Raw genomic sequence first — 64,233 nt, 5'->3', positions numbered from 1 at the left:
GCGTAGATGAGTTCTCGTCGGCTTCGTGATGATGTTTTGCGTATTGAGATTATCAAAAATGGTTTGCAGCTTTGCAAAATGCTGTATCACTGGAGTCATTAAATTACTAGATTACTGGACGAGTCATCCTACAACCCGACATCACACAAAGGCACAACTATTAGGACCCTTACGCGAAGAGCGCAACTAGTATGCAACACGACAGACAGCTTATCTGACGAGAACAAATACCATGACCGTGTTTTTTCAAAGAACAACTACAACGAAGACTTCATCCAACGTAACACTCACCGACCTACTACTACAGAACCTAACAATACGTAACTCTTACGACTACGGCAACTATACCATACATCTCGTGCATCCTACAACCATTCAGTATCCGCGTCGCTCACAAACCTATTACCACACTACGTCAGTTACTGACTAACGTCAAAGACAAAGACGGGAGCAGTGTATAAGATCAGTTCCTCCGACTGCAACACCTCCTACATTGGTGAGACCGGCAGAGACCTCACAATTAGACTGACTGCGAACAAACGAGCGACGAGGAAAGGCGATGTCAACAATCATATTGCTGAACATCACCGACTCACGAATCACACTATTGACTGGGACTCTGCGCAATGCCTGACCTAAAGCACCAACTACTTTCAACGACTGACGCTGGAAAGCTGGTTTACTAACTTGGAACAGGCTCCCCTCAACAGGTGTCAACCACTAACGGCACCTTACAAACGACTCATTCACGATATTAACATTACAGATGAACCGAACAGAACGACCTGACTTCACTTACGGATCGAGACCGATCAATCACGATCGACCTACGCCACTTGAGTCTGAGCACTGAAACGACTGAAAAACGACAAGAACATTGTTATACTACCAGCCGACAATGGACTTGTTACTGTTGTTATGGACAAGACTGACTACTATGACAAAATGGACGCACTTGTTAACGACAAACAAACTTACGAATTGCTTAAACGTGACCCGACGCCAGCACTACAACGCAAACTCAACAACAAACTACTTACGCCCAAAAAGACTGAAGCCTTTGACACTCAACGCTACTACCGGCTGAGGTGCTCTGTACCACAACCACCTAAACTTTACGGACTACCGAAACTACACAAACCTGGGATACCTATGCGACCTATAGTCTCATTCTGTGGGTCCCCGACGTACCAACTGTCGAAATACCTTACGACGATACTGCAACCACTGACTGACAAATCGAGACGTAAACTACAATCAACTGAGAACTTTATTGACGCTATCAAAGACGTACAGATACCTGACGACTACAAACTTGGGTCTTTTGATGTGAAATCACTGTTCACCAGTATTCCACTTCAATTGGCTCTACAGTGTACTGAAACCGCCATCCAACAGTCTACTGATGCACTACCATTACCGACAGAAGACATTATGGACCTACTTAACCTCTGCCTTACATCGACTTACTTTCAATACAACGGGAAACACTACAAGCAGTTGCACGGAACAGCTATGGGGTCGCCGGTCTCCGTTGTTGTCGCAGAAATTGTGATGCAAAACATCGAGGAACGCGCCCTTGCAACTTGCCGACAGACCATACCACTTTGGTTACGCTACGTTGACGACACATTTACCGCCGTACACAAAGACGAAAGTGACGCTTTTCACAATCACCTTAACGAACAAAACACCGACATTCAGTTTACTAGGGAGATCGAAGAAGACGGCAAGCTTCCTTTTTCTCGACTGTTTGGTAGGCCGAAACAACAACGAACTACGAACAACAATATACAGAAAACCGACGCATATCGACAGACTTCTTGACGAATCATCCTACAACCCGACTTCCCACAAAGCTACGACTATCAAGACATTGACAAGACGAGCGCAACTTATTTGCAACACACCGGACAGTTTATCTGACGAAAACAAGTACCTTGACCGTGTTTTTGACAAAAACAACTACAACACTGACTTCATTAGACGAAACACTCACAGGGTGACCGACACTACAGAAACTAACAGGGACTCCACATCTATCACGACTACAGCTGCTATACCCTACATCAAAGGCACTTCTGAGGCTATCGCGCGGATCCTACAACCTTACAACATTCGCGTAGCTCACAGGCCTATTACTACTTTACGACATTTGCTGACCAACGTTAAAGACAAAGACGAACCCAACAACAGACAGGGAGCGATTTATAAGATCGAATGCTCCGACTGCCAGGCCTCCTACATTGGTGAGACTGGTAGAAACCTTAACACGCGACTAACTGAACACAAACGAGCAACTAGAAATGGCGATGTAAACAATCACATTTCTGAACATCACCGACAAACTAATCACAGAATCGACTGGGACTCTGCTAAATGCTTAACCTACAGTACAAACTATTTTCAACGACTGACTCTGGAAAGCTGGTTCACTAACTTAGAACAGACGCCTCTCAACAGATGTCAACAATTACCAGCACCTTACAAACGACTCATTAACGACGTGAACAAACCGACAAACAGACCGACAAACAACAGACGGATCGAAACCGACCAATGACTGTTAACAAACTCTACACGAGTCTTCCAGCCAATCACATCACGGCTAAACAGACCAATCACGTTCAACAGACCAGACTTTATAACATCATCGACTGACAACTACTCCTCACTTGACTCTGAAGATGACTATCGCACAGATAGTCGAGACGTCAGTCACCAACAACAGTTCTTTTTAGAACTACACTCACCCGGACGATCACACTACACGAATTACTGATACTCCTGGGTTCAAACCATTTACTTTACTGACCAATTAGTTTATACAAACCGGACTAACAACATCCGACTGACAACAAATATTAACTTGACTCTGATGATGACTTCCGCTCAGGTTGTGGAAACGTCAGTCACCAATACCGAAGACATCCTTTCACAGGACTACACTCACCCTGACAATAAAACTACACTATTACAAAAATTAAAATTACAACTATTGTTGCCAATAAATGCGAAGAGCATAAAATGTGTACCGCATATCAATTGCGGTAAGTTTCAAGTGCCTAGTAAACATCATTCTATGGTCTTCTATTCTTCCATCTTGGAGGGTGCTTTGTGTAAATAAACATTGAAGTTCAGTGCCTCTAGAAGCTTTTATGGCCACAAAGATCAACAAAGAAAACAGCCTTACAAAAAAAAATTTTAAGACACCTCTAAAATGATAGTTATACACAACTGACATGTATGAGTGAAGCATGTTCAGTATTAAGGTATCAATGTCAATATTACTCACCAACAGCTTATTTCTATTAGTTTTAAAAACGTCTGTATCTCCACTTTCAGAGAAGGGCGTTTTTCACGAAAATTTCAACATTAAAGACATAAGGTACCAGCAACAAGTTTTCATTGTAAGAATTTCATTAGATCAGATTCCCGTCACATTTTTCTGTACCTTTGAAAGCATAAGTATATTTAATCACTACAATATAATGAAATCCCCCATTTTAGGCACATATGGTGGTCATATGAACGAGAAAGACAGTATATAAATATAACATCGTACTCCAGTAAAGTGTTCGTATTTAGAATGAAGTTCGAAACTCATTAAAATTAAGTTGACTTCATGATTCAGATTTTAGACAAAGAGATGTTCGATACTTTAAAGATGGAATTTAAAAAGTGTAACTTATCTAGTATTCACTGAGATTTGAATCATTGGCTGACACACAGAGATATAAAAGAGGCTTTGTGAAAAAAAAAAAAAAAAAAAAAAAAAACCGGGGCCTTAAAATTAAGATATCAGGAGTTGCATATGACAAGTAGTCTACTGGTCTTCTCACCTGAAGTCAATCTCACACTTGAATTATACATAAGATTTAATTATTTGCAGGCAGGTTAGGGAGGCAATTAAAGTAATGGATATATTTTACACGAAAAGAAATCGTAAGGGTGCCTTGTGTATCAAATGTATCTAGTTCAGTACCCTCAGAGTCATAAATTGGACTTTTGGGGTCACAAAATAACAAAGTAATCAAAGAGTTATGCAAGGTCAATTAATCGAGAGTCAGTTTCCTAAAATTGTATGAAAAGGTTAAGATGTGCTTCCGCTTGTGTTACATACACGGATTTATTGTTCTTAAGAGAGAATTTTTCTGGAGACCGCGTGAAATCAAAAAAATGTGGCACATGCCTAGAAAAAGCCCTACCTTCATACTTCGCTCAAAGATACCTTAGGGTAAGTCTATAAACGTGGTATAATTTTTTTGTTCAGAACTGTTTTTATTTTCTAGAAAATCACCAAACACTGTATCGAGCCCCAACCGCCATAACAGTGGCCGAAATGAAGCCGACGAGTAGGGCAACAAAAACGTTATTCTTCAAAAGCGCAAAAGAAAGCGAGTCTTTCCGAATATTATCTATTTGTAAACGAGGTATTAAAAAATGATTTCAATCTAATAACGGGATTATTGACATAACTATGAATTATTGGCGAATATTTGAAAATCGCCAAAATTTGATTGATTAAAAATTTCATTTTAGAGCAGTTTTTCAATAAAAATTTTTCCCACTCGGTATAACTCGGAATCACTTGAGATGAACATTTCTGAAAATTGGAAACGATGTTCTTTTCAAGGATATAAAAATTAATTTGGGGCTCTTAATTACTGCGAAGAAATAGCCCGATCTATTTCGTGCAAATCGCAACGCCGCCCTGTAAATAACCGCAGATAATCCAACCATTCTTTTATTATCGAAGCCATAATTTCTGCAAATCTTACCGCTTTGAGCTGTGCTTTATCAGAAACTCAATATGTTGCCCTTACCTTCTGAAACCAGTGATTAAGGAGGGATGTTTCCATTATTTTTGTTTCAAATCGCCATGTTCACTTGAAAAGTGTTTACAACGTCCGGCTTGACCATTTACAATACTCGAAGCTGTTCATAAATCATCGCAGACCATCGCAACTCTTGACTTATTTCTGCTTCCATACAACTCCAGTATGCAGACATCGCTGTACTGAGTGCAGGGCCAACTAATATTTATTTCTTAGTCAGTGTTATGTTTTAAACAAAAACCTGCGCGAATTCACTTAAAAAACGCTGTAGATCTCTTTTGAGTGTTTTGAATCAGTGCCATTCTGAAAAACTACTTTTTGACGTTTTCGTAAATTTAGTCACCCCCTGGTACTGACTATACATGCGTTGTTATCGACTCTATTTCCACGACTTCGCGCTTGCAAAGATTATATTTATCAATAGGCACTTTAAGCATGACGTTTAACGGCAAACGGCAAACGCAAGCTTGCCTTTCATTTTGTTACCTATTTATGGAATTCTTAAAAAGATCCTGCACAAAAAAATAAAATAAAATAACACATTCACGACAAACACAAACCTACTTAATTCCGTGTACACACGCCTAAAGACAGACGACAGAAATTGAATTTTTGACGTTCGCAGGAAAAACAAACGTCATGCGTAACCTCTCAAATGACGAACTTCCCAGTTAACTAAAACAACTGGAAGTTAATTGTCTAGTGCTCCGTGATTATATACATCACCTACGTGAGGCTCAAGTTGACCTTGTTTTGATACAAACCCTGTTACTTTTGATATGCAAATCCTTTAATAGTTATGCTAACCAGTTTTTGATCTCTATTGTGTCAAGGTCAACACAAACCTCGCTTTCATACAGATGCCTGGTTAAATATCACAGAACTGTAAAATGGTCTATTGACAGAGACAAAAACAGTTTTTTAATCCTACCCTCCCTTTCGCTTTTCAAATCACCTGCCCGTCCCCTCGCACCAACAACGCAACAACGCAACAACGTCCCCTAAATCTATCACTCTTCCCTAAGAGCGGTTTTGCGGTGTAGTGAGTGGCCCTGAGCCCCTGACCAAAATAAATATCTCGGTCCCAGGCCGCATGGTGAGATAACGAAAGAGATGTATTAGTTTTTGGCGACAAGAAGTTAACAAAAAAAAAAAACACACTGATAAAAAATAATTTGATTAAACTAGCTCACGCTACAAAATTAAATGGCTGGTTAAATGTGTGCTTCAGTGGTAGTACTAATTTAAATGTGCCAATTTTGTTTTTACTAGTAATTTCTTGTCCTGTTTGTCATAGCGTCCTATTGTAAATTAACAACATTACAAAGACTTACCAGACCCAACAGGGAGGAATATTCCCGTGCGTCGAAGGATTGCCTTCGAAAGCGCTTTGTTTATACCACGGTCACCCTTTCGTGATTTCCCTTCCTTGGCATGCCTCGATAATTCGGATGGAACACGGCACCGTTGCGAGCCTCTTCGCCATCCAGTGCCCAAAGAGGAGCGATGGGCTGGGCAGATAGTCATGTCCGAAATATTGGAAGGCAACGTGAATATTGATGCCCGTGCTAAAATGAGATCGACTTCCGATTCAACATCATTCACGCCCACAGCCTGTTTGTGTGCTGAGATGTCTTTCTCACATAAGCGCAGAGGGACTATAAGAGAAGCTTTTCCTGCAACTCGACTTCGCTTATCTTGGGAGCAGCATCCCCCAACTAATCTTTGAAAGGAGCAATTGATTTCCATTTGGTACGCTCACCTCTTAAAAATATCGGCGGCCAAACGAAAACACCATTTTAGTTTGCTTTGGAAAATTTATGGCGCGACGCTCATTTTATGGTTAGAAACTATGCCTAATCTAATTTATTTTTTTAGCGCTGAGTATTTTAGAAAGCTACCCCCAATTTAATTTTTCCACTCCCGCACCTGTCTACCCTGCAAGCCGTCACAATTTACAAAATAGGATAACACATTTTTTTACGTCGATAAAAATTAATGCAGCGAGATTTCCTCTATGCTGTAGTAACATATGCCTAATTCATTTAGCAGTCAAGGGTGACGCATGAGTGGTATCGCGCTTAAAAAATGCAAACAACGGTAACTTTAAATTCTGGATTTAAAACTTTTTCCTGGAAATAAAAAATAGGGGATAAGAAGGAAAGAAAGTAAGTATATTGGTAACCGAGCCTCCTTTCGAGTGTCACATGTTATTGCGTGACACCATCGCAAAAAACGAACGTCAATGATTCATTTCATCTGTCAGGATGCTCTGGCTCGTTCTATAAAAAAAAACTTCCATTCTTATTGTGAAAGGAAGACTTGTAAAATGTGAGTGTTCCAAGCTGAAATATGGTTATAACTGTCCAGCAATGCGACGTTTCCGGCAGGAACCTTCGTGAGATGTTTTCACTGTGATTTGGTATACACCGCCTTTAGTGCTGTACTATCGAAGCTGTTGTCAAGTCTCTTTATAACAAGATTGAGGCAAGGAACCAATCTTAGAAAGGTGTTTTTCGCCAGGTGAGCTTAAGAAATCCAGTTTACAATCTAGTATAGGTCAAAGCGATAAGATTTTGATGGAATTATGGCTTCGATAATAAAAAGCCTAATTGGATTATCTGCGGTTGTTTACATGGCGGCATTGCGATTTGCACAAAATAGACCGGGCTACTTCTTCGCAGTAATTAAGAGCCCCAAATTAATTTTTATATCCATGGAAAGAACATTCTTTCCACTTTGTAAAAATGCTCATCTCAAGTGATTCCGAGTTATACCAGGTAGGAAAAATTTTTATTGAAAAACTGCTCCAAATGTAATTTTTAATCAATCAAATTTTGGCTATTTTCAAATATTCGCCAATAATTCATAGTTATGTCAACAAGCCCGTTATTAGATTCTAATCATTTTTTAATACCTCGTATACAAATAGGTAAAATTCAGAAATACTTACTTTCTTTTGCGCTTTTGAGGAATAAAGGTTTTGTTGCCCTACACGTCGACTTCATTTCGGCCATTTTATGGCGGTTGGGGCTCGATACAGTGTTTGGTGATTTTCTAGAAAATAAAAGCAGCTCTGAACAAAAAAAATTATACCACGTTTATAGACTTACCCAAAGGTATCTCTGAGCGAAATATGAGGATAGTGATTTTTCCGATCATGTGCCACCTCCCACGCGGTGATAAAAAAAATTCGCTCTTAATTAATAATGAAATTCCGATAGTGTGACTCAATTAAATTCAGAAGAAAATTTCCAAGTAGGTTACAGAAATGGTTCACTAATCGTAAACTGATGTGTTCACAAAACTTCCCGAAATGATGGTGCCGACACGAATTTATCGTTCATAATCGCTCATGAAATTCCGAGATTGCAACTCAATGAATTTAACAGAAAATATCCAGGAAGGTTACGGAAATGGATTAAGTAAACCCTGCAATAATTAACTGGAGAGAGAATGACAGAAACTTGCTCACGCCGTTCGCTATCATATAAAAAGTTTTTCTAGGCAAAACACAATCCGTAAGATAGCTTCTTCCCCTTAAAAAACACGACTGTCTTAAACATTCCAAACGATAGGACGACAAAATAAAGATTGAATAATACAAACGCTATGAAATCTTATTCGACCGATGAACGGGGGTGAGGGTTTTAAAGCGATGAATGCTAAAGACATTGTTTTACCGAAACGCGATTTAGATTATAAAGTAAAGCTAGTATCAAACGACGATTGGTTAAAAAAGGTTTGAATTTTTCTAGTCCTGAGCGCAAGAGAAAACCCGCATAAGACTCAACTTACCTCCCCTTCTTTCTCGGATCCTCTTTGCAGTCTGTTTTCTGGAGCTCTTCGAATTCTTATTTCCTTCCTACGTTGCTCTTCGCTGGATATTTGCCTTTTTACTTATGCCTTTTCTTGTTCTCTTTCGCGTTTCTCTCGCCGTATTCTGCCTATCTCAGCGTCCTTTCTTACTTCTTTGCGCGTTTCTCTCGACTGGCTTTACGTCTTTTACTTCTTGCTTTCTTTGGTCGCTCTGTCTCTTTCTTTCCAGCCTACTTTCACTCAAAACCTTATTTCTACGAACTTGAATTATAACAATTTCCCCCGGTTGACAAAGCTTTAGTACAATGTAGGACGTTCAACACCAAAATACGTGTATGTCAAGGAATAGATGCAAGGTAAATTCTCTTGTTCCATCAGAGTAATTAAATAAGGAGCTTTCTTTGGAAACAAGTTAAGGATGACGTGTGTAAAAGAGATGATCGTTAAACAACTGACGACATCTACAGAATGGTGACAGAAAAGTCGAGAAATGTAATTGCGAGAATAATTTAATCGTAATGATTGTAACAGCGATAGGCATCATAAGTGTATGAGTTGGATTAGAATTTAATCGATGGATTAATAAAAATTGATCGTGTGGGCTTACGTATAGTTAGAATCCCCGGAAAATTCCCAACATTGTCTGATCTTACCCTTTCTTTTACATGTAAGGCACAAAAAGTTGGAATCTCTGTTATTTATTTCTCTTGTCTTAGAGGCACAAATTGAATTCCCTTTAAACCCATTTCTTTACGTTTCCTAATTGATCCGAAATCGTATTCAGAGTCGCCCGTAACCAAGGTCATGTACTTCCATGTTCCACGCGGTCAATACTGGCAGAGCCAATATTTCTGAGCTTTCGATCGGCTAGATCGATCAGAGGGGGAAGAAAATAATTATATGCTTTCCTAACCAAGGAAAACGTGCGAAATTCATTTATTTCAATCAGTCCAAAAGACTTGCGGTTTCATAAAATACGTTCTGATGTATTTTCGTTCCGAGACAGAAAACCTAAAGTTTTATTATCAGATGTTAGCGGGAGAACATCCTGATAACTAAGATCATTGTGTTACAATGTAATGCTATATATTATTTAATTCATTTTCCAACACTTAAATGAATTATAAACACATATTTAGAAAATTCTTGCTGGATGCAAATTTTGTGTTTCAACATATTCTCCCTAATCAGATGAAGCTGTCCTCACCTCCTAATAAAATTGCGATATAAGGGTTAAAAATACAAAATTGAATTGAATCACTTAAAAAACCGGTATGGCATGGTCACGGTATTTCATTGCCCTACTTCTTGTGGTAATTCTGGATAGAAACCGGGGCAGTTCCATGCGAACATCTATGGGCCAATACCAGCAACCTTAGCTTGTACAAATCTGTATATAGCTGTATTATATTAGAAGAAATACATCAATCAGTTATCATTATATTTCATATGATACGCACGCAATTTCAGCTCGTTCACTGAGGCCACAGCGTGATACTCGATGATTCCGTTAAGTTCACTGGTTTCACGGATTAGTGTTATCTTACGTTGTTTCATCACATTTCTAACACGTAATCTTTATTTAGCAATTCACTCCACGAACTTAAGTGACTCAGTTTTAAGCATAGAGAGAAAACAGTAAACTCTTCTCTCATTTTACTTTCTCATCCTTAAACACTCTTTTTTGTCCAACAAATGATCACACTCTCCTGAAAACTTGTAATGCTAAAGGGGTAATTGGTAAAATAGTTTTAATGAAATCCAGACGCATTTGACCACAATCTGAGAGAGGAAATCTTTAAGACACGGTAAAAGTTATTTCGGGTACATTGGGTGCTGATAAAAATGATTGAAACCCTGACCTTTATTCATGGTGGTTTTTATGATGGACTTAAAAGAAGTTCAAAACAAAATACCAGAAATTCTTTCCTTAGTAGAAAAAGTTACAAGCGCTAACAAAATATATTTCTCCTGTATATTAATTGGAGACCAGGAAAGTATATATTTGTGAAAAACAGAAAAGTATAAATCACTGCGGTAATACTTTTAAAGTATAGATTGCGAAAAAAACAAACAAAAAAAGAAAAAATCAAGATGTATTTTACGGTGGGCACCTCAGAGCCTCTGAATACACAACAGACGGTGTTTTCGTAACTTAACTACCGCTCTCCCCGTTAACACGGACATCCAAACGAACTGGACTGAATCACTCCAGTCCAGGACGACTTTGTTACTTCGTGAAAGATGCTTGAGAATGTTTCATTTCTCAAATTATTTTTAAACATTAGCCGTCTCATCAATATTTAGGACAGTGTCCAGACAATTATGGGTAAACTGAGAAGGTATGCTCTGTGTTCTGTTGATCCAATTTTGAGCCCTTCAAATTTTAAGTACATCGCCAAAAATTCCGTAAGAGGTTAGTGATGACATTTCCGTTTACAAATATCTATTCTAGTTTGGGACATAATTATTTTTGCCGGTCATTTTACACGTAGTATCTAATAGGAGCTCCTCCGATCATTATGCTGCAACGATCATCGAAATATGATAAAGTAATACTTGAGCGGTTACGTCATGCTCAGAAAAGAGGACTCCAACACCTTTACATGTTTTTCAGATCAGCGAAAAAAAGCTTCACTGCAAATATCAAAATGAGAAACCATTGTAAGCTTAAAAATCCTTGAGTAAAGGAGGAGGTTTAGTGGGTAACCATGGCAACCCACTTAACAAGTGTTTTATGCTAGTAATAACCACAGGTTAGGAAGTGCGTGCGAGGGCTATGCATGATTTAAATGCGTTTGTAACAGCTCTCGATCGCTCTACAGTTCAAGTCTTCAATGGATCAACGCCAAGGTCAATGGACGCACAGCTCTCGCTCTACAGTTCAACAACGCCAAGGAGGAACACAGATCTCTCGCAATGGCCAGAAGATTTCGATACCCGATAAAAAAACAGACACGAACAGGAAACGTTCCGATCACAAGTTCACACGCTCGATTTTGATTGGACGGCGCGCCAGCTATGCATGAGCTGCACGTGATTCTTCGACGAAATAGACGTCGTCCACGTGATAAAATTGTGTTGTGTGCATTCCAATTTATGGACCGCCACTTCTGCATGAACTGCACGTGATTCTTGACATTCTTAGCTTCAAGAAGGCGAAATTTACTAATATTTGAGCCCTTCAACAACATTAAAGATCATTGACTATGGAACGTGAAACAGCTATACTTTGGTGAGAATTGTCTTCTGCTTGGTGTTGGTTTCTAGTGGTGAGATGGCCTGTGCTCAAATTACTGCTGCTTCGTGTTTTTCTCGCGTAGTCAAAGCGCCTATGCTCAAATTACGCCCTTTCATTTCATTGGTTCTTAGTGTCCCTAGGGACAAATATTTGGAAGGACGACATTTTTTCCTAAATTCGAGTCACTGCAAGGCAATATACCTGCCGCGCATGCGTTTGTAGCCAATGTTGAGATTAGGATTGCGGGCTCCGCTGGTCGCCCGCAATAAATACATTAATAACGTGCCCTAATAATAATAATAATAATCTTGCATTGAAATAAAAAGCTTAAAAATCATCAGAAATGGAAAATACGGTAGATATAGCGTTCTATTGTAACCGAAAAGAAAAAAAAAACTCTAGAAATAATTAAAAAAAGAATCATACATAAATTCATTGTAATTGAATTATTCTGAATTAATTTTGGTGTAATGAAAAGATTAACATCCAAATTTGAATCTAAACCAAATCTTGAAAGTCTGTAAATAATGAAATATTTCTCATACCAGCTGGCTAAGACGTATTTACTTAACAAAAGAAATGTTGTTGAGTCCATGATGCCGTCATTGATCTGATATAAAGATTTTAAAAAATATGAATCTCTGGAATTAAAGAGATTGAAAAAAGCAATCGATTTTTCCTTTTCGCACTAAATTCCTTTTTTTTTTTTTCAAAAAGCATCAAATGGGCAGTGCACATCTCATAGTTGTAGACGTAAGATATCAAAAAAAGTCCACTGGTTTAATTTTCATTCCAGTTGAAGAAGGAGCGCTGCCCTTGGCGCTGGTAGGAACTAATTTTGCCCACTGGATATCGGCCCAGGTTTCATTTCCACAACGCCGATAAATACCGTTGACATTTGACCAAACAGCACAATCACTATTGTTGCCATACCACCAGCCTCTGCCTCTATTTTGAGCACAATTGGCAGGATCTCTATCCCAGGTACCAAAAACGAGATCTCTGTGAGGACCGAGTGAATCATAAGAAACAGTCGCATCTGTTCCAAAACAGCAAAAAAGAAAAAAAAAAGGAATTCCCACTATATTAGGATCAAGATAACGCCTGTGAAGCCTCGGGCTTGATTTTTGTCGTAAAAAATAAACAATCAAACAGATCTAAGCTCGGTTTAGACAATAGCCCTATACCGTTTCGATGAAATAAATTTATCTTAGCATTAGATATCATAAACAATAATTCTAATCGCTTACGGAAGGACAATTGATTAACTTTTATCGATCAAGGTAGGGAAAATATCAAACTTTTTGGATAGATCGCAGTCGGGTAAATGATCAGATTTGACATTTTTTCTAAAGCAAAGTTCAGTTACTGTTTTATCTCTAACGGTTACGGAGGCAAACTATCCACAAAGGAGCGAGGACCCAATTATATATGAGTAGAATTAGCAGCAAACATAGCCAAACGGCAATAGGTAAGAACAAACCATTTTTTTGCAGGTTACGTGGGAGCCCCTAGATGATGAGATGGAAAAACTATGTTAAGACCAACGATGGGTGATAAAAAAGGTTGACTAACTTGTAATATTGCCAATGTACAACCGGTATTTAGATGTCTCGGTCCCAATCCCAAACCAGCCATACTCAGCGTGAATAGTTTTGTCAGTGGTTACTCCCAGATCTACTCGAAGCATGTTGTTTGTCTTGTTTCGTGTCAGGCGGTTTATCTTGTTCAGTCCGAGCCAAAATTCACCGACCAAGTTACCGAAACCATCTTTGTAGTCATCCCAGGTGCGGTTAAAATCAACAGAGCCATCCATCCTCTTCTGGATCACTGTCCATCCTCCACCGGCTGTAGTTTGGTCACAATATACATTGAAGGCGCCTGAACCATCTGGGTCGATCGGGTAAACACCGCTGATCCTTCGGCCGGATTTGTACAGCTCGGCACAGTTTTTTGCTTCCGTTAAAAAAAAAAAAAAGAAAAAAAGGTAATACGTGTAAACATAATTTTAAAAATTGTGTCCCAACATCTCCTCTATTCGACCTTTGTTGCGCTTGCTAAAAATATTCTACCGCCCATACAAAGTTCCAAACACGAAAGAAAACTTATAAATAATACGCTCTTTGCTTCTTAATATCCTGCTACACCGCAGCTTGAACAGAAGATTGCATAACATAAGAGTTCCGCTGCGAAATGATTGTCATCTAGAATCGCAAGATTGACCTCTTAAACATAAATTGACATCGCCATCCTGCACAATAAGAATCCTATGATAAAATGTGCCATGCTGCACAATGTAATAACAAAGAAAAGATGGAATTATCTGAATACAAGTGAGCGAAGAATATCTTGCTTACATTTCATTGGTGTTCTGTTCTCTGTGAGAATGTTAATCTCAAATCGAACTTCAGTGAGTTCCTTCATTATTTCTTCCAAGCAGACGACAGTGTTCACTTGGCAATCTATTGGGGCTGCAAGCGTCGATAGAAGAATTTGAAAAGTAACAGAAAGAGCCAGAAACAGCCAAGCCGAACCTGGAGGAAAGAAGTCATTATGCGGTGTGAAGTCATTCCAGCTATATAAGTGAAGTTATAAAAAGAATGCCGAGTTACAGAATGAAAAGAGCAACAGACAAACAATTTAAGAAACTATGGGTGCCTTTGATTGCGATTCTGTATTTATATTTTGAAATCAGGATTTCAGGTTTAGCAATATAGAACTAAGAGGCTGAGAAATCCGTCCTCAGTCGTTTTCATGAATAAATCGAACACCAGATATCACAGGTTTCCCTCTTTTGCTTTACTTAAAAAAAGTGACTACAAACTTTAAATCCTGTAAACATTGTTTACTTTGAAATCTATCTATCAGTCATTTCACTTCATGAGATGACATGGTATGACGAGAAAAACCTGGAAGCATGCATGAGCGCGATCGTTCGATTTGTTATCACTCGCGTGATTACGGACCGAATTGGACTCCACTAGGTCCTATTACCATTACAAACTTACAAACTCAAGGTGGACACAGATTGCAATACGAAAAACCGGATTTTTGCTAAAGCCTACATCAGTTTTTTTCAGATTATAATATTCCTTTTACTTCACATGCTTTTTATTCTCTTCAACATAAATTCTGATTCAAGCTGTCAAACGATTCCAACTGGAAGCACGCTAATTCAGAGTCATTTCTTCGCCGTGATGCTACTAAGAACAATTGATAAAGTCAAAACGGATTGAGTAGTTTCACTGCAAGTCATGCCTGGGTCGAATGACTGGCGTTGACAGCTCCGGATGCGGTGTCTTTTTTTTTTTTTTTTTTTTTTTCGATTTTCACCCATACGCTTGGGTGTCTTTGAAGCTTCTGCGGACTTTCCGAAATTTTTAGAAATTTATGAAACCCCGGTCGCAGAAGGAAACGCATTGTGATGACAGACAATAATCTTTTTTGACGGATTATTGATCGAAACTTAGCTAGTGCGACCCGGGCCTAAGTTTTTATTGGCAGCTGACTTTTACTTCCAAAACTTCATTTGATAATGACCATGACTGCAATGAATAAGCCAAAAAACGAGAAACCGAAATGATACCACTGCTAGCCTGTTCAAAGCCATTTCACCGGTTTCACTCTCTGCGGGTTAAAAGACGAAGTTGACCTAATATATCTCCCTCTCCGAGAGACTTACATTCACCGAACATACGTCTATATCATCACTCAAAACTTGATATCACATCATTATCAAACATTCGAAATAATTTTGTATGGCCAGACCAGCTTTCTCCTGATTTTGATCGGATCGAAATTTGAAACTGAATTTACACTACCATATAGATGTTGATGAAATAGCGCAATTTCTCCTGTTTCGAAAACTTGATAGTTTCACAGCGCGTGATGAATGAACTGCAGTATCTATATCGTCACGTGTAAAGATCAACAACTTTGAGGCCGAGATGGTCATCATAGTAGTTTTACTTTTCACGAAGGGGTTAATTTCACTGTAGAACGTGACTAAGGTTGAGTTCAACTTTCTTTTGAGAGGGAAACATTTCTTCGATGGAAACTTGTCTGCTGCTTTGTAGAATAAAATAAAATTACTTGAGAATTGTTATCAAACATAGATTACAATCACTTGTTTCAAACAATGGCGCTCAAAGGTTTCCGTAGGGTCAACTAAAATGGACTCTAACCTTTCTGATTGAAGTACGTGTAACGGATTAGTTCAAGAAATATAACGACGAGAAAGAAGTGTTCACGAATAGTGGTAGGTTTGGATTTAGTATCGGTTTTTTCAATTGAGTTTGTACTGCAGAAACCCTCATTCTCCGCCAACGCGTTGTGCATTTAAGTCCTTGCTGGTAACTCAGAATTCAATCCACAGACTTTCCATGCCTCATTTGACCAGTTGTAGACACATGATGCAACGACTGAGCCCCTGCACTCTAGTTGATTCTCTCAAGAAGCGTTCTGTCGGGTGGTATTTTATCAAACTTATCGACAAAGGCTTTAGTTTGTCAGCGTGTTAGGGGATGCATGAGATTTTCGCCCTGAGAAAGAGCAACCTGGACTCATTGTTTCTTCTGTAGTCAATTCCACTTAGAGACTCGTTTTTTTTAAAATAGATCAAAGGTAATACTACTTTCATGGCCAATGGATGACCAAAGACCTTCCATTTGAGGCGCTTAACGCTCTCTTTTTCGGTGAAATGGTATAAGATAATTCTTATATGTAACCTCAACAAACAACTTCCAAACAAAAATAAATGCTTTAGGATGGTAGTATTCTTTTGAGTAAATATAGATTTAAAGTACTGAAACATTCTTTTTGAAAATCTTGGATCACAAATGATTATATTTGTTGACATATTTTGCCATTTACTCAACCATTGATTAAGGCACAAGCAAATTTAGAACTACAAAGTTATAGGGTACCACGAATGTGAAAGTTCGACTGTGTCAGATAAAGTGATTGTTCTTTTTTCTTGACCAGCATCGAAATAAATTCCGAAACGTTTGAACGCGACTTTTTTTTCCATGCAACGCTATTGATAATATACAATAGGCTTTTCGAGAGTTCTTGTTGTATTGCAAGATGAGTGTTGCATATAAACCGCTTGGGCTTTTTGTTGGCAGAACTCTGATCCCCTTGAAGCAAAAAATGTTTTATGAAAAGTCGTATATTCGGATAAGTGAGAGCTGGATCTAAGCACCATAAATTTCTAGCTTGTTATCACATACCTATTCCTTGTTGAATGCCTGTCATGATGATTCTATAGGTGATGTATGCACCACGCTGCCTAAACGTAATGTTTGAAGAGAAATTGAGAAACTTTACCGAGGATACGGTAGCAAGGTTTCATCAAGACTAACTGAGGTCTCTATCGGCCCCTGAGTTTTTAATTACCTAAGTGCATGCGCATATTTTTTATACAAAGAAATCGTGATTGGGTAAAGTACTTCTGTTATCGCTGAGACAGCTCTAATGGAATTAATTATATCGAGAAGTTTCGTCAAGAGCTTCAAATGAATGAAACGCCCTCTGTTTGAGGTAGCCTTTCAAAAGTCATTGCCAGAATGTGCTCAACGCGTTAAAATGTAATACCTTTCATTCTTAAACGTAGGCAGAGCTGAGAAAACTGAGTTGGAAATGACACCGCACTCCCACACAATAAAAGAAGACATGTTTTGAGGGTGAGTTCATAAGAATTGTACTTGTTAATATTTCATATACCGGATTGTAAAATGGTAGACCATGATTATTGCGAGATATTTTAGATAGTCATTGCATAATACGTCAGAGGCCTAAAAATAATAGATTTCATTTGGTCAATTGCATGAAAAGCTGTGAATATTACAATGGAATTAGATTCCTTCTATTACAATGCGTGGTTTGAAATGGGTAGGAGCGATATCACCGTTGTGTCAATTTCAGTTGACCCCAATAAATCCTATAAACGGGGTAACTTTCTAAGAAACTGCGGTACTGCGTTTGTTGGAGAGTATCGCAAGGTAATTTGGTATCATCAACTAAGGTGATTACCTAATAAATCCTGCTTGTCATCAAACAACTATGGATTACAAACCCTTAAATACGGTTGAAAGGCACCGGCCGCGCTTTCAAGTGGTTAAGTTTAGTGGTTGTGTTTTGGCAACACAACCACTATAAACTTAACTATAAACTTAAACTATAAAGCGGTTAAGCGAATGACAACCTGAAATCTTCTGGAAACAGGTGGTTACTTAAATCACTTAAAGGTAAGCGAGTGAGAAATATCCATGCAGAGATGCCAACCTCTTGAGATTTATAAATATCATCAGGCGCCACTTTCCAACCATTCTGATTGGTTAAACGGTAAAAAAGATTGTTTTACCGGCCTTTCTACGGTGTCTCATTTGGTAAGTTTAAAATCTTAGAATTTCATTTGTCTTGCGTTGTGGCCGATGCGGCTACGACACCAAGAAAACAAAGATATTTGACTCTGGTCCCAAAGAGACCAACTCCCCTTAAAAATGTTGTGATTGCCCACGTGTTCTCCTCAAATGACGTACCTGACTGTAATTTTATTCGGCGTCATGAAAACATGACCACGGATTCATTTACATCATTCAATTAACTCGTACGAAAGTGAGGTAAAAACAGTCATTTAAAACGCAATACAATCTGTAAATTACTTAAACAGCGTGTCTTTACGTATCCGCCCTAAGCAAATGCTGTAAGCTCTTTGATGATCTCTTTGGTATTAGAGAGATGTCCTCCGTTGATTTGTTTTCAGAAAAACCTTATGCCTTTTCCCTGGATCATTAATTACCTTTGATATAGCGAGAGCGGATATCTTGTGTCGGTATATCATGGCTTACTCAGATTCTTATGGAACAGCGTCTAAAATGAATTTCACTTCATTGATTGTCAGACGGCCAAGTACTCACATCATCAATTACTCACTAACTCACCCACTCACGCACTCACCCACTCAATCAATCAATCAATCGATGGATCCAGAGATACTTTATACACATAAATATCACATTGGTGACCTCAGGGAAATTAGCCGGCGGATTTCTGTGCGTATTATCGGAAATACAATAATTACTCATTAATTTAATCTTTCTGATACGATACTGCTGAAGCAAACGAGATGTAACTGTCCTATATAGCATTGCTGACCCAAAAAATATTAGGTATATATTTTATTCAGATTATTAGTATCCATTTCTCCTTCAGAGCTGAGGTTGACTTCAAATGCTACTTTTAGCTTTTAAAGTATAAGCTTTTGGTTTTATAATTTTATCAGACGATAACATGCCGATGTCTTCTCTGTCCGGAAGTTTCGACAAGTTCATTATTAGCTGATGTTTAATAAAACGCAGTCTTCAGACTTTGGAAACCAAATATAACTGTATATCTAATAAGTGTTGAAGTGGCTAAATTCTACTTCCGTTATAAAAATAAAAACAAATAAACCACCAAAAAGTCAAAACAAAAAAAAAACAAACAAACAAACAAAACAAAATAAAAATCCTCTGTTTTCAAGCCTTGTGAACTTAAACTGCTCAAAGACAAAATTTGTGGTATTTTATTGAAATCCATTATTTAGTGACATTAAAGAACCGTGAAGATTGCAGCTGACAGCTCAAAGGTTCGTCTGGACTTTGGCCAAACGCGTGAAAAAATGCACCAGGACTATTTTAAACTTTTTGTTTGTTTGCAATAGTTTCCAGGGGAGTCGGAGTATTTGCTAATCCAGGGGAAAATATTTGCGGGGGATATCAGGTAAAGGAAAATAAAGAGGAACCGCCTGTTATCACGAACCCACCCGTGATGAGCCACTTAAGTTATTAAGCAAAAATTTTTATTGGATAAATATTTTTTGAATTAAAAACATCGCGAAAGTAGGAAAATATAGGTCTACTCTGTAAATAACTTGAAAATATCGTCAAATTACGAGGGCGGAGCTTTAAAAGTCACCATTAAGTTACCTACGCTCGAGCCTTTGTTTGAAAAATCAACGTTATTTTTAGGAAGCCTCTAAATCACTACGGTTTATGTTTGATACTCTCAGGGTGCTTGAAATAACTTCTTATTGCAAAATTCTGCAAAAAGAAATCTGACTGCAATGCATTTATACCATTAAAGTTCACACTTGGACCGAGGAGGTTCGCCAGCGTATTGTGTAATGATTACTGCAATGTGATTTGGGTTGAGCTATTCAATATAATACTACAATGCAGAAAAATAGCCGACGTGTGTCTCTTTTTAACTTTGTTGGCGATACACAAAAAATCTGGCACGTTATTCAAATAAATTTGTCATGAAGAGTTTAGCTAGTGGATAATTAGTTCTTCATTTAATTAATCAGTTTAGAAAGATTTAGTTTTTGGTTTATATTTAGAATGTATTTTATGTATGGATTCGAATTCCGACGTCTTTTAGTTTAAGCTGACGGGATGAGTTTCCGACTTGTGACAGCCTGGTCTAACTTCTTTAGATGGACGAGCTTAGTTTGTGTACTGACCTTGCTTTAGAAGCACACGAAAGTTCATGTTTCGGCTGACGCAATTAGAGGTTGATTCTATTGACCGGAAGCATTATGATGAAATACTCCGTTGTTCAATTCGAAAGTCTCGTGAAATTTGTTTGGTTTTGTGTTACAACAAAAAAATGTTCAATCTCTCAGGGTCAGCTGGCTGGCATGCCGACCCATATCTGTCAGTAATGACTATTATAGCTTTTTCTTCATAGCTTACTTAGGAGAGTAGAGAGAAGAAAGAGGAAAGCAGACTAGCAGAATGTAGACAGTTTGCAGAAGAGTAGAGTCAAACTTGCCAATAATTTTTGAGTTACTACGCAGCGAAAAATAGAAGCTTAGAACAGCGGAAGCGGTTAACAAAACCGCACCTTGAATAGCAAATTTGATAAATGTTAGAAAAACAAAATCTTTCCCGTTTTTTTGGCGTTGAAAGTGTCTTCTTCGGTTCGTCCAATCTAAAGGCCTTCATTAAATTCATCCCGTAAGGAGCCATTTGCCTAGAAATGAAAATGTTTCAATTTTCTATTGGTTTAGACGAAAATAAAAATCGATTTTCAACCAATCAAAAAGCACGTTGTGTCTAAAATATGTTATACATAAATTGTGTAAATAAATCCCTTCTGGAGGCTGGTATATTGTCTGATAATGTCCGCGGCTGGAAGATCTGAGACATGAAGGAAGTGGACACGATACTTTAACATGTTTGTCAAATAAAGCATAAGAATCTTCACTGTAAAAAATCAGGATGAAAAGCTAGTGGAGACTTGAAAATCCTTGAGCATCGGAGGAGGTCTGCAACCCAGTGGGTCACCATGGCAACACAACCACTAAACTATTGATATAAGTAGGCAAACTTTTTATTATCAACTGAGTTGATAACAAAAATCGGCCACCATCAAATGTTGAGAAGTGTTAGCCTTCCGTCAGAGCGAGTAATCGAAGGGCTTCCGCTCGAAACGTCGGCTTTTAAACACTTAGCTGTGGCCTATTTACGTTATCAACTCAATTGATAAGACTAAATTACCCTGTTATACTCTCCCATCGATGCAGCACCACAGTTTCTTCAGAAACTTTACTCCTTCAATAATATCAAGACTAAATGATGTTATAATAGTGTTAATTTCTCCACAATATAAAATTTACGTATCTAAAGTTATTATTTTCTGTAATCTAATATTGAACGATCATATCACTGCACTAAAATTGGGAAGCTTTATAAAATACTCACGAAAGGTATAAACTGTAAGAATAAGCACAAACAAGCAAAAACTCCATACTGTGGCCTCTAAAGTTCTATCATATAATTCAAAAACTCATTAATAATTCATAAGCCCATAAACCTATCAAATGGTAGATAATACATCACGTGCAGTGACTTTATATCGATAAACCTCATCCTTATTAGTATGCGGTGTTTTATCAGATCTAAAGACACTGCACGTGACTTATGAATATTAATTAATTATCAACACAGAAACTGACACAACGAATGGTGGGAACATATTTAATGTTCTTTCAACAAATTTCACACAGTAAATTTAATTTTGCACCAAATTAATAGTACAGTTGTGAATTACACATCTGGAAAAATTCTCATTTTTAGGCTTCCGAAAAGTTCTGGAACAGGACGCCATGTCCTCTTCGGTTAGTAGAAGAAAAGTACAAAACACGTGTGAGATTTGATTTTCTTGCATACTAATTTAATCCCTAATGTTTTTCTCGTATGCTAATTTCAAACGTTCACAAAAGCATAATTGTTATGAACTCTCTTGACACACGCTTTTCCAAGAATGTTTTGAAGCCGTTCAAAAAACTCGCAGCACGTGTTTTATCGGGTCAAAAACGCCTCGTGGTTTTAAACCCGATAAAACACTCCTGCTCGTTTTTTAAACATTACTTAAGTCCTTTTGAATCAACCTCGAAGTCATGTAGAACACATTTTATGATGTCTTCAAAAAATCAGACGATCCAGCCACTAATTTGCTAAATACGTTTTTCTTTTACGGTCGATCACAAATAGATTGAGTCTGTGATTTCGTCATCTTTCAAATCTGCATATTATAGCAACTTGATCCTCTGGAACTAACAGAAAAAAGTGAAAGTCGTAAAAACAATTTCTTAATGCTTCAAAACAGCATCAATTGGGCAGATGCAAGTTTCGTTGTTTTAACGCAACACGCATAAATCATTAAGACTTCAGAAAACTGAATTTAAGAACATTTTGGTCTAATTCCGGTAACAAGAGAACTAATTTTTAAATTGCAGCACTTTCAATTATTGATTCATAAAGTTAACACCTAAACAATGTGTAGTTCGTAATACTTGTCGACCTCGCTTAGCTGACTCAGATTTGGACCAGCGTTCTGTTCGCCTTTCTCAGAAAGCTTTACGTTTTACCAAAGGCCTAAAATTCAAAGAAGTTGAAGCTCGTTTGTTAAGCAAAATGGTGGAAAGAGAATCCTCAAGTCTATCTGCTCCAAACTTCTTCTGAAAACACCTTGATCATGCGTCCTCGTTCCCGTTGTAAAACGATGCAAGTATTTCAGGGCCGTAGCCATATTCACGTGTTTGGGAGTAAGATAAAGGCAAGGACTAATATGAAAATACGAAAATGTCCAGACTGGAAAGGATTGTAACATTCTTTCCTAGATTGTAGACCAGGTGGAGTTATTTTTGGTACGGAGGACGATGATAATAAAGAATAAACTTTTCGGGAGTTCTCGCTGTTTGTAAACTTAAGTGTCGTCGCCTAAAAACCCAGTGGGTTAACAGTTGGTATAAATTTTAGATTCAAAAGCTCTAGCATTGATTGACATAAAGAAGTAAACATTAGATCCAAGCACTGCATAAAGGTTTCTTTAAGATGCTTTGTTGTATATCAAACAGCTTTCTGCTACAAACCTATACCCATTCGAGTACCTCTTATTGTATTTCTCCCGGTTTCAAATGATGTATTATTCAAAAAGGCATCCCAAGACCGATATCGCCGCGCATGTTTTTAAACACCGATGCTTCACATATTTGCAAGTGGTGGTAGTCAAGTGTTCCTGTTATCTCCAGAGACAGCACCAATAGTTTTAATTTTACCGTCAAGAGGTTCTCATTGAAATGTTGTTTTTTTCGGTCAAGTCCAGAATGGACCCACACGCAGTTGAAGTCGCGCAAAATATATTTTAGGGTTTATCTTTCCTAACTAAATATTAGCAGTAAAAAAAAATATAAAAAAAATTAATTAATTAAAAAAAAAAAAACTGACGATTTGTTAGAGCATAAAATTCTCTCGCACTTCCGTGACAATGAAAGACGACGTTCTTAACTGGATAAAAACAAATGTCTGGAGCCGACTGTTGGTAAAAGAAGTGCAGATTCGTGAGTTCGTGTAAAGGTAGAATTTATAATGGATTTTGATTTTAAGCATGGGATTTCCGGCAATATATAGATTTAGCCAAGCCTAAGGGCGGAGCTCTTGTTAGTTTATTTTCCAGCCATTCACTACAATATAAACTGTAATAAAACTCTTCAGCACTACCTGTACAAGAGTTTCTTCAAGGGGATTTAGGAACCAGTCCGGGGGTGGGAAGGAAAGGGAAGGAAAGGGAAGGGAAGGGAAGGAAAGGGAAGGGAAGGGAAGGGAAGGAAAGGAAAGGAAAGGAAAGGAAAGGGAAGGGAAGGGAAGGGAAGGAAAGGGAAGGGAAGGAAAGGGAAGGGAAGGGAAGAAATTATGAGGTCTGGAACTTGGGGACGATGTTCTTATAACTTACAAAGCGATCAACACGTATGCTAGTCAGCGGTATCTTCAAGCAGCTTAGGACCTTCGTTGATGTTCCTATCTTTTTGAGCACATTTTCGAAGATAGGGGAATGTTTTGTTCTTCAGATGAAATGTGTGATATCAGCATCAGTTAAAATCGTATTCTATTGAGCGAGACTAGTAATTTGGTTTGGGAAAATGTGGCAAAATTGAAAGACACGACCCGTAAACTACTTTGCGTTAAGACATCATAAGTCGATTGAAGAGAATACACGTGAGAACAGTGAGTCATTAAAACAATATATGGGCGTCTCTTACATCTTCCCTAGAAGTTACGAGGTATGACTGCTTGCCCCACCACTTGCCCTAATATTTCAACCTTCTCTGATAAGCGTAGAAATTTAAAAAGAAAAGTCATTTTCGACTCCTGTTTGAATTAAAGAAAATAAAAGTTGGTTGAAAAATTATGTATCAGCATTGGCTGGATAGGCAAAATTCTTAGAAAAGGAATTGTGTACTGTAGTTCAAGGCTATTATCAAACTTCATAATTCTGATGCACACCTCAAAAAGAGAACAAATAAATTTCAAGTTTCTATTTATTCAGTTTAGGTTAGTGAGGTAAAATTGAGTCAAACATTCATACGACGAAAGGTGCAAGACACAACTAATCGAAAAGGTTAGCCTATTTGGAACAATCGCCTTCATGTACAAACGGAGACCAGGTTTGTACTGATAACGGGAGAACACCACTGTTTTACAAGAAAATAATGATCAAGAATTGGTAGCAAACCACAGCCCTGGGTCTGCCATGAATTTCAATTTTAAGAGAGTGCTTCTAAAATGCACAAAAGAACTCTCTGTCGTAAGAGGAGAGGCTTTCCTTTCTTCATTTAAAGAAATACCGAGGTTATCATCTTTCCACATGGTCAGTGGAAAGTGAGAATGAATGAGACTGATAGCGACCATGTTGTTTTAGAAAATATCCAGTGGAGGATAAAAACTAAGATATGGTCTGCACAACTCTCTTCCTTTAATTTTTTTTAACCCATAAAGTCAAGGCATTAATACTTTTATATTGTGCATTGTGTGGACGCCAATTAATTTAACTTTCGTGTGTCAAAATACAAAAAGATTTTCTCGTCACCTTTGTGCCCGAAACATTAAAGGGGAGAAGGCAGGTCAAAGTTAAAACATGAATTTAAATAGGTGGGCCTCCATTAATTCCAGTCCTTATTAAAGCAGGATCCTTGCTTTTCCAGATTCTAACCCTATAAACTCACATGTCCTATGACTTGTTCCTTATATCAATGTTTAGTTTGGGTATGAGCATTGATAGCCTGAGTAAGAGTATTTACTGCAATCTAAATAATAATATTACATGTTACAATGTGGTTACTTACACAGCAACATTATATAATCACACAATTCCAAACAAAGGAAGTCAGGTTATAGACTCACCTGATTTAACTTTTGAGGTCGAAGAAAACGGTAAAAAAAGAAAGCCGTGATGACAACTCACTACGGAAAACAGTTTACAGGAAACCGACATTTATGGACAGATTACACACATGCATACATACATACCTGAACTTTATCTATACAAGATGAATGATAAAAGCTAAACGCTTATGGGGTCGTGTGTTTAGTTATCGAGTCAAATTAATAAGAAACTTAATAAATAGCTTAAGGCTCTTAATAACTACTAAAATCGAATGTAATATCTCATAATCCTAAAAATGTCTAAAACCCTGGTTGCTAAAATAAACTGTAGAAGCTGGTTCTACTTTACAAGTAAACTCTGCGAAATCTTTAATTTCACTTAATCTAGAGCTAATAGTTCTACGTGGTTCAGAAGCAATATCAGAGTTTTTCGATGTGATTGCATTCCAGAGGACTGGCCCTCTGTAACTATTAGATTGCTGTAAAAAACGAGATGTAAAAAATAGGTACAACAGTATTATCTGTCCCCTGGCATAAATTAGATCATGATCAGAAATACCAAGTGGAAATACTCCCGTGGAGCTTATCAAATTCCTACGGGTTGTGACAATCAGCGTAGATGAGTTCTCGTCGGCTTCGTGATGATGTTTTGCGTATTGAGATTATCAAAAATGGTTTGCAGCTTTGCAAAATGCTGTATCACTGGAGTCATTAAATTACTAGATTACTGGACGAGTCATCCTACAACCCGACATCACACAAAGGCACAACTATTAGGACCCTTACGCGAAGAGCGCAACTAGTATGCAACACGACAGACAGCTTATCTGACGAGAACAAATACCATGACCGTGTTTTTTCAAAGAACAACTACAACGAAGACTTCATCCAACGTAACACTCACCGACCTACTACTACAGAACCTAACAATACGTAACTCTTACGACTACGGCAACTATACCATACATCTCGTGCATCCTACAACCATTCAGTATCCGCGTCGCTCACAAACCTATTACCACACTACGTCAGTTACTGACTAACGTCAAAGACAAAGACGGGAGCAGTGTATAAGATCAGTTCCTCCGACTGCAACACCTCCTACATTGGTGAGACCGGCGGAGACCTCACAATTAGACTGACTGCGAACAAACGAGCGACGAGGAAAGGCGATGTCAACAATCATATTGCTGAACATCACCGACTCACGAATCACACTATTGACTGGGACTCTGCGCAATGCCTGACCTAAAGCACCAACTACTTTCAACGACTGACGCTGGAAAGCTGGTTTACTAACTTGGAACAGGCTCCCCTCAACAGGTGTCAACCACTAACGGCACCTTACAAACGACTCATTCACGATATTAACATTACAGATGAACCGAACAGAACGACCTGACTTCACTTACGGATCGAGACCGATCAATCACGATCGACCTACGCCACTTGAGTCTGAGCACTGAAACGACTGAAAAACGACAAGAACATTGTTATACTACCAGCCGACAATGGACTTGTTACTGTTGTTATGGACAAGACTGACTACTATGACAAAATGGACGCACTTGTTAACGACAAACAAACTTACGAATTGCTTAAACGTGACCCGACGCCAGCACTACAACGCAAACTCAACAACAAACTACTTACGCTCAAAAAGACTGAAGCCTTTGACACTCAACGCTACTACCGGCTGAGGTGCTCTGTACCACAACCACCTAAACTTTACGGACTACCGAAACTACACAAACCTGGGATACCTATGCGACCTATAGTCTCATTCTGTGGGTCCCCGACGTACCAACTGTCGAAATACCTTACGACGATACTGCAACCACTGACTGACAAATCGAGACGTAAACTACAATCAACTGAGAACTTTATTGACGCTATCAAAGACGTACAGATATCTGACGACTACAAACTGGTGTCTTTTGATGTGAAATCACTGTTCACCAGTATTCCACTTCAATTGGCTCTACAGTGTACTGAAACCGCCATCCAACAGTCTACTGATGCACTACCATTACCGACAGAAGACATTATGGACCTACTTAACCTCTGCCTTACATCGACTTACTTTCAATACAACGGGAAACACTACAAGCAGTTGCACGGAACAGCTATGGGGTCGCCGGTCTCCGTTGTTGTCGCAGAAATTGTGATGCAAAACATCGAGGAACGCGCCCTTGCAACTTGCCGACAAACCATACCGCTTTGGTTACGCTACGTTGACGACACATTTACCGCCGTACACAAAGACGAAATTGACGCTTTTCACAATCACCTTAACGAACAAAACACCGACATTCAGTTTACTAGGGAGATCGAAGAAGACGGCAAGCTTCCTTTTTCTCGACTGTTTGGTAGGCCGAAACAACAACGAACTACGAACAACAATATACAGAAAACCGACGCATATCGACAGACTTCTTGACGAATCATCCTACAACCCGACTTCCCACAAAGCTACGACTATCAAGACATTGACAAGACGAGCGCAACTTATTTGCAACACACCGGACAGTTTATCTGACGAAAACAAGTACCTTGACCGTGTTTTTGACAAAAACAACTACAACACTGACTTCATTAGACGAAACACTCACAGGGTGACCGACACTACAGAAACTAACAGGGACTCCACATCTATCACGACTACAGCTGCTACACCCTACATCAAAGGCACTTCTGAGGCTATCGCGCGGATCCTACAACCTTACAACATTCGCGTAGCTCACAGGCCTATTACTACTTTACGACATTTGCTGACCAACGTTAAAGACAAAGACGAACCCAACAACAGACAGGGAGCGATTTATAAGATCGAATGCTCTGACTGCCAGGCCTCCTACATTGGTGAGACTGGTAGAAACCTTAACACGCGACTAACTGAACACAAACGAGCAACTAGAAATGGCGATGTAAACAATCACATTTCTGAACATCACCGACAAACTAATCACAGAATCGACTGGGACTCTGCTAAATGCTTAACCTACAGTACAAACTATTTTCAACGACTGACTCTGGAAAGCTGGTTCACTAACTTAGAACAGACGCCTCTCAACAGATGTCAACAATTACCAGCACCTTACAAACGACTCATTAACGACGTGAACAAACCGACAAACAGACCGACAAACAACAGACGGATCGAAACCGACCAATGACTGTTAACAAACTCTACACGAGTCTTCCAGCCAATCACATCACGGCTAAACAGACCAATCACGTTCAACAGACCAGACTTTATAACATCATCGACTGACAACTACTCCTCACTTGACTCTGAAGATGACTATCGCACAGATAGTCGAGACGTCAGTCACCAACAACAGTTCTTTTTAGAACTACACTCACCCGGACGATCACACTACACGAATTACTGATACTCCTGGGTTCAAACCATTTACTTTACTGACCAATTAGTTTATACAAACCGGACTAACAACATCCGACTGACAACAAATATTAACTTGACTCTGATGATGACTTCCGCTCAGGTTGTGGAAACGTCAGTCACCAATACCGAAGACATCCTTTCACAGGACTACACTCACCCTGACAATAAAACTACACTATTACAAAAATTAAAATTACAACTATTGTTGCCAATAAATGCGAAGAGCATAAAATGTGTACCGCATATCAATTGCGGTAAGTTTCAAGTGCCTAGTAAATATCATTCTATGGTCTTCTATTCTTCCATCTTGGAGGGTGCTTTGTGTTAATAAACATTGAAGTTCAGTGCCTCTAGAAGCTTTTATGGCCACAAAGATCAACAAAGAAAACAGCCTTACAAAAAAAAATTTTAAGACACCTCTAAAATGATAGTTATACACAACTGACATGTATGAGTGAAGCATGTTCAGTATTAAGGTATCAATGTCAATATTACTCACTAACAGCTTATTTCTATTAGTTTTAAAAACGTCTGTATCTCCGCTTTCAGAGAAGGGCGTTTTTCATGAAAATTTCAACATTAAAGACATAAGGTACCAGCAACAAGTTTTCATTGTAAGAATTTCATTAGATCAGATTCCCGTCACATTTTTCTGTACCTTTGAAAGCATAAGTATATTTAATCACTATAATATAATGAAATCCCCAGTTTTAGGCACATATGGTGGTCATATGAACGACAAAGACAGTATATAAATATAACATCGTACTCCAGTAAAGTGTTCGTATTTAGAATGAAGTTCGAAACTCATTAAAATTAAGTTGACTTCATGATTCAGATTTTAGACAAAGAGATGTTCGATACTTTAAAGATGGAATTTAAAAAGTGTAACTTATCTAGTATTCACTGAGATTTGAATCATTGGCTGACACACAGAGATATAAAAGAGGCTTTGTGAAAAAAAAAAAAAAAAAAAAAAAACCGGGGCCTTAAAATTAAGATATCAGGAGTTGCATATGACAAGTAGTCTACTGGTCTTCTCACCTGAAGTCAATCTCACACTTGAATTATACATAAGATTTAATTATTTGCAGGCAGGTTAGGGAGGCAATTAAAGTAATGGATATATTTTACACGAAAAGAAATCGTAAGGGTGCCTTGTGTATCAAATGTATCTAGTTCAGTACCCTCAGAGTCATAAATTGGACTTTTGGGGTCACAAAATAACAAAGTAATCAAAGAGTTATGCAAGGTCAATTAATCGAGAGTCAGTTTCCTAAAATTGTATGAAAAGGTTAAGATGTGCTTCCGCTTGTGTTACATACACGGATTTATTGTTCTTAATTAATAATGAAATTCCGATAGTGTGACTCAATTAAATTCAGAAGAAAATTTCCAAGTAGGTTACAGAAATGGTTCACTAATCGTAAACTGATGTGTTCACAAAACTTCCCGAAATGATGGTGCCGACACGAATTTATCGTTCATAATCGCTCATGAAATTCCGAGATTGCAACTCAATGAATTTAACAGAAAATATCCAGGAAGGTTACGGAAATGGATTAAGTAAACCCTGCAATAATTAACTGGAGAGAGAATGACAGAAACTTGCTCACGCCGTTCGCTATCATATAAAAAGTTTTTCTAGGCAAAACACAATCCGTAAGATAGCTTCTTCCCCTTAAAAAACACGACTGTCTTAAACATTCCAAACGATAGGACGACAAAATAAAGATTGAATAATACAAACGCTATGAAATCTTATTCGACCGATGAACGGGGGTGAGGGTTTTAAAGCGATGAATGCTAAAGACATTGTTTTACCGAAACGCGATTTAGATTATAAAGTAAAGCTAGTATCAAACGACGATTGGTTAAAAAAGGTTTGAATTTTTCTAGTCCTTAGCGCAAGAGAAAACCCGCATAAGACTCAACTTACCTCCCCTTCTTTCTCGGATCCTCTTTGCAGTCTGTTTTCTGGAGCTCTTCTTATTTCCTTCCTACGTTGCTCTTCGCTGGATATTTGCCTTTTTACTTATGCCTTTTCTTGTTCTCTTTCGCGTTTCTCTCGCCGTATTCTGCCTATCTCAGCGTCCTTTCTTACTTCTTTGCGCGTTTCTCTCGACTGGCTTTACGTCTTTTACTTCTTGCTTTCTTTGGTCGCTCTGTCTCTTTCTTTCCAGCCTACTTTCGCTCAAAACCTTATTTCTACGAACTTGAATTATAACAATTTCCCCCGGTTGACAAAGCTTTAGTACAATGTAGGACGTTCAACACCAAAATACGTGTATGTCAAGGAATAGATGCAAGGTAAATTCTCTTGTTCCATCAGAGTAATTAAATAAGGAGCTTTCTTTGGAAACAAGTTAAGGATGACGTGTGTAAAAGAGATGATCGTTAAACAACTGACGACATCTACAGAATGGTGACAGAAAAGTCGAGAAATGTAATTGCGAGAATAATTTAATCGTAATCATTTTAACAGCGATAGGCATCATAAGTGTATGAGTTGGATTAGAATTTGATCGATGGATTAATAAAAATTGATCGTGTGGGCTTACGTATAGTTAGAATCCCCGGAAAATTCCCAACATTGTCTGATCTTACCCTTTCTTTTACATGTAAGGCACAAAAAGTTGGAATCTCTGTTATTTATTTCTCTTGTCTTAGAGGCACAAATTGAATTCCCTTTAAACCCATTTCTTTACGTTTCCTAATTGATCCGAAATCGTATTCAGAGTCGCCCGTAACCAAGGTCATGTACTTCCATGTTCCACGCGGTCAATACTGGCAGAGCCAATATTTCTGAGCTTTCGATCGGCTAGATCGATCAGAGGGGGACGAAAATAATTATATGCTTTCCTAACCAAGGAAAACGTGTGAAATTCATTTATTTCAATCAGTCCAAAAGACTTGCGGTTTCATAAAATACGTTCTGATGTATTTTCGTTCCGAGACAGAAAACCTAAAGTTTTATTATCAGATGTTAGCGAGAGAACATCCTGATAACTAAGATCATTGTGTTACAATGTAATGCTATATATTATTTAATTCATTTTCCAACACTTAAATGAATTATAAACACATATTTAGAAAATTCTTGCTGGATGCAAATTTTGTGTTTCAACATATTCTCCCTAATCAGATGAAGCTGTCCTCACCTTCTAATAAAATTGCGATATAAGGGTTAAAAATACAAAATTGAATTGAATCACTTAAAAAACCGGTATGGCATGGTCACGGTATTTCATTGCCCTACTTCTTGTGGTAATTCTGGATAGAAACCGGGGCAGTTCCATGCGAACATCTATGGGCCAATACCAGCAACCTTAGCTTGTACAAATCTGTATATAGCTGTATTATATTAGAAGAAATACATCAATCAGTTATCATTATATTTCATATGATACGCACGCAATTTCAGCTCGTTCACTGAGGCCACAGCGTGATACTCGATGATTCCGTTAAGTTCACTGGTTTCACGGATTAGTGTTATCTTACGTTGTTTCATCACATTTCTAACACGTAATCTTTATTTAGCAATTCACTCCACGAACTTAAGTGACTCAGTTTTAAGCATAGAGAGAAAACAGTAAACTCTTCTCTCATTTTACTTTCTCATCCTTAAACTTTCTTTTTTGTCCAACAAATGATCACACTCTCCTGAAAACTTGTAATGCTAAAGGGGTAATTGGTAAAATAGTTTTAATGAAATCCAGACGCAATTGACCACAATCTGAGAGAGGAAATCTTTAAGACACGGTAAAAGTTATTTCGGGTACATTGGGTGCTGATAAAAATGATTGAAACCCTGACCTTTATTCATGGTGGTTTTTATGATGGACTTAAAAGAAGTTCAAAACAAAATACCAGAAATTCTTTCCTTAGTAGAAAAAGTTACAAGCGCTAACAAAATATATTTCTCCTGTATATTTATTGGAGACCAGGAAAGTATATATTTGTGAAAAACAGAAAAGTGTAAATCACTGCGGTAATACTTTTAAAGTATAGATTGCGAAAAAAACAAACAAAAAAAGAAAAAATCAAGATGTATTTTACGGTGGGCACCTCAGAGCCTCTGAATACACAACAGACGGTGTTTTCGTAACTTAACTACCGCTCTCCCCGTTAACACGGACATCCAAACGAACTGGACTGAATCACTCCAGTCCAGGACGACTTTGTTACTTCGTGAAAGATGCTTGAGAATGTTTCATTTCTCAAATTTTTTTTAAAAATTAGCCGTCTCATCAATATTTAGGACAGTGTCCAGACAATTGTGGGTAAACTGAGAAGGTATGCTCTGTGTTCTGTTGATCCAATTTTGAGCCCTTCAAATTTTAAGTACATCGCCAAAAATTCCGTAAGAGGTTAGTGATGACACTTCCGTTTACAAATATCTATTCTAGTTTGGGACATAATTATTTTTGCCGGTCATTTTACACGTAGTATCTAATAGGAGCTCCTCCGATCATTATGCTGCAACGATCATCGAAATATGATAAAGTAATACTTGAGCGGTTACGTCATGCTCAGAAAAGAGGACTCCAACACCTTTACATGTTTTTCAGATCAGCGAAAAAAAGCTTCACTGCAAATATCAAAATGAGAAACCATTGTAAGCTTAAAAATCCTTGAGTAAAGGAGGAGGTTTAGTGGGTAACCATGGCAACCCACTTAACAAGTGTTTTATGCTAGTAATAACCACAGGTTAGGAAGTGCGTGCGAGGGCTATGCATGATTTGCATGCGTTTGTAACAGCTCTCGATCGCTCTACAGTTCAAGTCTTCAATGGATCAACGCCAAGGTCAATGGACGCACAGCTCTCGCTCTACAGTTCAACAACGCCAAGGAGGAACACAGATCTCTCGCAATGGCCGGAAGATTTCGATACCCGATAAAACAACAGACACGAACAGGAAACGTTCCGATCACAAGTTCACACGCTCGATTTTGATTGGACGGCGCGCCAGCTATGCATGAGCTGCACGTGATTCTTCGACGAAATAGACGTCGTCCACGTGATAAAATTGTGTTGTGTGCATTCCAATTTATGGACCGCCACTTCTGCATGAACTGCACGTGATTCTTGACATTCTTAGCTTCAAGAAGGCGAAATTTACTAATATTTGAGCCCTTCAACAACATTAAAGATCACTGACTATGGAACGTGAAACAGCTATGCTTTGGTGAGAATTGTCTTCTGCTTGGTGTTGGTTTCTAGTGGTGAGATGGCCTGTGCTCAAATTACTGCTGCTTCGTGTTTTTCTCGCGTAGTCAAAGCGCCTATGCTCAAATTACGTCCTTTCATTTCATTGGTTCTTAGTGTCCCTAGGGACAAATATTTGGAAGGACGACATTTTTTCCTAAATTCGAGTCACTGCAAGGCAATATACCTGCCGCGCATGCGTTTGTAGCCAATGTTGAGATTAGGATTGCGGGCTCCGCTGGTCGCCCGCAATAAATACATTAATAACGTGCCCTAAAAATTTTTATTTCTTCTTTTGAATAATCTTGCATTGAAATAAAAAGCTTAAAAATCATCAGAAATGGAAAATACGGTAGATATAGCGTTCTATTGTAACCGAAAAGAAAAAAAAAAACTCTAGAAATAATTAAAAAAAAGAATCATACATAAATTCATTGTAATTGAATTATTCTGAATTAATTTTGGTGTAATGAAAAGATTAACATCCAAATTTGAATCTAAACCAAATCTTGAAAGTCTGTAAATAATGAAATATTTCTCATACCAGCTGGCTAAGACGTATTTACTTAACAAAAGAAATGTTGTTGAGTCCATGATGCCGTCATTGATCTGATATAAAGATTTTAAAAAATATGAATCTCTGGAATTAAAGAGATTGAAAAAAGTAATCGATTTTTCCTTTTCGCACTAAATTCCTATTTTTTTTTTCAAAAAGCATCAAATGGGCAGTGCACATCTCATAGTTGTAGACGTAAGATATCAAAAAAAGTCCACTGGTCTAATTTTCATTCCAGTTGAAGAAGGAGCGCTGCCCTTGGCGCTGGTAGGAACTAATTTTGCCCACTGGATATCGGCCCAGGTTTCATTTCCACAACGCCGATAAATACCGTTGACATTTGACCAAACAGCACAATCACTATTGTTGCCATACCACCAGCCTCTGCCTCTATTTTGAGCACAATTGGCAGGATCTCTATCCCAGGTACCAAAAACGAGATCTCTGTGAGGACCGAGTGAATCATAAGAAACAGTCGCATCTGTTCCAAAACAGCAAAAAAGAAAAAAAAAAGGAATTCCCACTATATTAGGATCAAGATAACGCCTGTGAAGCCTCGGGCTTGATTTTTGTCGTAAAAAATAAACAATCAAACAGATCTAAGCTCGGTTTAGACAATAGCCCTATACCGTTTCGATGAAATAAATTTATCTTAGCATTAGATATCATAAACAATAATTATAATCGCTTACGGAAGGACAATTGATTAACTTTTATCGATCAAGGTAGGGAAAATATCAAACTTTTTGGATAGATCGCAGTCGGGTAAATGATCAGATTTGACATTTTTTCTAAAGCAAAGTTCAGTTACTGTTTTATCTCTAACGGTTACGGAGGCAAACTATCCACAAAGGAGCGAGAACCCAATTATATATGAGTAGAATTAGCAGCAAACATAGCCAAACGGCAATAGGTAAGAACAAACCATTTTTTTGCAGGTTACGTGGGAGCCCCTAGATGATGAGATGGAAAAACTATGTTAAGACCAACGATGGGTGATAAAAAAGGTTGACTAACTTGTAATATTGCCAATGTACAACCGGTATTTAGATGTCTCGGTCCCAATCCCAAACCAGCCATACTCAGCGTGAATAGTTTTGTCAGTGGTTACTCCCAGATCTACTCGAAGCATGTTGTTTGTCTTGTTTCGTGTCAGGCGGTTTATCTTGTTCAGTCCGAGCCAAAATTCACCGACCAAGTTACCGAAACCATCTTTGTAGTCATCCCAGGTGCGGTTAAAATCAACAGAGCCATCCATCCTCTTCTGGATCACTGTCCATCCTCCACCGGCTGTAGTTTGGTCACAATATACATTGAAGGCGCCTGAACCATCTGGGTCGATCGGGTAAACACCGCTGATCCTTCGGCCGGATTTGTACAGCTCGGCACAGTTTTTTGCTTCCGTTAAAAAAAAAAAAAGAAAAAAAGGTAATACGTGTAAACATAATTTTAAAAATTGTGTCCCAACATCTCCTCTATTCGACCTTTGTTGCGCTTGCTAAAAATATTCTACCGCCCATACAAAGTTCCAAACACGAAAGAAAACTTATAAATAATACGCTCTTTGCTTCTTAATATCCTGCTACACCGCAGCTTGAACAGAAGATTGCATAACATAAGAGTTCCGCTGCGAAATGATTGTCATCTAGAATCGCAAGATTGACCTCTTAAACATAAATTGACATCGCCATCCTGCACAATAAGAATCCTATGATGAAATGTGCCATGCTGCACAATGTAATAACAAAGAAAAGATGGAATTATCTGAATACAAGTGAGCGAAGAATATCTTGCTTACATTTCATTGGTGTTCTGTTCTCTGTGAGAATGTTAATCTCAAATCGAACTTCAGTGAGTTCCTTCATTATTTCTTCCAAGCAGACGACAGTGTTCTCTTGGCAATCTATTGGGGCTGCAAGCGTCGATAGAAGAATTTGAAAAGTAACAGAAAGAGCCAGAAACAGCCAAGCCGAACCTGGAGGAAAGAAGTCATTATGCGGTGTGAAGTCATTCCAGCTATATAAGTGAAGTTATAAAAAGAATGCCGAGTTACAGAATGAAAAGAGCAACAGACAAACAATTTAAGAAACTATGGGTGCCTTTGATTGCGATTCTGTATTTATATTTTGAAATCAGGATTTCAGGTTTAGCAATATAGAACTAAGAGGCTGAGAAATCCGTCCTCAGTCGTTTTCATGAATAAATCGAACACCAGATATCACAGGTTTCCCTCTTTTGCTTTACTTAAAAAAAGTGACTACAAACTTTAAATCCTGTAAACATTGTTTACTTTGAAATCTATCTATCAGTCATTTCACTTCATGAGATGACATGGTATGACGAGAAAAACCTGGAAGCATGCATGAGCGCGATCGTTCGATTTGTTATCACTCGCGTGATTACGGACCGAATTGGACTCCACTAGGTCCTATTACCATTACAAACTTACAAACTCAAGGTGGACACAGATTGCAATACGAAAAACCGGATTTTTGCTAAAGCCTACATCAGTTTTTTTCAGATTATAATATTCCTTTTACTTCACATGCTTTTTATTCTCTTCAACATAAATTCTGATTCAAGCTGTCAAACGATTCCAACTGGAAGCACGCTAATTCAGAGTCATTTCTTCGCCGTGATGCTACTAAGAACAATTGATAAAGTCAAAACGGATTGAGTAGTTTCACTGCAAGTCATGCCTGGGTCGAATGACTGGCGTTGACAGCTCCGGATGCGGTGTCTTTTTTTTTTTTTTTTTTTTTTTCGATTTTCACCCATACGCTTGGGTGTCTTTGAAGCTTCTGCGGACTTTCCGAAATTTTTAGAAATTTATGAAACCCCGGTCGCAGAAGGAAACGCATTGTGATGACAGACAATAATCTTTTTTGACGGATTATTGATCGAAACTTAGCTAGTGCGACCCGGGCCTAAGTTTTTATTGGCAGCTGACTTTTACTTCCAAAACTTCATTTGATAATGACCATGACTGCAATGAATAAGCCAAAAAACGAGAAACCGAAATGATACCACTGCTAGCCTGTTCAAAGCCATTTCACCGGTTTCACTCTCTGCGGGTTAAAAGACGAAGTTGACCCAATATATCTCCCTCTCCGAGAGACTTACATTCACCGAACATACGTCTATATCATCACTCAAAACTTGATATCACATCATTATCAAACATTCGAAATAATTTTGTATGGCCAGACCAGCTTTCTCCTGATTTTGATCGGATTCAAATTTGAAACTGAATTTACACTACCATATAGATGTTGATGAAATAGCGCAATTTCTCCTGTTTCGAAAACTTGATAGTTTCACAGCGCGTGATGAATGAACTGCAGTATCTATATCGTCACGTGTAAAGATCAACAACTTTGAGGCCGAGATGGTCATCATAGTAGTTTTACTTTTCACGAAGGGGTTAATTTCACTGTAGAACGTGACTAAGGTTGAGTTCAACTTTCTTTTGAGAGGGAAACATTTCTTCGATGGAAACTTGTCTGCTGCTTTGTAGAATAAAATAAAATTACTTGAGAATTGTTATCAAACATAGATTACAATCACTTGTTTCAAACAATGGCGCTCAAAGGTTTCCGTAGGGTCAACTAAAATGGACTCTAACCTTTCTGATTGAAGTACGTGTAACGGATTAGTTCAAGAAATATAACGACGAGAAAGAAGTGTTCACGAATAGTGGTAGGTTTGGATTTAGTATCGGTTTTTTCAATTGAGTTTGTACTGCAGAAACCCTCATTCTCCGCCAACGCGTTGTGCATTTAAGTCCTTGCTGGTAACTCAGAATTCAATCCACAGACTTTCCATGCCTCATTTGACCAGTTGTAGACACATGATGCAACGACTGAGCCCCTGCACTCTAGTTGATTCTCTCAAGAAGCGTTCTGTCGGGTGGTATTTTATCAAACTTATCGACAAAGGCTTTAGTTTGTCAGCGTGTTAGGGGATGCATGAGATTTTCGCCCTGAGAAAGAGCAACCTGGACTCATTGTTTCTTCTGTAGTCAATTCCACTTAGAGACTCGTTTTTTTTAAAATAGATCAAAGGTAATACTACTTTCATGGCCAATGGATGACCAAAGACCTTCCATTTGAGGCGCTTAACGCTCTCTTTTTCGGTGAAATGGTATAAGATAATTCTTATATGTAACCTCAACAAACAACTTCCAAACAAAAATAAATGCTTTAGGATGGTAGTATTCTTTTGAGTAAATATAGATTTAAAGTACTGAAACATTCTTTTTGAAAATCTTGGATCACAAATGATTATATTTGTTGACATATTTTGCCATTTACTCAACCATTGATTAAGGCACAAGCAAATTTAGAACTACAAAGTTATAGGGTACCACGAATGTGAAAGTTCGACTGTGTCAGATAAAGTGATTGTTCTTTTTTCTTGACCAGCATCGAAATAAATTCCGAAACGTTTGAACGCGACTTTTTTTTCCATGCAACGCTATTGATAATATACAATAGGCTTTTCGAGAGTTCTTGTTGTATTGCAAGATGAGTGTTGCATATAAACCGCTTGGGCTTTTTGTTGGCAGAACTCTGATCCCCTTGAAGCAAAAAATGTTTTATGAAAAGTCGTATATTCGGATAAGTGAGAGCTGGATCTAAGCACCATAAATTTCTAGCTTGTTATCACATACCTATTCCTTGTTGAATGCCTGTCATGATGATTCTATAGGTGATGTATGCACCACGCTGCCTAAACGTAATGTTTGAAGAGAAATTGAGAAACTTTACCGAGGATACGGTAGCAAGGTTTCATCAAGACTAACTGAGGTCTCTATCGGCCCCTGAGTTTTTAATTACCTAAGTGCATGCGCATATTTTTTATACAAAGAAATCGTGATTGGGTAAAGTACTTCTGTTATCGCTGAGACAGCTCTAATGGAATTAATTATATCGAGAAGTTTCGTCAAGAGCTTCAAATGAATGAAACGCCCTCTGTTTGAGGTAGCCTTTCAAAAGTCATTGCCAGAATGTGCTCAACGCGTTAAAATGTAATACCTTTCATTCTTAAACGTAGGCAGAGCTGAGAAAACTGAGTTGGAAATGACACCGCACTCCCACACAATAAAAGAAGACATGTTTTGAGGGTGAGTTCATAAGAATTGTACTTGTTAATATTTCATATACCGGATTGTAAAATGGTAGACCATGATTATTGCGAGATATTTTAGATAGTCATTGCATAATACGTCAGAGGCCTAAAAATAATAGATTTCATTTGGTCAATTGCATGAAAAGCTGTGAATATTACAATGGAATTAGATTCCTTCTATTACAATGCGTGGTTTGAAATGGGTAGGAGCGATATCACCGTTGTGTCAATTTCAGTTGACCCCAATAAATCCTATAAACGGGGTAACTTTCTAAGAAACTGCGGTACTGCGTTTGTTGGAGAGTATCGCAAGGTAATTTGGTATCATCAACTAAGGTGATTACCTAATAAATCCTGCTTGTCATCAAACAACTATGGATTACAAACCCTTAAATACGGTTGAAAGGCACCGGCCGCGCTTTCAAGTGGTTAAGTTTAGTGGTTGTGTTTTGGCAACACAACCACTATAAACTTAACTATAAACTTAAACTATAAAGCGGTTAAGCGAATGACAACCTGAAATCTTCTGGAAACAGGTGGTTACTTAAATCACTTAAAGGTAAGCGAGTGAGAAATATCCATGCAGAGATGCCAACCTCTTGAGATTTATAAATATCATCAGGCGCCACTTTCCAACCATTCTGATTGGTTAAACGGTAAAAAAGATTGTTTTACCGGCCTTTCTACGGTGTCTCATTTGGTAAGTTTAAAATCTTAGAATTTCATTTGTCTTGCGTTGTGGCCGATGCGGCTACGACACCAAGAAAACAAAGATATTTGACTCTGGTCCCAAAGAGACCAACTCCCCTTAAAAATGTTGTGATTGCCCACGTGTTCTCCTCAAATGACGTACCTGACTGTAATTTTATTCGGCGTCATGAAAACATGACCACGGATTCATTTACATCATTCAATTAACTCGTACGAAAGTGAGGTAAAAACAGTCATTTAAAACGCAATACAATCTGTAAATTACTTAAACAGCGTGTCTTTACGTATCCGCCCTAAGCAAATGCTGTAAGCTCTTTGATGATCTCTTTGGTATTAGAGAGATGTCCTCCGTTGATTTGTTTTCAGAAAAACCTTATGCCTTTTCCCTGGATCATTAATTACCTTTGATATAGCGAGAGCGGATATCTTGTGTCGGTATATCATGGCTTACTCAGATTCTTATGGAACAGCGTCTAAAATGAATTTCACTTCATTGATTGTCAGACGGCCAAGTACTCACATCATCAATTACTCACTAACTCACCCACTCACGCACTCACCCACTCAATCAATCAATCAATCGATGGATCCAGAGATACTTTATACACATAAATATCACATTGGTGACCTCAGGGAAATTAGCCGGCGGATTTCTGTGCGTATTATCGGAAATACAATAATTACTCATTAATTTAATCTTTCTGATACGATACTGCTGAAGCAAACGAGATGTAACTGTCCTATATAGCATTGCTGACCCAAAAAATATTAGGTATATATTTTATTCAGATTATTAGTATCCATTTCTCCTTCAGAGCTGAGGTTGACTTCAAATGCTACTTTTAGCTTTTAAAGTATAAGCTTTTGGTTTTATAATTTTATCAGACGATAACATGCCGATGTCTTCTCTGTCCGGAAGTTTCGACAAGTTCATTATTAGCTGATGTTTAATAAAACGCAGTCTTCAGACTTTGGAAACCAAATATAACTGTATATCTAATAAGTGTTGAAGTGGCTAAATTCTACTTCCGTTATAAAAATAAAAACAAATAAACCACCAAAAAGTCAAAACAAAAAAAAAACAAACAAACAAACAAAACAAAATAAAAATCCTCTGTTTTCAAGCCTTGTGAACTTAAACTGCTCAAAGACAAAATTTGTGGTATTTTATTGAAATCCATTATTTAGTGACATTAAAGAACCGTGAAGATTGCAGCTGACAGCTCAAAGGTTCGTCTGGACTTTGGCCAAACGCGTGAAAAAATGCACCAGGACTATTTTAAACTTTTTGTTTGTTTGCAATAGTTTCCAGGGGAGTCGGAGTATTTGCTAATCCAGGGGAAAATATTTGCGGGGGATATCAGGTAAAGGAAAATAAAGAGGAACCGCCTGTTATCACGAACCCACCCGTGATGAGCCACTTAAGTTATTAAGCAAAAATTTTTATTGGATAAATATTTTTTGAATTAAAAACATCGCGAAAGTAGGAAAATATAGGTCTACTCTGTAAATAACTTGAAAATATCGTCAAATTACGAGGGCGGAGCTTTAAAAGTCACCATTAAGTTACCTACGCTCGAGCCTTTGTTTGAAAAATCAACGTTATTTTTAGGAAGCCTCTAAATCACTACGGTTTATGTTTGATACTCTCAGGGTGCTTGAAATAACTTCTTATTGCAAAATTCTGCAAAAAGAAATCTGACTGCAATGCATTTATACCATTAAAGTTCACACTTGGACCGAGGAGGTTCGCCAGCGTATTGTGTAATGATTACTGCAATGTGATTTGGGTTGAGCTATTCAATATAATACTACAATGCAGAAAAATAGCCGACGTGTGTCTCTTTTTAACTTTGTTGGCGATACACAAAAAATCTGGCACGTTATTCAAATAAATTTGTCATGAAGAGTTTAGCTAGTGGATAATTAGTTCTTCATTTAATTAATCAGTTTAGAAAGATTTAGTTTTTGGTTTATATTTAGAATGTATTTTATGTATGGATTCGAATTCCGACGTCTTTTAGTTTAAGCTGACGGGATGAGTTTCCGACTTGTGACAGCCTGGTCTAACTTCTTTAGATGGACGAGCTTAGTTTGTGTACTGACCTTGCTTTAGAAGCACACGAAAGTTCATGTTTCGGCTGACGCAATTAGAGGTTGATTCTATTGACCGGAAGCATTATGATGAAATACTCCGTTGTTCAATTCGAAAGTCTCGTGAAATTTGTTTGGTTTTGTGTTACAACAAAAAAATGTTCAATCTCTCAGGGTCAGCTGGCTGGCATGCCGACCCATATCTGTCAGTAATGACTATTATAGCTTTTTCTTCATAGCTTACTTAGGAGAGTAGAGAGAAGAAAGAGGAAAGCAGACTAGCAGAATGTAGACAGTTTGCAGAAGAGTAGAGTCAAACTTGCCAATAATTTTTGAGTTACTACGCAGCGAAAAATAGAAGCTTAGAACAGCGGAAGCGGTTAACAAAACCGCACCTTGAATAGCAAATTTGATAAATGTTAGAAAAACAAAATCTTTCCCGTTTTTTTGGCGTTGAAAGTGTCTTCTTCGGTTCGTCCAATCTAAAGGCCTTCATTAAATTCATCCCGTAAGGAGCCATTTGCCTAGAAATGAAAATGTTTCAATTTTCTATTGGTTTAGACGAAAATAAAAATCGATTTTCAACCAATCAAAAAGCACGTTGTGTCTAAAATATGTTATACATAAATTGTGTAAATAAATCCCTTCTGGAGGCTGGTATATTGTCTGATAATGTCCGCGGCTGGAAGATCTGAGACATGAAGGAAGTGGACACGATACTTTAACATGTTTGTCAAATAAAGCATAAGAATCTTCACTGTAAAAAATCAGGATGAAAAGCTAGTGGAGACTTGAAAATCCTTGAGCATCGGAGGAGGTCTGCAACCCAGTGGGTCACCATGGCAACACAACCACTAAACTATTGATATAAGTAGGCAAACTTTTTATTATCAACTGAGTTGATAACAAAAATCGGCCACCATCAAATGTTGAGAAGTGTTAGCCTTCCGTCAGAGCGAGTAATCGAAGGGCTTCCGCTCGAAACGTCGGCTTTTAAACACTTAGCTGTGGCCTATTTACGTTATCAACTCAATTGATAAGACTAAATTACCCTGTTATACTCTCCCATCGATGCAGCACCACAGTTTCTTCAGAAACTTTACTCCTTCAATAATATCAAGACTAAATGATGTTATAATAGTGTTAATTTCTCCACAATATAAAATTTACGTATCTAAAGTTATTATTTTCTGTAATCTAATATTGAACGATCATATCACTGCACTAAAATTGGGAAGCTTTATAAAATACTCACGAAAGGTATAAACTGTAAGAATAAGCACAAACAAGCAAAAACTCCATACTGTGGCCTCTAAAGTTCTATCATATAATTCAAAAACTCATTAATAATTCATAAGCCCATAAACCTATCAAATGGTAGATAATACATCACGTGCAGTGACTTTATATCGATAAACCTCATCCTTATTAGTATGCGGTGTTTTATCAGATCTAAAGACACTGCACGTGACTTATGAATATTAATTAATTATCAACACAGAAACTGACACAACGAATGGTGGGAACATATTTAATGTTCTTTCAACAAATTTCACACAGTAAATTTAATTTTGCACCAAATTAATAGTACAGTTGTGAATTACACATCTGGAAAAATTCTCATTTTTAGGCTTCCGAAAAGTTCTGGAACAGGACGCCATGTCCTCTTCGGTTAGTAGAAGAAAAGTACAAAACACGTGTGAGATTTGATTTTCTTGCATACTAATTTAATCCCTAATGTTTTTCTCGTATGCTAATTTCAAACGTTCACAAAAGCATAATTGTTATGAACTCTCTTGACACACGCTTTTCCAAGAATGTTTTGAAGCCGTTCAAAAAACTCGCAGCACGTGTTTTATCGGGTCAAAAACGCCTCGTGGTTTTAAACCCGATAAAACACTCCTGCTCGTTTTTTAAACATTACTTAAGTCCTTTTGAATCAACCTCGAAGTCATGTAGAACACATTTTATGATGTCTTCAAAAAATCAGACGATCCAGCCACTAATTTGCTAAATACGTTTTTCTTTTACGGTCGATCACAAATAGATTGAGTCTGTGATTTCGTCATCTTTCAAATCTGCATATTATAGCAACTTGATCCTCTGGAACTAACAGAAAAAAGTGAAAGTCGTAAAAACAATTTCTTAATGCTTCAAAACAGCATCAATTGGGCAGATGCAAGTTTCGTTGTTTTAACGCAACACGCATAAATCATTAAGACTTCAGAAAACTGAATTTAAGAACATTTTGGTCTAATTCCGGTAACAAGAGAACTAATTTTTAAATTGCAGCACTTTCAATTATTGATTCATAAAGTTAACACCTAAACAATGTGTAGTTCGTAATACTTGTCGACCTCGCTTAGCTGACTCAGATTTGGACCAGCGTTCTGTTCGCCTTTCTCAGAAAGCTTTACGTTTTACCAAAGGCCTAAAATTCAAAGAAGTTGAAGCTCGTTTGTTAAGCAAAATGGTGGAAAGAGAATCCTCAAGTCTATCTGCTCCAAACTTCTTCTGAAAACACCTTGATCATGCGTCCTCGTTCCCGTTGTAAAACGATGCAAGTATTTCAGGGCCGTAGCCATATTCACGTGTTTGGGAGTAAGATAAAGGCAAGGACTAATATGAAAATACGAAAATGTCCAGACTGGAAAGGATTGTAACATTCTTTCCTAGATTGTAGACCAGGTGGAGTTATTTTTGGTACGGAGGACGATGATAATAAAGAATAAACTTTTCGGGAGTTCTCGCTGTTTGTAAACTTAAGTGTCGTCGCCTAAAAACCCAGTGGGTTAACAGTTGGTATAAATTTTAGATTCAAAAGCTCTAGCATTGATTGACATAAAGAAGTAAACATTAGATCCAAGCACTGCATAAAGGTTTCTTTAAGATGCTTTGTTGTATATCAAACAGCTTTCTGCTACAAACCTATACCCATTCGAGTACCTCTTATTGTATTTCTCCCGGTTTCAAATGATGTATTATTCAAAAAGGCATCCCAAGACCGATATCGCCGCGCATGTTTTTAAACACCGATGCTTCATATATTTGCAAGTGGTGGTAGTCAAGTGTTCCTGTTATCTCCAGAGACAGCACCAATAGTTTTAATTTTACCGTCAAGAGGTTCTCATTGAAATGTTGTTTTTTTCGGTCAAGTCCAGAATGGACCCACACGCAGTTGAAGTCGCGCAAAATATATTTTAGGGTTTATCTTTCCTAACTAAATATTAGCAGTAAAAAAAAATATAAAAAAAATTAATTAATTAAAAAAAAAAAACTGACGATTTGTTAGAGCATAAAATTCTCTCGCACTTCCGTGACAATGAAAGACGACGTTCTTAACTGGATAAAAACAAATGTCTGGAGCCGACTGTTGGTAAAAGAAGTGCAGATTCGTGAGTTCGTGTAAAGGTAGAATTTATAATGGATTTTGATTTTAAGCATGGGATTTCCGGCAATATATAGATTTAGCCAAGCCTAAGGGCGGAGCTCTTGTTAGTTTATTTTCCAGCCATTCACTACAATATAAACTGTAATAAAACTCTTCAGCACTACCTGTACAAGAGTTTCTTCAAGGGGATTTAGGAACCAGTCCGGGGGTGGGAAGGAAAGGGAAGGAAAGGGAAGGGAAGGGAAGGAAAGGGAAGGGAAGGGAAGGGAAGGAAAGGAAAGGAAAGGAAAGGAAAGGGAAGGGAAGGGAAGGGAAGGAAAGGGAAGGGAAGGAAAGGGAAGGGAAGGGAAGAAATTATGAGGTCTGGAACTTGGGGACGATGTTCTTATAACTTACAAAGCGATCAACACGTATGCTAGTCAGCGGTATCTTCAAGCAGCTTAGGACCTTCGTTGATGTTCCTATCTTTTTGAGCACATTTTCGAAGATAGGGGAATGTTTTGTTCTTCAGATGAAATGTGTGATATCAGCATCAGTTAAAATCGTATTCTATTGAGCGAGACTAGTAATTTGGTTTGGGAAAATGTGGCAAAATTGAAAGACACGACCCGTAAACTACTTTGCGTTAAGACATCATAAGTCGATTGAAGAGAATACACGTGAGAACAGTGAGTCATTAAAACAATATATGGGCGTCTCTTACATCTTCCCTAGAAGTTACGAGGTATGACTGCTTGCCCCACCACTTGCCCTAATATTTCAACCTTCTCTGATAAGCGTAGAAATTTAAAAAGAAAAGTCATTTTCGACTCCTGTTTGAATTAAAGAAAATAAAAGTTGGTTGAAAAATTATGTATCAGCATTGGCTGGATAGGCAAAATTCTTAGAAAAGGAATTGTGTACTGTAGTTCAAGGCTATTATCAAACTTCATAATTCTGATGCACACCTCAAAAAGAGAACAAATAAATTTCAAGTTTCTATTTATTCAGTTTAGGTTAGTGAGGTAAAATTGAGTCAAACATTCATACGACGAAAGGTGCAAGACACAACTAATCGAAAAGGTTAGCCTATTTGGAACAATCGCCTTCATGTACAAACGGAGACCAGGTTTGTACTGATAACGGGAGAACACCACTGTTTTACAAGAAAATAATGATCAAGAATTGGTAGCAAACCACAGCCCTGGGTCTGCCATGAATTTCAATTTTAAGAGAGTGCTTCTAAAATGCACAAAAGAACTCTCTGTCGTAAGAGGAGAGGCTTTCCTTTCTTCATTTAAAGAAATACCGAGGTTATCATCTTTCCACATGGTCAGTGGAAAGTGAGAATGAATGAGACTGATAGCGACCATGTTGTTTTAGAAAATATCCAGTGGAGGATAAAAACTAAGATATGGTCTGCACAACTCTCTTCCTTTAATTTTTTTTAACCCATAAAGTCAAGGCATTAATACTTTTATATTGTGCATTGTGTGGACGCCAATTAATTTAACTTTCGTGTGTCAAAATACAAAAAGATTTTCTCGTCACCTTTGTGCCCGAAACATTAAAGGGGAGAAGGCAGGTCAAAGTTAAAACATGAATTTAAATAGGTGGGCCTCCATTAATTCCAGTCCTTATTAAAGCAGGATCCTTGCTTTTCCAGATTCTAACCCTATAAACTCACATGTCCTATGACTTGTTCCTTATATCAATGTTTAGTTTGGGTATGAGCATTGATAGCCTGAGTAAGAGTATTTACTGCAATCTAAATAATAATATTACATGTTACAATGTGGTTACTTACACAGCAACATTATATAATCACACAATTCCAAACAAAGGAAGTCAGGTTATAGACTCACCTGATTTAACTTTTGAGGTCGAAGAAAACGGTAAAAAAAGAAAGCCGTGATGACAACTCACTACGGAAAACAGTTTACAGGAAACCGACATTTATGGACAGATTACACACATGCATACATACATACCTGAACTTTATCTATACAAGATGAATGATAAAAGCTAAACGCTTATGGGGTCGTGTGTTTAGTTATCGAGTCAAATTAATAAGAAACTTAATAAATAGCTTAAGGCTCTTAATAACTACTAAAATCGAATGTAATATCTCATAATCCTAAAAATGTCTAAAACCCTGGTTGCTAAAATAAACTGTAGAAGCTGGTTCTACTTTACAAGTAAACTCTGCGAAATCTTTAATTTCACTTAATCTAGAGCTAATAGTTCTACGTGGTTCAGAAGCAATATCAGAGTTTTTCGATGTGATTGCATTCCAGAGGACTGGCCCTCTGTAACTATTAGATTGCTGTAAAAAACGAGATGTAAAAAATAGGTACAACAGTATTATCTGTCCCCTGGCATAAATTAGATCATGATCAGAAATACCAAGTGGAAATACTCCCGTGGAGCTTATCAAATTCCTACGGGTTGTGACAATCAGCGTAGATGAGTTCTCGTCGGCTTCGTGATGATGTTTTGCGTATTGAGATTATCAAAAATGGTTTGCAGCTTTGCAAAATGCTGTATCACTGGAGTCATTAAATTACTAGATTACTGGACGAGTCATCCTACAACCCGACATCACACAAAGGCACAACTATTAGGACCCTTACGCGAAGAGCGCAACTAGTATGCAACACGACAGACAGCTTATCTGACGAGAACAAATACCATGACCGTGTTTTTTCAAAGAACAACTACAACGAAGACTTCATCCAACGTAACACTCACCGACCTACTACTACAGAACCTAACAATACGTAACTCTTACGACTACGGCAACTATACCATACATCTCGTGCATCCTACAACCATTCAGTATCCGCGTCGCTCACAAACCTATTACCACACTACGTCAGTTACTGACTAACGTCAAAGACAAAGACGGGAGCAGTGTATAAGATCAGTTCCTCCGACTGCAACACCTCCTACATTGGTGAGACCGGCGGAGACCTCACAATTAGACTGACTGCGAACAAACGAGCGACGAGGAAAGGCGATGTCAACAATCATATTGCTGAACATCACCGACTCACGAATCACACTATTGACTGGGACTCTGCGCAATGCCTGACCTAAAGCACCAACTACTTTCAACGACTGACGCTGGAAAGCTGGTTTACTAACTTGGAACAGGCTCCCCTCAACAGGTGTCAACCACTAACGGCACCTTACAAACGACTCATTCACGATATTAACATTACAGATGAACCGAACAGAACGACCTGACTTCACTTACGGATCGAGACCGATCAATCACGATCGACCTACGCCACTTGAGTCTGAGCACTGAAACGACTGAAAAACGACAAGAACATTGTTATACTACCAGCCGACAATGGACTTGTTACTGTTGTTATGGACAAGACTGACTACTATGACAAAATGGACGCACTTGTTAACGACAAACAAACTTACGAATTGCTTAAACGTGACCCGACGCCAGCACTACAACGCAAACTCAACAACAAACTACTTACGCTCAAAAAGACTGAAGCCTTTGACACTCAACGCTACTACCGGCTGAGGTGCTCTGTACCACAACCACCTAAACTTTACGGACTACCGAAACTACACAAACCTGGGATACCTATGCGACCTATAGTCTCATTCTGTGGGTCCCCGACGTACCAACTGTCGAAATACCTTACGACGATACTGCAACCACTGACTGACAAATCGAGACGTAAACTACAATCAACTGAGAACTTTATTGACGCTATCAAAGACGTACAGATATCTGACGACTACAAACTGGTGTCTTTTGATGTGAAATCACTGTTCACCAGTATTCCACTTCAATTGGCTCTACAGTGTACTGAAACCGCCATCCAACAGTCTACTGATGCACTACCATTACCGACAGAAGACATTATGGACCTACTTAACCTCTGCCTTACATCGACTTACTTTCAATACAACGGGAAACACTACAAGCAGTTGCACGGAACAGCTATGGGGTCGCCGGTCTCCGTTGTTGTCGCAGAAATTGTGATGCAAAACATCGAGGAACGCGCCCTTGCAACTTGCCGACAAACCATACCGCTTTGGTTACGCTACGTTGACGACACATTTACCGCCGTACACAAAGACGAAATTGACGCTTTTCACAATCACCTTAACGAACAAAACACCGACATTCAGTTTACTAGGGAGATCGAAGAAGACGGCAAGCTTCCTTTTTCTCGACTGTTTGGTAGGCCGAAACAACAACGAACTACGAACAACAATATACAGAAAACCGACGCATATCGACAGACTTCTTGACGAATCATCCTACAACCCGACTTCCCACAAAGCTACGACTATCAAGACATTGACAAGACGAGCGCAACTTATTTGCAACACACCGGACAGTTTATCTGACGAAAACAAGTACCTTGACCGTGTTTTTGACAAAAACAACTACAACACTGACTTCATTAGACGAAACACTCACAGGGTGACCGACACTACAGAAACTAACAGGGACTCCACATCTATCACGACTACAGCTGCTACACCCTACATCAAAGGCACTTCTGAGGCTATCGCGCGGATCCTACAACCTTACAACATTCGCGTAGCTCACAGGCCTATTACTACTTTACGACATTTGCTGACCAACGTTAAAGACAAAGACGAACCCAACAACAGACAGGGAGCGATTTATAAGATCGAATGCTCTGACTGCCAGGCCTCCTACATTGGTGAGACTGGTAGAAACCTTAACACGCGACTAACTGAACACAAACGAGCAACTAGAAATGGCGATGTAAACAATCACATTTCTGAACATCACCGACAAACTAATCACAGAATCGACTGGGACTCTGCTAAATGCTTAACCTACAGTACAAACTATTTTCAACGACTGACTCTGGAAAGCTGGTTCACTAACTTAGAACAGACGCCTCTCAACAGATGTCAACAATTACCAGCACCTTACAAACGACTCATTAACGACGTGAACAAACCGACAAACAGACCGACAAACAACAGACGGATCGAAACCGACCAATGACTGTTAACAAACTCTACACGAGTCTTCCAGCCAATCACATCACGGCTAAACAGACCAATCACGTTCAACAGACCAGACTTTATAACATCATCGACTGACAACTACTCCTCACTTGACTCTGAAGATGACTATCGCACAGATAGTCGAGACGTCAGTCACCAACAACAGTTCTTTTTAGAACTACACTCACCCGGACGATCACACTACACGAATTACTGATACTCCTGGGTTCAAACCATTTACTTTACTGACCAATTAGTTTATACAAACCGGACTAACAACATCCGACTGACAACAAATATTAACTTGACTCTGATGATGACTTCCGCTCAGGTTGTGGAAACGTCAGTCACCAATACCGAAGACATCCTTTCACAGGACTACACTCACCCTGACAATAAAACTACACTATTACAAAAATTAAAATTACAACTATTGTTGCCAATAAATGCGAAGAGCATAAAATGTGTACCGCATATCAATTGCGGTAAGTTTCAAGTGCCTAGTAAATATCATTCTATGGTCTTCTATTCTTCCATCTTGGAGGGTGCTTTGTGTTAATAAACATTGAAGTTCAGTGCCTCTAGAAGCTTTTATGGCCACAAAGATCAACAAAGAAAACAGCCTTACAAAAAAAAATTTTAAGACACCTCTAAAATGATAGTTATACACAACTGACATGTATGAGTGAAGCATGTTCAGTATTAAGGTATCAATGTCAATATTACTCACTAACAGCTTATTTCTATTAGTTTTAAAAACGTCTGTATCTCCGCTTTCAGAGAAGGGCGTTTTTCATGAAAATTTCAACATTAAAGACATAAGGTACCAGCAACAAGTTTTCATTGTAAGAATTTCATTAGATCAGATTCCCGTCACATTTTTCTGTACCTTTGAAAGCATAAGTATATTTAATCACTATAATATAATGAAATCCCCAGTTTTAGGCACATATGGTGGTCATATGAACGACAAAGACAGTATATAAATATAACATCGTACTCCAGTAAAGTGTTCGTATTTAGAATGAAGTTCGAAACTCATTAAAATTAAGTTGACTTCATGATTCAGATTTTAGACAAAGAGATGTTCGATACTTTAAAGATGGAATTTAAAAAGTGTAACTTATCTAGTATTCACTGAGATTTGAATCATTGGCTGACACACAGAGATATAAAAGAGGCTTTGTGAAAAAAAAAAAAAAAAAAAAAAAACCGGGGCCTTAAAATTAAGATATCAGGAGTTGCATATGACAAGTAGTCTACTGGTCTTCTCACCTGAAGTCAATCTCACACTTGAATTATACATAAGATTTAATTATTTGCAGGCAGGTTAGGGAGGCAATTAAAGTAATGGATATATTTTACACGAAAAGAAATCGTAAGGGTGCCTTGTGTATCAAATGTATCTAGTTCAGTACCCTCAGAGTCATAAATTGGACTTTTGGGGTCACAAAATAACAAAGTAATCAAAGAGTTATGCAAGGTCAATTAATCGAGAGTCAGTTTCCTAAAATTGTATGAAAAGGTTAAGATGTGCTTCCGCTTGTGTTACATACACGGATTTATTGTTCTTAATTAATAATGAAATTCCGATAGTGTGACTCAATTAAATTCAGAAGAAAATTTCCAAGTAGGTTACAGAAATGGTTCACTAATCGTAAACTGATGTGTTCACAAAACTTCCCGAAATGATGGTGCCGACACGAATTTATCGTTCATAATCGCTCATGAAATTCCGAGATTGCAACTCAATGAATTTAACAGAAAATATCCAGGAAGGTTACGGAAATGGATTAAGTAAACCCTGCAATAATTAACTGGAGAGAGAATGACAGAAACTTGCTCACGCCGTTCGCTATCATATAAAAAGTTTTTCTAGGCAAAACACAATCCGTAAGATAGCTTCTTCCCCTTAAAAAACACGACTGTCTTAAACATTCCAAACGATAGGACGACAAAATAAAGATTGAATAATACAAACGCTATGAAATCTTATTCGACCGATGAACGGGGGTGAGGGTTTTAAAGCGATGAATGCTAAAGACATTGTTTTACCGAAACGCGATTTAGATTATAAAGTAAAGCTAGTATCAAACGACGATTGGTTAAAAAAGGTTTGAATTTTTCTAGTCCTTAGCGCAAGAGAAAACCCGCATAAGACTCAACTTACCTCCCCTTCTTTCTCGGATCCTCTTTGCAGTCTGTTTTCTGGAGCTCTTCTTATTTCCTTCCTACGTTGCTCTTCGCTGGATATTTGCCTTTTTACTTATGCCTTTTCTTGTTCTCTTTCGCGTTTCTCTCGCCGTATTCTGCCTATCTCAGCGTCCTTTCTTACTTCTTTGCGCGTTTCTCTCGACTGGCTTTACGTCTTTTACTTCTTGCTTTCTTTGGTCGCTCTGTCTCTTTCTTTCCAGCCTACTTTCGCTCAAAACCTTATTTCTACGAACTTGAATTATAACAATTTCCCCCGGTTGACAAAGCTTTAGTACAATGTAGGACGTTCAACACCAAAATACGTGTATGTCAAGGAATAGATGCAAGGTAAATTCTCTTGTTCCATCAGAGTAATTAAATAAGGAGCTTTCTTTGGAAACAAGTTAAGGATGACGTGTGTAAAAGAGATGATCGTTAAACAACTGACGACATCTACAGAATGGTGACAGAAAAGTCGAGAAATGTAATTGCGAGAATAATTTAATCGTAATCATTTTAACAGCGATAGGCATCATAAGTGTATGAGTTGGATTAGAATTTGATCGATGGATTAATAAAAATTGATCGTGTGGGCTTACGTATAGTTAGAATCCCCGGAAAATTCCCAACATTGTCTGATCTTACCCTTTCTTTTACATGTAAGGCACAAAAAGTTGGAATCTCTGTTATTTATTTCTCTTGTCTTAGAGGCACAAATTGAATTCCCTTTAAACCCATTTCTTTACGTTTCCTAATTGATCCGAAATCGTATTCAGAGTCGCCCGTAACCAAGGTCATGTACTTCCATGTTCCACGCGGTCAATACTGGCAGAGCCAATATTTCTGAGCTTTCGATCGGCTAGATCGATCAGAGGGGGACGAAAATAATTATATGCTTTCCTAACCAAGGAAAACGTGTGAAATTCATTTATTTCAATCAGTCCAAAAGACTTGCGGTTTCATAAAATACGTTCTGATGTATTTTCGTTCCGAGACAGAAAACCTAAAGTTTTATTATCAGATGTTAGCGAGAGAACATCCTGATAACTAAGATCATTGTGTTACAATGTAATGCTATATATTATTTAATTCATTTTCCAACACTTAAATGAATTATAAACACATATTTAGAAAATTCTTGCTGGATGCAAATTTTGTGTTTCAACATATTCTCCCTAATCAGATGAAGCTGTCCTCACCTTCTAATAAAATTGCGATATAAGGGTTAAAAATACAAAATTGAATTGAATCACTTAAAAAACCGGTATGGCATGGTCACGGTATTTCATTGCCCTACTTCTTGTGGTAATTCTGGATAGAAACCGGGGCAGTTCCATGCGAACATCTATGGGCCAATACCAGCAACCTTAGCTTGTACAAATCTGTATATAGCTGTATTATATTAGAAGAAATACATCAATCAGTTATCATTATATTTCATATGATACGCACGCAATTTCAGCTCGTTCACTGAGGCCACAGCGTGATACTCGATGATTCCGTTAAGTTCACTGGTTTCACGGATTAGTGTTATCTTACGTTGTTTCATCACATTTCTAACACGTAATCTTTATTTAGCAATTCACTCCACGAACTTAAGTGACTCAGTTTTAAGCATAGAGAGAAAACAGTAAACTCTTCTCTCATTTTACTTTCTCATCCTTAAACTTTCTTTTTTGTCCAACAAATGATCACACTCTCCTGAAAACTTGTAATGCTAAAGGGGTAATTGGTAAAATAGTTTTAATGAAATCCAGACGCAATTGACCACAATCTGAGAGAGGAAATCTTTAAGACACGGTAAAAGTTATTTCGGGTACATTGGGTGCTGATAAAAATGATTGAAACCCTGACCTTTATTCATGGTGGTTTTTATGATGGACTTAAAAGAAGTTCAAAACAAAATACCAGAAATTCTTTCCTTAGTAGAAAAAGTTACAAGCGCTAACAAAATATATTTCTCCTGTATATTTATTGGAGACCAGGAAAGTATATATTTGTGAAAAACAGAAAAGTGTAAATCACTGCGGTAATACTTTTAAAGTATAGATTGCGAAAAAAACAAACAAAAAAAGAAAAAATCAAGATGTATTTTACGGTGGGCACCTCAGAGCCTCTGAATACACAACAGACGGTGTTTTCGTAACTTAACTACCGCTCTCCCCGTTAACACGGACATCCAAACGAACTGGACTGAATCACTCCAGTCCAGGACGACTTTGTTACTTCGTGAAAGATGCTTGAGAATGTTTCATTTCTCAAATTTTTTTTAAAAATTAGCCGTCTCATCAATATTTAGGACAGTGTCCAGACAATTGTGGGTAAACTGAGAAGGTATGCTCTGTGTTCTGTTGATCCAATTTTGAGCCCTTCAAATTTTAAGTACATCGCCAAAAATTCCGTAAGAGGTTAGTGATGACACTTCCGTTTACAAATATCTATTCTAGTTTGGGACATAATTATTTTTGCCGGTCATTTTACACGTAGTATCTAATAGGAGCTCCTCCGATCATTATGCTGCAACGATCATCGAAATATGATAAAGTAATACTTGAGCGGTTACGTCATGCTCAGAAAAGAGGACTCCAACACCTTTACATGTTTTTCAGATCAGCGAAAAAAAGCTTCACTGCAAATATCAAAATGAGAAACCATTGTAAGCTTAAAAATCCTTGAGTAAAGGAGGAGGTTTAGTGGGTAACCATGGCAACCCACTTAACAAGTGTTTTATGCTAGTAATAACCACAGGTTAGGAAGTGCGTGCGAGGGCTATGCATGATTTGCATGCGTTTGTAACAGCTCTCGATCGCTCTACAGTTCAAGTCTTCAATGGATCAACGCCAAGGTCAATGGACGCACAGCTCTCGCTCTACAGTTCAACAACGCCAAGGAGGAACACAGATCTCTCGCAATGGCCGGAAGATTTCGATACCCGATAAAACAACAGACACGAACAGGAAACGTTCCGATCACAAGTTCACACGCTCGATTTTGATTGGACGGCGCGCCAGCTATGCATGAGCTGCACGTGATTCTTCGACGAAATAGACGTCGTCCACGTGATAAAATTGTGTTGTGTGCATTCCAATTTATGGACCGCCACTTCTGCATGAACTGCACGTGATTCTTGACATTCTTAGCTTCAAGAAGGCGAAATTTACTAATATTTGAGCCCTTCAACAACATTAAAGATCACTGACTATGGAACGTGAAACAGCTATGCTTTGGTGAGAATTGTCTTCTGCTTGGTGTTGGTTTCTAGTGGTGAGATGGCCTGTGCTCAAATTACTGCTGCTTCGTGTTTTTCTCGCGTAGTCAAAGCGCCTATGCTCAAATTACGTCCTTTCATTTCATTGGTTCTTAGTGTCCCTAGGGACAAATATTTGGAAGGACGACATTTTTTCCTAAATTCGAGTCACTGCAAGGCAATATACCTGCCGCGCATGCGTTTGTAGCCAATGTTGAGATTAGGATTGCGGGCTCCGCTGGTCGCCCGCAATAAATACATTAATAACGTGCCCTAAAAATTTTTATTTCTTCTTTTGAATAATCTTGCATTGAAATAAAAAGCTTAAAAATCATCAGAAATGGAAAATACGGTAGATATAGCGTTCTATTGTAACCGAAAAGAAAAAAAAAAACTCTAGAAATAATTAAAAAAAAGAATCATACATAAATTCATTGTAATTGAATTATTCTGAATTAATTTTGGTGTAATGAAAAGATTAACATCCAAATTTGAATCTAAACCAAATCTTGAAAGTCTGTAAATAATGAAATATTTCTCATACCAGCTGGCTAAGACGTATTTACTTAACAAAAGAAATGTTGTTGAGTCCATGATGCCGTCATTGATCTGATATAAAGATTTTAAAAAATATGAATCTCTGGAATTAAAGAGATTGAAAAAAGTAATCGATTTTTCCTTTTCGCACTAAATTCCTATTTTTTTTTTCAAAAAGCATCAAATGGGCAGTGCACATCTCATAGTTGTAGACGTAAGATATCAAAAAAAGTCCACTGGTCTAATTTTCATTCCAGTTGAAGAAGGAGCGCTGCCCTTGGCGCTGGTAGGAACTAATTTTGCCCACTGGATATCGGCCCAGGTTTCATTTCCACAACGCCGATAAATACCGTTGACATTTGACCAAACAGCACAATCACTATTGTTGCCATACCACCAGCCTCTGCCTCTATTTTGAGCACAATTGGCAGGATCTCTATCCCAGGTACCAAAAACGAGATCTCTGTGAGGACCGAGTGAATCATAAGAAACAGTCGCATCTGTTCCAAAACAGCAAAAAAGAAAAAAAAAAGGAATTCCCACTATATTAGGATCAAGATAACGCCTGTGAAGCCTCGGGCTTGATTTTTGTCGTAAAAAATAAACAATCAAACAGATCTAAGCTCGGTTTAGACAATAGCCCTATACCGTTTCGATGAAATAAATTTATCTTAGCATTAGATATCATAAACAATAATTATAATCGCTTACGGAAGGACAATTGATTAACTTTTATCGATCAAGGTAGGGAAAATATCAAACTTTTTGGATAGATCGCAGTCGGGTAAATGATCAGATTTGACATTTTTTCTAAAGCAAAGTTCAGTTACTGTTTTATCTCTAACGGTTACGGAGGCAAACTATCCACAAAGGAGCGAGAACCCAATTATATATGAGTAGAATTAGCAGCAAACATAGCCAAACGGCAATAGGTAAGAACAAACCATTTTTTTGCAGGTTACGTGGGAGCCCCTAGATGATGAGATGGAAAAACTATGTTAAGACCAACGATGGGTGATAAAAAAGGTTGACTAACTTGTAATATTGCCAATGTACAACCGGTATTTAGATGTCTCGGTCCCAATCCCAAACCAGCCATACTCAGCGTGAATAGTTTTGTCAGTGGTTACTCCCAGATCTACTCGAAGCATGTTGTTTGTCTTGTTTCGTGTCAGGCGGTTTATCTTGTTCAGTCCGAGCCAAAATTCACCGACCAAGTTACCGAAACCATCTTTGTAGTCATCCCAGGTGCGGTTAAAATCAACAGAGCCATCCATCCTCTTCTGGATCACTGTCCATCCTCCACCGGCTGTAGTTTGGTCACAATATACATTGAAGGCGCCTGAACCATCTGGGTCGATCGGGTAAACACCGCTGATCCTTCGGCCGGATTTGTACAGCTCGGCACAGTTTTTTGCTTCCGTTAAAAAAAAAAAAAGAAAAAAAGGTAATACGTGTAAACATAATTTTAAAAATTGTGTCCCAACATCTCCTCTATTCGACCTTTGTTGCGCTTGCTAAAAATATTCTACCGCCCATACAAAGTTCCAAACACGAAAGAAAACTTATAAATAATACGCTCTTTGCTTCTTAATATCCTGCTACACCGCAGCTTGAACAGAAGATTGCATAACATAAGAGTTCCGCTGCGAAATGATTGTCATCTAGAATCGCAAGATTGACCTCTTAAACATAAATTGACATCGCCATCCTGCACAATAAGAATCCTATGATGAAATGTGCCATGCTGCACAATGTAATAACAAAGAAAAGATGGAATTATCTGAATACAAGTGAGCGAAGAATATCTTGCTTACATTTCATTGGTGTTCTGTTCTCTGTGAGAATGTTAATCTCAAATCGAACTTCAGTGAGTTCCTTCATTATTTCTTCCAAGCAGACGACAGTGTTCTCTTGGCAATCTATTGGGGCTGCAAGCGTCGATAGAAGAATTTGAAAAGTAACAGAAAGAGCCAGAAACAGCCAAGCCGAACCTGGAGGAAAGAAGTCATTATGCGGTGTGAAGTCATTCCAGCTATATAAGTGAAGTTATAAAAAGAATGCCGAGTTACAGAATGAAAAGAGCAACAGACAAACAATTTAAGAAACTATGGGTGCCTTTGATTGCGATTCTGTATTTATATTTTGAAATCAGGATTTCAGGTTTAGCAATATAGAACTAAGAGGCTGAGAAATCCGTCCTCAGTCGTTTTCATGAATAAATCGAACACCAGATATCACAGGTTTCCCTCTTTTGCTTTACTTAAAAAAAGTGACTACAAACTTTAAATCCTGTAAACATTGTTTACTTTGAAATCTATCTATCAGTCATTTCACTTCATGAGATGACATGGTATGACGAGAAAAACCTGGAAGCATGCATGAGCGCGATCGTTCGATTTGTTATCACTCGCGTGATTACGGACCGAATTGGACTCCACTAGGTCCTATTACCATTACAAACTTACAAACTCAAGGTGGACACAGATTGCAATACGAAAAACCGGATTTTTGCTAAAGCCTACATCAGTTTTTTTCAGATTATAATATTCCTTTTACTTCACATGCTTTTTATTCTCTTCAACATAAATTCTGATTCAAGCTGTCAAACGATTCCAACTGGAAGCACGCTAATTCAGAGTCATTTCTTCGCCGTGATGCTACTAAGAACAATTGATAAAGTCAAAACGGATTGAGTAGTTTCACTGCAAGTCATGCCTGGGTCGAATGACTGGCGTTGACAGCTCCGGATGCGGTGTCTTTTTTTTTTTTTTTTTTTTTTTCGATTTTCACCCATACGCTTGGGTGTCTTTGAAGCTTCTGCGGACTTTCCGAAATTTTTAGAAATTTATGAAACCCCGGTCGCAGAAGGAAACGCATTGTGATGACAGACAATAATCTTTTTTGACGGATTATTGATCGAAACTTAGCTAGTGCGACCCGGGCCTAAGTTTTTATTGGCAGCTGACTTTTACTTCCAAAACTTCATTTGATAATGACCATGACTGCAATGAATAAGCCAAAAAACGAGAAACCGAAATGATACCACTGCTAGCCTGTTCAAAGCCATTTCACCGGTTTCACTCTCTGCGGGTTAAAAGACGAAGTTGACCCAATATATCTCCCTCTCCGAGAGACTTACATTCACCGAACATACGTCTATATCATCACTCAAAACTTGATATCACATCATTATCAAACATTCGAAATAATTTTGTATGGCCAGACCAGCTTTCTCCTGATTTTGATCGGATTCAAATTTGAAACTGAATTTACACTACCATATAGATGTTGATGAAATAGCGCAATTTCTCCTGTTTCGAAAACTTGATAGTTTCACAGCGCGTGATGAATGAACTGCAGTATCTATATCGTCACGTGTAAAGATCAACAACTTTGAGGCCGAGATGGTCATCATAGTAGTTTTACTTTTCACGAAGGGGTTAATTTCACTGTAGAACGTGACTAAGGTTGAGTTCAACTTTCTTTTGAGAGGGAAACATTTCTTCGATGGAAACTTGTCTGCTGCTTTGTAGAATAAAATAAAATTACTTGAGAATTGTTATCAAACATAGATTACAATCACTTGTTTCAAACAATGGCGCTCAAAGGTTTCCGTAGGGTCAACTAAAATGGACTCTAACCTTTCTGATTGAAGTACGTGTAACGGATTAGTTCAAGAAATATAACGACGAGAAAGAAGTGTTCACGAATAGTGGTAGGTTTGGATTTAGTATCGGTTTTTTCAATTGAGTTTGTACTGCAGAAACCCTCATTCTCCGCCAACGCGTTGTGCATTTAAGTCCTTGCTGGTAACTCAGAATTCAATCCACAGACTTTCCATGCCTCATTTGACCAGTTGTAGACACATGATGCAACGACTGAGCCCCTGCACTCTAGTTGATTCTCTCAAGAAGCGTTCTGTCGGGTGGTATTTTATCAAACTTATCGACAAAGGCTTTAGTTTGTCAGCGTGTTAGGGGATGCATGAGATTTTCGCCCTGAGAAAGAGCAACCTGGACTCATTGTTTCTTCTGTAGTCAATTCCACTTAGAGACTCGTTTTTTTTAAAATAGATCAAAGGTAATACTACTTTCATGGCCAATGGATGACCAAAGACCTTCCATTTGAGGCGCTTAACGCTCTCTTTTTCGGTGAAATGGTATAAGATAATTCTTATATGTAACCTCAACAAACAACTTCCAAACAAAAATAAATGCTTTAGGATGGTAGTATTCTTTTGAGTAAATATAGATTTAAAGTACTGAAACATTCTTTTTGAAAATCTTGGATCACAAATGATTATATTTGTTGACATATTTTGCCATTTACTCAACCATTGATTAAGGCACAAGCAAATTTAGAACTACAAAGTTATAGGGTACCACGAATGTGAAAGTTCGACTGTGTCAGATAAAGTGATTGTTCTTTTTTCTTGACCAGCATCGAAATAAATTCCGAAACGTTTGAACGCGACTTTTTTTTCCATGCAACGCTATTGATAATATACAATAGGCTTTTCGAGAGTTCTTGTTGTATTGCAAGATGAGTGTTGCATATAAACCGCTTGGGCTTTTTGTTGGCAGAACTCTGATCCCCTTGAAGCAAAAAATGTTTTATGAAAAGTCGTATATTCGGATAAGTGAGAGCTGGATCTAAGCACCATAAATTTCTAGCTTGTTATCACATACCTATTCCTTGTTGAATGCCTGTCATGATGATTCTATAGGTGATGTATGCACCACGCTGCCTAAACGTAATGTTTGAAGAGAAATTGAGAAACTTTACCGAGGATACGGTAGCAAGGTTTCATCAAGACTAACTGAGGTCTCTATCGGCCCCTGAGTTTTTAATTACCTAAGTGCATGCGCATATTTTTTATACAAAGAAATCGTGATTGGGTAAAGTACTTCTGTTATCGCTGAGACAGCTCTAATGGAATTAATTATATCGAGAAGTTTCGTCAAGAGCTTCAAATGAATGAAACGCCCTCTGTTTGAGGTAGCCTTTCAAAAGTCATTGCCAGAATGTGCTCAACGCGTTAAAATGTAATACCTTTCATTCTTAAACGTAGGCAGAGCTGAGAAAACTGAGTTGGAAATGACACCGCACTCCCACACAATAAAAGAAGACATGTTTTGAGGGTGAGTTCATAAGAATTGTACTTGTTAATATTTCATATACCGGATTGTAAAATGGTAGACCATGATTATTGCGAGATATTTTAGATAGTCATTGCATAATACGTCAGAGGCCTAAAAATAATAGATTTCATTTGGTCAATTGCATGAAAAGCTGTGAATATTACAATGGAATTAGATTCCTTCTATTACAATGCGTGGTTTGAAATGGGTAGGAGCGATATCACCGTTGTGTCAATTTCAGTTGACCCCAATAAATCCTATAAACGGGGTAACTTTCTAAGAAACTGCGGTACTGCGTTTGTTGGAGAGTATCGCAAGGTAATTTGGTATCATCAACTAAGGTGATTACCTAATAAATCCTGCTTGTCATCAAACAACTATGGATTACAAACCCTTAAATACGGTTGAAAGGCACCGGCCGCGCTTTCAAGTGGTTAAGTTTAGTGGTTGTGTTTTGGCAACACAACCACTATAAACTTAACTATAAACTTAAACTATAAAGCGGTTAAGCGAATGACAACCTGAAATCTTCTGGAAACAGGTGGTTACTTAAATCACTTAAAGGTAAGCGAGTGAGAAATATCCATGCAGAGATGCCAACCTCTTGAGATTTATAAATATCATCAGGCGCCACTTTCCAACCATTCTGATTGGTTAAACGGTAAAAAAGATTGTTTTACCGGCCTTTCTACGGTGTCTCATTTGGTAAGTTTAAAATCTTAGAATTTCATTTGTCTTGCGTTGTGGCCGATGCGGCTACGACACCAAGAAAACAAAGATATTTGACTCTGGTCCCAAAGAGACCAACTCCCCTTAAAAATGTTGTGATTGCCCACGTGTTCTCCTCAAATGACGTACCTGACTGTAATTTTATTCGGCGTCATGAAAACATGACCACGGATTCATTTACATCATTCAATTAACTCGTACGAAAGTGAGGTAAAAACAGTCATTTAAAACGCAATACAATCTGTAAATTACTTAAACAGCGTGTCTTTACGTATCCGCCCTAAGCAAATGCTGTAAGCTCTTTGATGATCTCTTTGGTATTAGAGAGATGTCCTCCGTTGATTTGTTTTCAGAAAAACCTTATGCCTTTTCCCTGGATCATTAATTACCTTTGATATAGCGAGAGCGGATATCTTGTGTCGGTATATCATGGCTTACTCAGATTCTTATGGAACAGCGTCTAAAATGAATTTCACTTCATTGATTGTCAGACGGCCAAGTACTCACATCATCAATTACTCACTAACTCACCCACTCACGCACTCACCCACTCAATCAATCAATCAATCGATGGATCCAGAGATACTTTATACACATAAATATCACATTGGTGACCTCAGGGAAATTAGCCGGCGGATTTCTGTGCGTATTATCGGAAATACAATAATTACTCATTAATTTAATCTTTCTGATACGATACTGCTGAAGCAAACGAGATGTAACTGTCCTATATAGCATTGCTGACCCAAAAAATATTAGGTATATATTTTATTCAGATTATTAGTATCCATTTCTCCTTCAGAGCTGAGGTTGACTTCAAATGCTACTTTTAGCTTTTAAAGTATAAGCTTTTGGTTTTATAATTTTATCAGACGATAACATGCCGATGTCTTCTCTGTCCGGAAGTTTCGACAAGTTCATTATTAGCTGATGTTTAATAAAACGCAGTCTTCAGACTTTGGAAACCAAATATAACTGTATATCTAATAAGTGTTGAAGTGGCTAAATTCTACTTCCGTTATAAAAATAAAAACAAATAAACCACCAAAAAGTCAAAACAAAAAAAAAACAAACAAACAAACAAAACAAAATAAAAATCCTCTGTTTTCAAGCCTTGTGAACTTAAACTGCTCAAAGACAAAATTTGTGGTATTTTATTGAAATCCATTATTTAGTGACATTAAAGAACCGTGAAGATTGCAGCTGACAGCTCAAAGGTTCGTCTGGACTTTGGCCAAACGCGTGAAAAAATGCACCAGGACTATTTTA

The 64,233-nt window shown here is 38.0% G+C and overlaps 3 protein-coding genes and 2 pseudogenes across 4 annotated transcripts; 2 read left to right on the top strand and 3 right to left on the bottom strand.

Annotated features, from left to right (window-relative positions):
• Positions 1–918: 918 nt before the first annotated feature.
• LOC149037331 (uncharacterized) lies at positions 919–3,706 on the top strand (annotated as a pseudogene).
• An 8,821-nt stretch (positions 3,707–12,527) lies between these two features.
• LOC149037330 (angiopoietin-related protein 7-like) lies at positions 12,528–14,358 on the bottom strand. The gene is made up of 3 exons (XM_089186261.1): positions 14,256–14,358; positions 13,474–13,854; positions 12,528–12,937 (listed from the first exon to the last, which is right to left on the bottom strand). The coding sequence occupies exons 1-3, from the start codon at positions 14,320–14,322 to the stop codon at positions 12,660–12,662; spliced, it is 726 nt and encodes a 241-aa protein (XP_089042387.1). The 5' UTR covers positions 14,323–14,358; the 3' UTR covers positions 12,528–12,659.
• A 12,810-nt stretch (positions 14,359–27,168) lies between these two features.
• On the top strand, positions 27,169–29,040 carry LOC149037329 (uncharacterized; annotated as a pseudogene). The gene has a single exon (XR_016180754.1). The product of XR_016180754.1 is annotated as an uncharacterized LOC149037329 (transcript).
• Positions 29,041–34,500: 5,460 nt separating this feature from the next.
• LOC149037328 (angiopoietin-related protein 7-like) lies at positions 34,501–39,708 on the bottom strand. The gene is made up of 4 exons (XM_089186487.1): positions 39,457–39,708; positions 36,583–36,759; positions 35,802–36,182; positions 34,501–35,265 (listed from the first exon to the last, which is right to left on the bottom strand). Exons 1-4 carry the CDS (start codon positions 39,479–39,481, stop codon positions 34,988–34,990), a joined length of 861 nt encoding a protein of 286 aa, XP_089042613.1. The 5' UTR covers positions 39,482–39,708; the 3' UTR covers positions 34,501–34,987.
• Positions 39,709–56,826: 17,118 nt separating this feature from the next.
• LOC149037327 (angiopoietin-related protein 7-like) lies at positions 56,827–62,034 on the bottom strand. Its single transcript, XM_089186488.1, has 4 exons — positions 61,783–62,034; positions 58,909–59,085; positions 58,128–58,508; positions 56,827–57,591 (listed from the first exon to the last, which is right to left on the bottom strand). The coding sequence occupies exons 1-4, from the start codon at positions 61,805–61,807 to the stop codon at positions 57,314–57,316; spliced, it is 861 nt and encodes a 286-aa protein (XP_089042614.1). The 5' UTR covers positions 61,808–62,034; the 3' UTR covers positions 56,827–57,313.
• Between the last annotated feature and the right edge of the window lie 2,199 nt (positions 62,035–64,233).

Source organism: Pocillopora damicornis, chromosome 11 (genome assembly GCF_964200805.1).
Source record: "Pocillopora damicornis chromosome 11, jaPocDami1.2, whole genome shotgun sequence".
NCBI classification, from domain to species: domain Eukaryota; kingdom Metazoa; phylum Cnidaria; class Anthozoa; order Scleractinia; family Pocilloporidae; genus Pocillopora; species Pocillopora damicornis.
The sequence above is the reverse complement of the archived record's forward strand: the minus strand, read 5'-3'. Positions and strand labels throughout refer to the sequence as shown.

What these genes read in the sequence shown, in the direction of transcription:
- LOC149037330 (XM_089186261.1), bottom strand. Translation starts at nt 14,322, where the DNA reads ATGAAGGAACTCACTGAAGTTCGATTTGAGATTAACATTCTCACAGAG. An exon ending in GAACAGAACACCAATGAAAT is followed by an intron (nt 13,855 to 14,255) that starts GTAAGCAAGATA and finishes TTTTAACGGAAG; the next exon opens with CAAAAAACTGTGCCGAGCTG. An exon ending in GTACATTGGCAATATTACAA is followed by an intron (nt 12,938 to 13,473) that starts GTTAGTCAACCT and finishes GTTTTGGAACAG; the next exon opens with ATGCGACTGTTTCTTATGAT.
- LOC149037328 (XM_089186487.1), bottom strand. Translation starts at nt 39,481, where the DNA reads ATGACAGGCATTCAACAAGGAATAG. An exon ending in GAACAGAACACCAATGAAAT is followed by an intron (nt 36,183 to 36,582) that starts GTAAGCAAGATA and finishes TTTTAACGGAAG; the next exon opens with CAAAAAACTGTGCCGAGCTG. An exon ending in GTACATTGGCAATATTACAA is followed by an intron (nt 35,266 to 35,801) that starts GTTAGTCAACCT and finishes GTTTTGGAACAG; the next exon opens with ATGCGACTGTTTCTTATGAT.
- LOC149037327 (XM_089186488.1), bottom strand. Translation starts at nt 61,807, where the DNA reads ATGACAGGCATTCAACAAGGAATAG. An exon ending in GAACAGAACACCAATGAAAT is followed by an intron (nt 58,509 to 58,908) that starts GTAAGCAAGATA and finishes TTTTAACGGAAG; the next exon opens with CAAAAAACTGTGCCGAGCTG. An exon ending in GTACATTGGCAATATTACAA is followed by an intron (nt 57,592 to 58,127) that starts GTTAGTCAACCT and finishes GTTTTGGAACAG; the next exon opens with ATGCGACTGTTTCTTATGAT.